This window comes from Olea europaea, unplaced genomic scaffold (genome assembly GCF_002742605.1).
Source record: "Olea europaea var. sylvestris unplaced genomic scaffold, O_europaea_v1 scaffold139, whole genome shotgun sequence".
NCBI lineage: Eukaryota > Viridiplantae > Streptophyta > Magnoliopsida > Lamiales > Oleaceae > Olea > Olea europaea.
In genome coordinates, this window is record NW_019231420.1 from 623,687 (window position 1) to 684,287 (window position 60,601).

Here is a 60,601-nt window from a genome sequence, read left to right on the forward strand (position 1 = left end):
GTCGAACAACATTTTGCTCGACTCAGATTTCGAGGCACGAATCGCTGACTTCGGCTTGGCAAGGACAATGCTTCACAAGAATGAGACTGTCAATGGTGGCTGGATCATATGGATACACAGCACCGGGTTGGTAAGTTTTGCTCCAGTAAGACTGTAGTCAAATAGTTCGATTGTGGATAACATGTTGATGATTTTTTATGAAGATTCTTATTTTGCTTCTCTTTTATCTTATAGAATATGGTTACATGTTAAAGGTTGATAAAAAGTGACATATACAGTTCGGAGTTGTGCTTCTAGAGCTTCTAAAAGGGAAAATGCCTCTAAATCCTGTATTTGGCGAGTCCGTTGATATAGTCGAATGGGTTTGAGGGGGGAAAAAAAAAAAAAAAACTTACAAGAAGCATTAGATTCTGACATTTTTGGACAATGTAAATATGTGGAAGAAGAAATGCTTCTTGTCCTCAAAATTGCACACACTCCCAAAGGACAGGCCATCAATGAGAGACATTATAACAATGCTTGTAGAGGCAAAGCCAAGAAGAAAAGCATTTCCCATAATTGGGGATTCACCGCCAACGAAAGAGGATAATATTTGCACATTCACCAAAAGGCCCTCTGTAGTATAACTGAAATTTTACTTCATTCACTTTTTGATGTTTGATTTGTATTCTTATATGTAAATGGCTTGCTTGTTTAACTTGGATTCAATATTGAACACTGTCAAAAAGAAAAAGACAAAAAAGCAAGAATCTCCCTCTCCAGTAATGCGCACTCAATATATGCAGCTAAAAAATAAAAATGTAACGTTTTTCTTCCCTCTTTGACAAAGCTGTCAATGCCTGTAAAAGAGCTTGATTTCAGGTCGATAAACAAGAATGAACGTGAAATTCTCATGGCGTAATGGATATTTAAGGCTAACTACTTCACTTGAGAAAGTTGCCTCTACGAGCATTGGCTCTTTTACAGGCATTGACAAATCGGGCAGTAATGTGACTCGTGAAAAAAACCCAAATCCCATTGTCTTCGAATTATCCAAAATCCAATACGATGAAAACATAGTAGTTTAAATCTCAACTCGTGTTGAAAGCAAATAAAACAAAATATATAGAGGTGTAACGTTGGTGTCGACAATCTCAATGGTACATTAAAAAGCTCTTTGAATAAGAAAAAAAATTCAAACACGTCCATAGAACAACATTAGCCTAATAAAAGAAGCCAAGCACTTTTCCACCAACATTCTTTCTCCTTGCCTCTTCATGGTCCATGATGCCTGCAGACGTCGTCAGGACAATGTATCCGAACTGCAAGTACAACAATTATGTCAATCAAATAAGGCATTATAACCTGTATTTTTGGTCACAGTATTCAGCTTTTAATCGACAACCAAGATCAATTGCTATAATCACCAAGGTACAGTCCAACATTCCTATGTTACAGTAGATATAAAATATAAGCATCAAAAGATATAGTATGGATGTTTAGCATCCAAGTAGGCGGATATTCCATCAAGTTTGGCTAAACTCAAAATAGGAGGAGTTACTTTTCAAGTAATTTTGTTTCTTCCCTAACACGTTTGGATAACTTGGCTTTTCAATAAAAAATTACCAGTACTGAAATTCGTAGCCAAACATGCTCTTTATCGACCTTTAAGATAAGACATGAATGCTCCATATAGAGAATCCACAACAGAAAATGACGCATAGGTCAAAACTAACTGTACTGACACAAGTACATTTCTCTAACATGTTCTTATTAAATAGACAATTTTTATTTTTTTTAAAGTTCTAACAAGTACAGTATGTCATCTTCCAAACTTTAATCTAAAATTCATGTAGAGAATCCACGACAGAAAATGAGGCATAGGTCAAAACCTAACTGTACTGACACAAGTACATTTCTCTAACATGTTCTTATTAAATAGATAATTTTTATTTTTTTAAAATTTCTAACAAGTACAGTATGTCATCTTCCAAACTTTAATCTAAAACTCTTTTATGTATTACCTGTCTGGAGGGAAGTAACCTTGCAGTCCATCCCTCAATTTCCTTGACACCAACATCAAAGCGAGGGCTGATGACTCCACACTTGTTCAACCTTCCATTTAGTTCGACCACAATTTTACCAGATCGGTGGTCATCAACATACTCAAACTCCCCAATATATCCTACATGTATGATCAAAAGAGTTAAGTAAACATATAACACTAAACAAAGAACTCTGTAATAAAATAATGTCCGACAGAATGTTTCCTATACGGCTATACCATGCTTCTGCATCACCAAGAGAAACTTGATAATGACCTTGGATGAGGGTCTAATCATGACCTGACGCTTCCCCCGCTTCTCTGCATTGTACATGCTCTTCAGAGCATCATTCAGTACACTAACTCTCACCATCTTTGCTTACAGATACTGCTGTACCACATATACACAAGTTATCATATGCATCCTTACTCTGAAGACAAATAATGAATAAACAAAGCTACTCAGAATTTTGTGCAATCAAACATTAAACAAAAAATAGATCCCCCAACATTCACAAACAACATAAAACTAAAACTGCTATATGTATCGCTTACATCAAAAATTAGTAAGTGCTTGTTTGATACAACTTTGCTAAATTTTTATTAAGGTTTTGTTTGAGCCCCATTTTTTGTGAAGATAGATTTTGTAGTAATGATTTTTTTGAGAATATGGTTAAAAAGTAGGGAAAATTTGTTAGTTTACGTGTAAAATTATAATGGGAAGAATGTGCGGTTGAAAATGAGTTTGAAAAAATACAAGTTTTTAAAGAATGGGACTCAAACTGGGGCTAACTTTAAAATGGTCAAAATTCAATTTTAATCACATTTCATGGGACACAAGTTTCATCAACTTTCATAAATAATCTACTAAAAATATTATCAAAAGCTTTGTCAAGCAAATCTAAATAGGAAAATGAAACCGAGAAAACTTTGGTTTATACACAGTTTCCCTGATAATCGATCTGATCTTTGTCATAGATTCCATAAACAGTCGAAGAAAACAGCAATTTGATTTGGTAAAGAAAGTTTAAAATATTACTTTATCAACAGCAACCTATAGAACGGCGTTATTTAATACATATCAAAAATAAATAAACACTTCTCAAAACTTATGTTGCCCTTTTCACCTTCCCATTTCCCTTCCCTGCCTCTAAGAAACATATTTTTAATAATATTTGGCAATTAGTATTTTCTTGTTTAGCCCGTGTCAAATTAGATGGTAGCGCACAAACAAAGAAAGTTTTCAACAGGCTTGGAGCCATAATTTCAACAACAAAATTTAATACATACAACTATTGGAACATTTCAATAAAAATTATGAGCGGAGATTTGTTCAGAAATATAAGTTCACTGTTAGTCCAACTGGTGATTCTCAATGAACATGACTCAACCGCGATCTCAATTAAATATGATAAAAGAGATGGAAACACGCTACTTTTACTAGCTATGCATTCATTAACTGCTGATCCCATTTGCTTACACTCAATAAAAACCCCCCAAATAAATAAAAATTAAAGAATGTTCACGTACGTAACCTGTCTTCCAATAAAGGCACTAAATTGATTGTACTCAACAAAAGATCTAAAAATAATAATGTAATAGACAAAGGATCAAAAAGAAAGAAACGTCGAAGCAGAGAAAATTAAAATCAAGAAATAATTGGAAATTATACTACTATATTTAAAAAAATTTGTTCATGTATACACATGAATACAAAGTTATAAGTGAGGAGGAGAGAGCTGAAGCTTACCAGGAAACTAATAGAGATGTCAGACCCGGCGCCACACCAGGAGAGCTAGGGCTTTGAGCTTCTGAGAAAGAACTCCATGTCGTAATAACCTAGTTCTTATAGTAGTCAATTGTATTGTAACCTAAAAAAGGTAATCAAAACGAATCGCGTTGGACCAGGCCCAATTAAGCCAATGGGCTCAGAACGAGTTGGGCCGCCTTGGATTTGTGTGTTACATTAAACCCGCTATTTTAATTTTACATTTCAAAATTCATGATTTAAATAAATTCTTTCAAAAGTCAGGTATCAATAGTCGATACAAAACCACCCTACCCAACACCACTCCACCCCAAGCAACCCAAAACCAGATAAAAACAAGACCCTACCCAACATCACCCCACCCCCACACAACCCAAACCTTACATATCTTTTTCTCTATTATCTGCAACAACTCCGACCAGCATAATCAACTCCGACCTCTTCGAGGACAGCAGCATCCATTGTTAGGTTTGGTGACTCAAATGTGTTAAGATTATTGTTGATTTAGAATTTGATCGAGTGGAATCCTAAAAATTAGTTATGGGTCTTTTGAAGATACACGTTAGACTTTTATTTGGAAAGGGAATATAATTGCATCCAACAAAAGGAGACAAATCTTGTTGAAATTTCATTTCCTAATTGTAATATATTTTCTTACATTTTAAGACTCTTCTAGGGTTGACCTATAAATACAAAACTCCTCTATGACTTTCATTAGATATAACGGATAGAAGCCAATTGCTAGATTGCTTTGTATTCTCCATATTATTGATTCAATAAATATCATTCCTCTACTTTAATCATTTTGTTCTTCTTTACAATTTAAACCTTGTTTCGTGGTGTGATTTCGTTTACTTCAATATTGTCACTACAATTTCGTTCTCTACAATCCGGTTTGGAATCAACGTATGTTATTATTGGAGCTTTCGCACCCAACATCCATCGTCTACTACAATTTTCGGATTCAATTTCCTTCTTGTTCATCTAGTGGTCGAACCAGCAAACCTCGCTATTGACGCAACGCATATCGCTCGGTGGTGATTCTTCTTCTCCACAGCCATGATCTCTTGCACGGATGCCTACCAATTCGATTAAGTTGACTCAGAAGCTGATCTAATCGAATTTCTTCACTTCAATGGTGAAATTTTCCTCTCAATAAATGATTGTGACTTTAGTGATTTGATGTAATGGTTGAGTTGTGGGTGCTATGGGCAAGGGCATGCTTTCCTTGAAAGGGGGATGTGAGATTGAGCATTGGTACTTAGGGGAAAGTGAAGAATGGAAAATGGTAGCCATTGCGGAGAAGTTGAAGATGAAAAGAGATAGTAGATGGAGGTAATGGTAACATAATAGTGGTGGATTGTTTTTTATAGATTTGACATTGAAGTAGTGATTGTTATTATGGATTTGAGGTAAAGGTATTATTTATGGTTGTGGATTTGAGTTGAAGGTAGCAGTGGTGGTGCATTGGTGGTGATGCTGCTGGTATACAATGTGTGCATTTTTGTTTGTGGTGACATTCTGTGATCAAATATGTGTTTATTGCGATTGATTGTAATCAATTTTGTGTTGATTGTGAGTTGATCACATGTCGTCACAGTTAATACCAACTGGTCATAGACAGACGCACGGAAGACAAATTTAGTTACATTAATTCCTTGTTTGAGGCTTTGAGCTCCATTTTTTCAAAATTTATTTTTGATCACACATTTTCCAATAAAATAATTCTACACGTAAATTGAAAATTTTCTTACTTTCTAATCACAAAAATACATTTCTCTTCAAAATGGGGCTTAAACAAGGGTTAAAAATAAATTTTGGTCATAATTAGTCATAGATAACACATGTTATTTACTTGGTTACATACAATTATAAATTAGATGATCATAGATAGTTACACTGAAAACAAATTTGATCACAATCAATCACTGATAACACAAGTTAGTGACTTTGTTACATTCAATCACAAATTAATTAGACGATCACATGCAGTCTCATTGAAGACAAAATTTGTCACAGTTAATCACATATAACACAAGTCTAGCAAAAAAATCGATCACAGATAACACAATTAATCATAAATCTGGGGTGATTTCGTGTGGATGGGGGCGCAATCTCTAAAAATATTTTAAATTTTTTGAATTTTTTCATAGGTTAGGGTGGGGTATATGTAGATGTAGTTTTTGGGGTGAGGTATAATCTCAATTAAGGATTAATTTCTAGAAAAAATTTGCAAGCTGGGGCTGGTGGTGTAATCTCATAAAAGTTTTCAATTTTGAAAAAAAAAAATTACGGGTGGGTTGGAGTGGGATAGTATTAATTTGGTGCAGGTGGTTTGCGTAGGGATATTATTAATTATGTGGGAATAATTAATTCTAATTAATTATATATTATTAATTGGAATTAATACTCGAATTTTGAAATAATTTGACAAATTTGTTAATTTTGAAATATAATTTTTATACGTGGGAGTTATGATAGTTCTCAAAAAATAAAAAATAAAAAAATACATAAGATTCTAAGATCTACTTCAAAAATAAGAAATTTGTGAAAAAAAAAAATTTTAATCACGTGATTATTTAGTGGCCACAAATGTGATCACATGATAAAAAATTGTGACTTATTAATTAATTAAACATATTAACGTCATAATAATACACAATTTATGATCACAAGTTATAAAATATCACACTAATCACAATGACAAAAATTTTAGATCATAAACATACTTTTATAACCTCATTAAATTTTTATATCACACTAATCAAAATGACATCTCATTGAAGTTTATATTACATTACTACTTGCTCACTAAACATTAAAACATTATTCATTGTTCACTCATCTATCGAATTGCTTACTCGTTGATCACTCATCTGATTTTCGTCACTTTAAACTAACGGAATCTACCAACGTGACACATCACACATGAAATGGGCCAAAAGTGTAGAAAGCCACTCCTGGACCTTCATCTTCTTCCTCCAGTTCTTAGACCTTGAATATAGCCTAGTAAGTGCAGCAGTTTTGGGGGTGAATTTCACTGATTTGGGGGGCGAATTTGGGTTTCGATTTGGGACGCTTCGTTCATGGGTACATTTTGGCAAGAAAATGAAAGTTGGAATTGCAGTTTGACGCCCCTTCAATCTTGGAAAGAAAAAGCACAAAGCCATGGCCACTTCCTTGGCTACAACCTTTGCTCGGTCCACCTCTATGATTCCCCGTCGTGGCCCCGCTGGCGCTGCTGATCATCATGGGCCACCTAAGGTTGATTTCTGGAAAGATCCCATGAGTCCATCCAAGAGAAAAGAAGAGCACTTCGTGGATGTCTCCTTATCTGGCTGGGGTTTGTTTTCTTTGGAGGGTACAAGTTCTTTACGGGAGGCAAGAAGAATAATGAGAAATTGGTGAGAGCAACACATTAGATTAGAGTGGAGAATTTTGAACGTCGTCATTATAGAAACTTTCTTCTAATATATTGGACTTCAAATTTCCCAATTCAATTTTGATGTATGGGGGCAGTTCAACTGTTTCCAATTAATTTGAATGATCATTGAAATACTCGGCTCGGGTGATAATTGAAATAATAAAAACTTTAAACACTTTCGAGGCAAAAAAAAAATGAAATCTGGAATTGGGTGCGATTTATGGGTTCTCCACGACGGCGATGGAGGAGGGTAACGATCGTATGGTCGTAGACAATGGAAGGTGAATTTGGGCTGTTGCTGTTCCTACTTCAGTTGTTGTTCCCACTATTGTTAAGAAAGTAGCGTGCAACGCTGTTTGCGGTGGAAATTTCGGCTCAAGTTCCACTCGTCGTCGCCATTTTTGTGGTTTTTGGTTGGTCATTTGGTGGAAAGTGTAAGGGAGGCAGAGTTGGGATTTCGCATGTAAATCCATGCAGGCAAGGTTTCTAATTTTCGGCTGAGTTTTTTTTATTTCTTTGTCTGATTTATATTCCACGTGGGATCTTTGTCCTCTCCGTGGCACATTCCGTTAGTCTAGGATGAGGGAGATCAACTGGATGATGAACGGGTAAGAAACTGGATGGTTGGGTGAGCAGTGAGTTATATTGTACTCTAAAATTTAGTAAGCATTGATTAAATTTCATCACAAAATATTTTTTTTCATAACCTCATTAAAATGGAGCTCAAATAAGGGCTTAATATGACTCGCAACATTTCAATCACACATTTTATAAGTTTTTATTAAAATATGCTAAAATTTTAATTTTAATCCTCACCTAACAAAACTAAAATTTTGCAGGGAGCACATTTGTTTTAGGAATGAATAGGAGTTAATTGTTCCAATGGTCACTGAAGTTATGTCTATATTTTTTATTGCTCACTAAAATTTAAAAATGTCGAATTTGGACCACTGAACTTTAGAAAACGTTATACGTTACTCACTGGCATAATTTTCGTCTCAAACCTCTAACGAAATTGTTAAATGAATGCACATGAAGCTTAGTCGAATTTTGACAGCTAAATTTTGAAAAATGTCTTCTATTGCTTATTAAACTTTGAAGTGGTCGGATTTTGGCCACTAAACTTTAAAAAATGTCTTCTATTACTCACTATAAATTTGGATTTAATTAAGCCATTATTTAGCTTCATTTAAAACAAAACTCTTTACTTTTCATACTTATTCTTAACCCCATATTTATACGATAAAATAGTTTACATGTAAATTTTAAAAAAAAATCCAACATTTTAACCATAAATTTTCCAAAAAAATCACTATTAAAACTCTTTTTTTTTTTAAAAAAAATTTGCGATCAAATAGGGCTAAAATTCGTTGTTAAAATTTGAATTTAATTTAATTTAAATAATAAATATATTGTGTGTTTCATTGCTATTAATAGTTACTTCCTTTGCACAGCTGTGCAAAATGTATTTTATTGCTCGCAATAAATTTGGATTTAATTAAAATTCTTGTTAAGATTTGGATTTAAATTTTATTTAAAAACAAATTCATTGCATTTTTTGTTGTAAAATTCATATTATGATGATGATAGCTTAAAATTCTACAAAAATAAATTAAAATTAAATTTTACTATTGTGTAATTGTATAATCATTCCTAGTGGTATAGACAATGCTTGCAAACCTGTGCAGAGGAAGTAACTACTAATTGCAATGAAATATACAATATATTTATTGTTAAAATTAAATTAAATTCGAATTTTAACAATGAATTTTATCCCATGTTTGAAAGCCATTATTTAAAAAAGAGTTTTAAATAGTGATTGTTTTGAGAACATATGGTTAAAAAGTGCAGAAAATTTTGAGTTTACATGTAAAATATTTTATTATATAAATGTGTGGTTAAAATTTATTATGAAAATTAAAGAGTTCTGTTTTAAAGGGAGAGAAGCAGAGACTTTATTAAGTTCAAATTTATTGTAAGCAATATAAGATGTTTTTCAAAATATAGTTGCCAAAGTTTGACTATATCAAAGTTCAATGGCTAAAATTCGATTACCTCAAAGTTTAGTGAGTAATAAAAGATATTTTTCAAAATTTAGTAGCCAAAAATTGACTATCTCAAAGTTTAACGATGTGACGGTGCTCTCACATGTGCATTATGTTAGCTACGTCATCAATTTCGTTAAAAGTTCGGGGTGGAAGTTATGTCAATGAGTAACATACAAAATTTTTCAAAGTTTAGTGGTTAAAACTCGACATTTTAAATTTCAGTGAGCATCGAAAACATAGATATAAGTACGAACTGATTGGTTCTTAGATTAAAAAAAATGTTAAGATTTTTAATGTACTATTTTTATTGGGGAATTTGCTTTAAAAACCTAATCAACAATAATGTTTGATAAAATAATCTATGATCAATACTTTTTGGTTAACTAGACTTTGGTCTATTTTATCACGTGTTAAAAGTTTTAAACAACTTTCATTTAAAATGTCTAAAATGACCAATTTGAAACAAAAATTTACAAAATCTCCTAACATAAATTCTCACTTTCATTCTCACTTTTTATGGCTAATTTAAAACCAACTGCAAAAGACATGCTACCTTTTTAAGCGCTTGAGTGTCATTTTAACTAATTTTATGATACTATCACTTTATGTTTCCTCCTATTCACATAAATATTAATGAAAATAAGTTTTAACTATATTTAGAGTCTGTGACCTAAAATGGTTTCCATCATTATAAATGGTTGAGTGGCGTAAATTTTATGTATGTTTCACTTTATATTGTCTCATATCCACATGAAAATGAAAGTAGACAAATTTTCACTTTATTGAGAGTGAAATCAAGATCGATAGCCAAAATTTTAGGCTGCCGTTTAAAAAGAGTGTGCCGTTTTAACTAATTTCGTATATCATTTCACTTTATTTTCACTCGTATGCACATGACAATGAACGAATCAATTGATACAAAGTTCATACTATAATGATCAATAATATTGTTCTGTGAGTAAACTACACTAGACTTAACTACAAACGAAGGTAAGTAACCCAAATTTTATCATATTCCAATTATGAGATTAAATACTCAACACAATTAGCTCGTTCAACTTGTATAAGTCTTCGAAGATGTTCTAAGATTTAATTGACTTGTTTTGGAGTGAAAGCAAGGCCTTGTGACCCAAAATGACATTGTGTCGTTTTAACTACTACTTTGCGTTGTTTCAAATATTTTTGTGTTCATCTCGCTTTATGTTCATTCACATAAAAAATTGACGAATGCAAGTTTTCACTATATTTGGATACCAAGTTGATACAAAAGCTCACCCGATAGTAATCAATAGTATTGTACCCGCTTAAGAAGGATCAAGCATCGCTTGAAAGCAAATGAATAGCTATTTAACTACGGATTCATGTTTGCAAGAATGACTCCCTTCTATTTCTAATATTTAGAATGGATTAAATTAATGAATCAACTGATTGATGGGTCTAGATTTTTTTGATTACATTTCTATTAGCTCATTTTAACTTCTACGAGTCTTATAGAATGTTCCAAGATATGATCGACTTGTTTGGAGTGAAATTGAGACTCTGCAACCTAAGATGTCATGCTACCATTTTAAATTATTAGGTATCATTTTAACTAATTTCGTATCCATTTCGTACATGAAAAAGAATGAATGCAAGTTTTCATTATATTTGGACCCAATTTCGATGCAAAGTTTCCTGGGATAATGACCATCACTATTATTCCGTGAGTAAACTACATTACACTTAACTATGAACGAATGTAAATAGTCCAAATTTCGTTATATTTCAATTATGAGATAATATCCTCAACAAACTAGTTTGTTTAACCTGTAGAATTTTTTAAAGATGTTTCAAGATATGATCGACTAGGTTTGGAGTAAAATCAAGATCCCGTTACCTAAAATGGCATGATGTCATTTTAAACGGCTGTGTGCCATTTCAATTATTTTTGTGTTTGTTTTATTTTAGGTTTACTCGTGTCTACATGAAAATGAATGAACGCAAGTTTTCGCTACTTGGACAACATACTCAATAAAAAGTATATGCGATAATGCCCAATACCATTTTTTATATCAAAATGAACGAATTCAAGTTTTCATTACATTTAGACACTTATGTTGATACAAAGTTCAGGTCAAATGATCAACATTATTGTTTCATGAGTAACCTACACTAAACTTCACTATGCACAAAAATAAATAATCCAAAATTTATTATATTCCAATTATAAGACAAAATAATCAACAAATTAGCTCATTTAACTAATATAAGTCTTCTAAAAATGTTCAGATTTATAATAAACTAGATTTGGAGTGAAATTAAGACCTTGTGATCCAAACGACATGCTTATATTTTTAAATGATCACGTATCGTTTCAACTAATTTTGTGTTCGTTTCAATTTACTTTCACTCATATCCACATAAAAATGAAGAAGACAAATTTTCATTATGTTTGGACTCCACATTAAATATAAAGTTCACATGATAGTGATCAACACTATTTTTACGTGAATAAAACGCACTAGACTTCACTATGAAAGAAGGCAAGTAACTCGAATTCCATTATACTACGATTATGAGATAAGATACTTAATAAATTGGTTCGTGTAACTTGTATAAGTCTTCTAAGATGTTTCACGTTATGATCAATCAGTTTTGGAGTAAAATAAAGACCACGTGACCCAAAATGGCATGCTGGCGTTTTAAATGGCTATATTCCATTTTAACTACATCTATATTGATTTCACATTATGTTCATTTATATCCACATAAAAATGATCGAATGCAAATTTTTACCACATTTGGATACCCAGTTCGATACAAAAGTTCACCCAATAGTGATCAACACTATAGTTTTGTGAGTAAACTACATTAGGCTTCACTAGAAACAAAGGTAAGCAATCCAAATTTCAATATATTTTAATTATAAGATAAGATAATCAACAAATTAACTCTTTTAACTTATATAAGTCTTTTAAGATGTTCAAAAATATGATCAACTAGTTTTAGAGTGAAATTAAGATACCGTGACCTAAAATGACATGATGTCGCTTTAACTAATTTCTTGTTAGTTTCACTTTAGATTCACTCGTATCCACATTAAAAGAAAAACAAAGATAAGTTTTTAATATAGTTGGAGTGATATCGATATCCCATGACCAAAATGGGACAAATTCATTTCCATTAATTGTGTCCATTTCACAAATTTCATTCAGCGAGTTAAATACATTCATTAGGAGCTTAAACCAACCAAATGAAAATTTTAACTCATCAAAATATATCAACGTAAATTGAAGTACATACCGTAGATGCCAATTTCAAAACATAAATCCTAAATGCCAATTATTTGTAACCCATAATCTCTATGCATTCCCTTAAAGAAAGCATCCATACAATTTGCGTTTAGAGATCGACACCGAGTTAGTAAAGAACTTGGAATCGCTAAAGTGCTGCTTTCAAAGCAAACAAATCAATCAGAAAAAGTTCCGTAACATAAATTTTCAAGAAAAAGTTCCAAAATATTTACACTACCGACTAGACAAAAGCATCATAATATCTCATTTTCTTTTTCGATCATGATCATCCTCATTGCAAATTGATGGACTAGCTGGACTGAGAATGTTTTACGGTTCATTCTATATAAGTATGCGAAATAAGATTGCATTAACATTTTTCGATGAATATCACTTAACTTCTTTCCAATATAATAAAACTTATAAAGGGAACACTTCATCGAAGATTTGCTTTTAATTCTATCTTCAGCAGGAATTGCGTACTTAGACAAGGGTAGGGTTAGCAACGGGACGAGACTGTGCAGGCTTTCCCTGCCCTTGCCCCCACAAGGCATTTTCCCCGCCCGTTACCCATTTCAGGCAAGGTGTGGTGGGGTAGGGCAAGGCAATGCGACCTCGTTTACATACCCATTTAATTTTTTAATTCATTTTAATGCCCTCATTTATTCAAGTGAGACAATAATATAATTATTAAAAAATTTAATTAATTTATTTATTTTTGAAAATTAAATTATTCGAATATATTTAATAGACTAATGTTTTTATTGTTTATCATACTCATTAGATAATCTCAATTGCCATGTTCTATTAGAATTAATGAAATTTGGCGAAATTTTTCCGTTTAAAATATTGAAGCCTTACAAAATAAAAAAAATAAATGGGGCGGGGGGCATGACGGTCCCCTTGTTACCCTTACTCACCTCGTACCCCCCTCGGGGCGGAATACAATTATCCAATTAAGCAGATAATTCCCGTACCGTTCAGGGTTGGGCCCACGAATATCGAGTTTGACGATATTTTTGCCATTCCTAAACAAGGGTTCCATTTCACAATAAAATATAAAACAGTCATATTAAATAAATAATTGATTATCAAAAAATGAAAAAATCTATAGCAATGCTAAGTGATACTTAGTGCAATGTATTTTTTGTTACTTTTATTAAAACATAAAGACGAACTTTTCAGAGTTAGATACACGATAGGATGACATTTGACCAAACTCTTCAGGACTATTGGACTCAATTCTCATTCTACTCAGTGCAGTTACAAAACTAGTGAATATAAAGAAAAATGAGACTCCAAATATCACCTTTGACAACATATAATAATTGAATAATGTAGAAAGCAAATCATTTCATGTGTGCATTGAGAAAACCTTACCTAATCCTTATTAGATACATGAATATCAGAGAGTATGTATGTTAAAGGTCGGAACACAAAAATCACTAGCCAATAAAAAAAATACGATCCAACAATAAATGAGTTTGGTTACCTCTGCACAAAAAATGTGACCTACTAAATTAAGTATAATAGTGCACAACTCACTAGTTAATATTCCCTCAATCTTGTTAGAAAGGATGTAAGATCATTCAATTCCAAACAGAGGAGTAATTTTGTTGTTATTATTCCATATTCCTCTTGAAAACCTATAACTAATTGATATTCTATAGCACTAAGACGGTAGTCATTAGACAAAAAAAAAAAATCTCTCCTCAAGTATGCCTATAAAAAACCTGATATGAATACTTCACCAAATAAACACCCGAATAGGTAGTCCACTAGCGGAAAAAAAAGTGCATTGAAGAATGGGTGTGCAGCATCAAAATAAAAATAAAATGAGTCCCAGATGACTTTATCCAGTGAAAGTATAGGCAGCATGTTTCTTTCCATTGGATCCCGCATTCATTTACCTAAAACTATCAATCAACGATGAATAAAAATGTAAAATGAAATACAAAATTATATCTTCCTACAAAACTTAAATTCAAAGTTTTTACCAAAATAAATAAATAAAATGAAAACACCTAAATAACGTCAAGAAGCATACAGAAGAGGTGTAATTGATTTCCTTCCTAGTTTTTCTCATAATCTATTCACATAATTGTGTTTGCCACTGAACAAACAAAAATAGTTTTAGATATTTTCTTCTTTTTCCTCTCCTCTAGCTGCAAACAAAATCAGTAGATCTACATGAAACACTTAACCCTGTTTCGGGCTCATTTTTCACGTTGGACCGTTACTTGCTTTGATTGGGGCCCACCTGTGAGTATGAGAGTCAAAAAAATTATGGCTGATTTGATTGGCAACAGTTGAATAATGCATTTTCTTGTATAAAAAATAAACAGGGCTTAATAACCAAAATTATTAGGTTACACAGTATTCCTCAAATTTTTACACATTTTACCATGGTGCCAAGAATAAAAAAAAATATAATAAGAATGTAAGAATTGATCATTAGTTTTCAATAGTTGATGAACACATCCACGAGTAAGACGCAACCTTTAGCTAAATTTTCATATTTCTTCATCAATTTTCAACTGGGTAATGATTGGAAAAAAATGATTCACGTATGAGCAAAAGGGTTCATACTCGAAATAAACATAGTAAACTCTAGTAAAAAGAAATTAATCAAATCCCACAATAATAATCATGTTGAAATCATGTCTTCATTGTTGCCCAAAGAGAAGAAACAGCTAAAAGGGGAGCAAAAATTAAAAATAGTTTCTCTGATAAAAAGGTATAAAGATGAAGTCTTCATGTCTAAGGTTAGCTCACTACGTTATTGGTTCCTGAAACTGGAATGAATGAATGATTCTTATGAAACGACAGTTCGCTAGGGTGTCAAAACTCGTAGTGATAGCAAGAAAGTTGGGATAACAATGACAGACATATCCTATAGGGGAAGAAGAGGAGAAGAAGAAGGAAGTGTATCGATTGTGAATGTTGTAATTTGGCCATTTCATTAACCTTATGGTAATGAAGAAGAGAAGAAAAGATGATTTTGTCAAACTAGGAAGGGAAAATTGGTTGTCGTCTTTTACGTGAGGGTGTTTTAGGTAGTTTATAAATTTTTAGTTAAAGTATTTATTTTTAATTTATGAAAAATTACAAAGTGTATCAGAAAATAGGCTATTCGACCCAATTTGGCAATTTCCAGTATTATTTTAGGACAATACTTGGGTTTGATAATGGACACTATGAGTCTGTTTGGACCCGATTTTTTCACCAAAAAATTTGATTTTTTTACTATTATTTCACCATTCCAGCCGTCATATTTGACTTCATCTCTCACAAGTGAACCCCACTTTTTTCCTAACGGTCAAAAAATCAATTCTAAATATCACTTCCAAACAAACTCTATAATCGTAACTGTGTCCATAATGCAAGTAGAATAATCCTTATTTTTATTCAGCCCTTGTTTGGTACCCATTTTTACCAAAATACATTTTTCTCTCTTATTTTTAACAATACACTCTTCAATAAAATAATATTACACGCAAAACTAAAATTTTTCCTTATTTTTCAATCACATATTTTTCAACAATTACTATTACAAAATACATTTTTACTATCAAAATGAGAAACAAACATGCTTTCAATATGCTCCATTTTCTCCATAGTCAAAACCCCTAATCGTACCATTTCAAATTTTCATTTTCTCCATAGCCAAACCTTTCTGGCGGGAAATCTAGAACAAGGAGAGAAGATTTATAGTTTAAATTCTCGCACTTCCTATCTCACGTGTACACAGGGACTCACAGTGAATTCGAGAATTGAAAAGTTGCTCAAAAATGGAAGTTAGCGAAAGCAACGCGATATTCGAATCGTTGAACTTGAACCCCCAGCTCTTCATCAATGAGGTTCTTAATTTTGTTGATGATCTCACCGACGAGGCGTTCAATTACTTCCTTGAGTAAGTGCGAAAACTAATCTGGGAATGGACTGTTTGTTTTAAGATTTAAATGGAATTGATTGTTCAAGCTTTTTGAGCCCTCATACCACATGAATCTTGAGGTTCTATATTGCTGTTTTTGTATTTAAGAAAGTGAATCCATTCACAGAACGCGCACACAGAAGCCTGTAATTATTTGATTAGAATTTTGGCAATATCATCTGTCGTTACAGGGAGGCTTCTGCTCAAATGAAAACTGAGGGCACTGATCGATCTGCGGATTTAAGCCGGGTATCTTTTTAAGTTTTATTTTCCTTTTTCACCATAATTTATGAGATTTTCATTACATTTTTTGTTGTTTGTCGTCACTTAACTTTGAAAGATATTGTACATTATTTACTTTAAACTTGATATTTTTCAAAATTTAACAGTTATACTAATGAGTAAGGTACGGAATATTCCAAAGTTCAGTAGTCAAAACTTGACATTTTAAATTTTAATAAGCAATCGAAAACATGAACCTAAGTTGACCATTGGAACAATTAATTCCATAATTTATTTGCAATCCAGAGGGGTAGCTTAGCATAGTGGTCAGACCTTGGGTTTTCTTCTCATGGTCACCAGTTCGAGTTTTTTTAGGACCACTGAGATGAGTATCCGATAGTAAATTTCAGGACTCCGTGGTATTAGTCAAGGTGCTCATGAGCTGACCTAAACACGGTCATAAAAAATAAATAAATAAATTTATTTGCTATGCAAATTATTGTTTTGTACTTATATTTTCGTTTCTTTTAAATTCTTTTGTTTTACGTCAATAGGGTGTGGCATACATTCGGAATTTGGTCCAGTTGACATTGGACAACCGGTTGAAGAAGTGGGAAGAATACTCTCTTCGATTTTGTTTTCATGTCCCTGAAGGATTTTCTCTAACAAAAGCCGTATGTTTACTGGTGGTTGCTTTTTTAGTTAATCCCTTTGATCATTTGTCTGAATTATCTGAAGCGTATTGTTCTCCTGAATATTTAATATGTTCCTTAGTAGTAATCAATTAATAGGGATAATTCAGATTCTTCTGGAGTTGTGACCAGCTTGATAGTTTGGGAAGTAGCAAATCATGCGTAATAACTATATGCATTTCTGACATACAACTCAGGCCATCTTTGAGTGAAGCAATTGGGTGGGAACAAATGTGGATTGAAAGTCTCTGGATCCATTGTGCCAAGAAACTAAATGCATTCCCTTGTTTGGTGTGATAGGAAAATAGATACGATGATGCAGCATTTCAAGTATTTTTAAATCAACACGTGGTTAGAATTTCACTCATGTCACCATTATAATGCTTCCCCATTTTCCCTCTAATCAAACTTGGGAAAGGCAAATCCATTTTTCCTTTCCTCCACCTCTGAAACTTTCCCTCATACCAAACATAATATTTTTCTATTTCATTGTGGATGTTTCTTATTTGTTATATATTTTAAAATGGCATGATGCTTAGAATGATCAAAGTTTAAATGGCTGGCCAGGCTTATGGGTGCTATTTTTCTCACCCATTTTACATTTTACTACTGCAATGTCAGGTAACATCCAGCCTGAAGCATTAGTATTGGCATTTTAATTTATTTTGAGCAAAATTGTATAACTATTAGAATCTATATTAATGCAGCACCAACCTTAGCGTAGCCAAATAGCAGACTTACAAGTGTTATTTTCGTGGCAAAAGGCTAGTTTAGGAATTGACACAATCTTGATGAAGGAAGAAAAGTTAAGGTTTCTTCAAGTTGATGAGCAACACACTTATGCTGTAGCAGCTGTACTAATTGGATTTATATTAATTTGTGTATAGTGCACTTCTAGTTATCAACTCTGATAAATCGGTTACTTTAAGACTTTACGTTAGATGCATATAACTAATTAAAGTAACCTACCCTTCTAATATGTCCCGGTGACATAACAAAACTCTAGATAGAGATTTCAAACTATTGATAAATTATTATGCTACTATAAATCAATGGGGATTATATGCTCATATTTTCTCAGTACCTTATAAACCTTTCCAGAATTTGCAACTCTGAAGCACCCGTTGACTCGACCAAATTATTAAAACACCAAAAATGTAAAAGGACAGTAGGTTGTCGCACCATCTCTTCGAAAAGTCTTCCTTTTGTTCATCTCATCCTAAATCTAGTCATATAAATAAGTTATCAGAGTATAAATAAGTTATCAGAGTATAAATAAGCTATCAGAGTGGGGTTCCCTATAGCCGAATTAATAATTAAACTAGGGATCTTGAACAAGCCAAATAGCATTTATAGAAGTTCCTGAGTTGGCTGGAAGTGTAGACATTCCACATTCTGAAGTTGCATTCTTTTGCATGCAGTCTTTGAGTTTGCTTTTCTTTAAGTGTGATTGTATCAGTTTAACAAATATGCATCTTAGTCAAATAGCTCATTGAAATGATTTTACAAACAATATACCACTTTTTGAGGTATTCCCTGCCTTTTTATAAATTTGAAGATTGTCAATACTAAAAAAGTGACCTGATTGCTGGAAAAGTAGCTCATATGATATTTTTAGGAGTGTCAACAAGAGACACAATGGGTATGCCATCTATTAAAAGAACATCTTGATGCTAGAAAAACACAGTACTTCCATCTTCTGTAAGCCAGACCCCTCCACCCACGCCATCCCACCCCCAGCCCTACTCACCGAATTTGGATCTCAAAATGCCTTTGAACATGTCTTTCTAGAATCCATCATCGGCTGATGATTTGTCAGATCTCGATACTCTTGCGGATACCGAGCTGGATGCACAGTTGAATTCTTTGCGAGACAAGCTTACTTTGGTAAATAAGATTCTTCAGACTATAACAACTTGTGTGATTTATTTTCTTAGTTTTTCTTATGAAGCTTAAATTACTAAAACAGGTTGGAAAAGAATCTAATGACCTTCGCAAAGAACTTCTTGCATTGGAAAAACAGTCTTTATCAAGCAATCAGTGTGCTGGATCTGTTAAAGAAGCATTACAGTTATATGAGAAACAAGCTACCACCAAAACTTTACAAGGTAACTAAAATTCCTTTTCTGATAAGTTGGGAGTTGGAAATGAACCTGTAAGTCTTCTTTACGTCTCTCAAACCAAAATTTCTTGTTACTTTAAAAGGGGTCTTAAATATTTGGGAAGAGGTTATTATGTATTCAAAAGAATCGTGGAAAAGGATTCTAGCGACCTTCCTGAAGTTTATGAAATAATGCTTAACTTCTTGTTACTTCATGGGGACATGGTCAACAGTTATATAATTCTTTCATACTGCTCAAAGAACTTAGCTCACCAAACTGTTCATGATGCCTTCATGGAAGTGATGGATTGTATTTATCAATCTAAATATGAAATTGGGGTGATCTTGGTTTTTCTTTTCTGTATTCTCATAATTCATAAATAATAATAGGTCTCCATTTTACTCCTACTATTCTCATTCCCATGCTACCTAATTTTTATATGCCAATACATTGTCAATGTGCCAATTGATATGGATCACAACCTTGTTGTATGCACATTGAATAAAAAAATGCCATTGTTGTGGAACAAGATCTATTGCTTTAGAACTATTAAAAACTTTAATTTCTTTGCAGTTTATTTACCTTTCACAAGCCTAAGAAGGAACATAGATAGAATCTTATCAATTGATTTAAGTTCTCCTGCTTATTATGTGCTGTGAACTCCTTATTTCTCTCTTATTAACATTGACCTTCAAAATGTTGTCTAAATATAATAAGCTCAAGTATAACCTCCAGGTCAAAATCAATTTGACCCAGTTACTGAATTCATTTCCATAACGTTTCAAATTTATTACAGTTTTCCTGATCTGGGTGTGGTTTCTAGTCCTGTTTATTTGGCCTGACATTGTATTAGGTTTACCATTTTGGAATCCTCAGTTTATACTACTTATTGCTGCGAATTTTATTTTGAGAACAATCATGCTTGGTGTATACAATGTCAACAATGACGTACAAAAAGGATTTGAACAAATGGCATTGTCCTTTTGAGAACAATCATACTTGGTATACATCATGGTGTACACCATCTTTTAGACATTGTCACGTGGCAATATATCATTGAACAGATTAAAATTTGGACAGTTTTTTCACCAAATCAATTATTGACAACACTTGTAATGTCAATAGTGATATACAAAAAAGAGTGTACAAATGACATTGTTCTTTTGAGATCAATCATGCTTGGTGTGCATCATGTTGTATACCATCTTTTAAACTCTATTACGTGGCAATACACCATTGAAGAGTTTTTAGAATTTAGACAGTTTTTTCGCCAATCAATTGTTGACAACACTTGTAACGCAACAATGATGTACAAATGACATTGTCCTTTTGAGAACATTCATGCTTAGTGTACATTGACAAAATTTTGGCTAAATAATCTCTTCCTTCCTTTCGTCTTTTAGCAATATATGTTTGTATGAATATATGAACAAAATTACAATTGGGAGGTATAGAAAGAAAGCTATAAACCATGCGTATACAAGGAAACCTATAAAATCAATAATCAATCACGAGATAATAATATCATCTACATATATCAACAAACAAACGATGCTAGCAATATTCTTGTGAAGGAATAAAAATGCATCATGTTGAATTTGAGTAAAGGAAAAATCCAAAAGAGTGTTACAAAACTTGTCAAACCATGCTCGATGGGCTTGTTTAAGACTATACAAAGAGCGTATTAGCTTACATACAGAATTAGCTTAGGGAAGAGACATACTAGATAGAAGCTTCATATAAATGTCTTCCTTGCGGTCTCCATATTAGAACGCGTTATTCACATCCATTTGATGTAAAGACCTTGAATGGAAAGCAACAAGCAATAATAAGAGGCGAACAATGGTCATGAGCAAAAGTCTTATCATAATCTACTTCATACTCTTGACGATTATCTACAGCAACTGAGCCTTATAGTGCTCAAGAGAACCATTGAAACAAAGTTTGATGGAATATTTCCATTTACTTTCAATAGGTTTTACAGTATGTGGACATAGCACAAGATCCCAGATTTGGTTGGCCTCAAAAGCCTCAAGTTCTGCTTTCATCACCTATTGTCAATACTCTTGTTTCATAGTCTATCTATAGGAGAAATTAATGTAAACCAAATTAAAGTAGCAGTCATAGAACTATGGGAAAAAAATCATACCTATCAAGTGGTCGAAGAACACGAGAAGTGTGATGAAGAGGAACGGGAGGCCATAGATCATTTGGGCAGGATTTGATGTTGTAGATGGAGGAATGAAGAGGCTTGGAAGGACAGTAGTCTAAGAAAGAAGCTTTGGATTGTGATAAGTATAGCATACTTGCCAATGTAAACAAAACTCGGCTTGTTTCTATGGAGAAACAGGCAAGACAGAGAACAAAGGAGGGAAACCATAGGCTCTGAATTGAAGAAAGATTGTTTTCCCAAAAAAAACATTATGAGAAATTTGAATTCGTTGTGATTTAGGATCATAGTAGACGTACTCTTTTTGAATCCCACCATACCCTGGAAAGACACACTTGACAGGTTGGGTGGTGAGTTTCATCATTTCACGTGATAGTAAATACACAACCAAAGGGATAGAGATGAGAAATTTGGGATGATGACCAGAGTTTATAAAATGGAGAAGCATTATTAAGGAGTGAGAGAAGGTAAACGGTTTATGAAATACACAATAGACAATGTTTCACACCAAAAGTAAGAGGAAAAAGAAGACTTAATCAGAAGAGCTCGAACCATATCAAGAAGGTGGCAATTCTTGTATTTTGTCACCCAGTTTTATTGAGAGGTCGAAGGGCAAGATCGTTGAGAAATAATACATTTTGTTTGTAACAAAGATTGAAAGGTACTAGATATATATTTACTTTTTGAATCAGATCTTAAGGCTTTGATCGAGGAGGAAAATTGATTGTCAATGAGAGCAAGGAAAGTTAGAAAAGTAGATGAGACCTCACTCTTTGTATGAAGAAAATAAACCTTTGTGAAGCGACTATAATCATTGATAAAAGTAATAATGTATTTATAATGAGCATGAGAAATCACGGGTGTAAAATCTCATACATCACTATGAACAATATCGAAAATATGCAAGGTACGAGAACCATGTGATGGGAACGTAAAACTTTACTTTTAAGAAGTTTAAATGAAGCACAATCAAGAGAGATGAAATTGAAGCACCATTTTTATTACAAAGTAAGCTAGAGTTTAACAAATGTTCTAACACTTTAGAATTGGGATGTCTCAATTTTTTATACCAATCAAAGGTATCTAAAGTGGCAGAATTACAAATAAAAGAAAAAGGCGAAATAGGCGTTGGTGATATAGGAAAGAGACGTCTCTCCTTAGGTCCCCTTTACAATCATCCTTTTAGGCACTCGGTCTTTGCACATGACAACCAAAAGAAGAAAAGGATACAATACAATTATTATCAACAAGTTGTCTAACAAATGTAAGATTAGTTGATAAATCAGAAGAGACTAAAACGTTACACAAATCTGGTGATATATTCCTATGGTTGAGATAGGAAGATTGTTATCATCGGCAGTAGGTATATTGAGTGGTCCAGCATATGCTCTAACGTTACTAAACATAAAAGACCGTGAGTTATATGATTAGAAGCACCTAAGTTCAATAATTAAAAAGAATGAGTAGTTGATAGATTACCTAAGGCACCTAAAGCGGACAATGCAGAGATAACCATTTGTTGAATCATCTCAAGCGTGATGGGAGTTTGAAAAGAATTGGGAGAGGCTTGAACTTGAACCGAAACAAGTGGTGGAGCAGAACTAGAGGTGAAAGTGGCAGTAGCAACATAACTTGCTCCAATCTTACGTGAAGGACGAGTGGGGCACTCCTTAATAAAATGATCAGGCTTATTGTAATAATTACAAATTTTTTTGGGAACTGAAAAGCCATGTGATCGAACCCTTATACAATTATGATACTGCACATTAGACATATCCCAAGGCTTGAATCTCCATTGAGCCACATATGTAATAGGAACTGCTGTTACATGATTTTGTTGTTGTTCCAAAGAGGTACGAGTGATAAGACGTTCCTCCATCATTAATTCTCCTAAAAAACCATTCAGTATTGGAATGGACTTGCAATTCATAAGGCTAGACCTAATGGGTTCAAATTCAGCTAACGATTTCATAAGAAATTGATCCCTTTTTGTGACTTTGTGTACAATTTGGATAGCTTGCAAATTGTTAGGTGAAATCGAGGCATAGGTGATATCTGTGTACTTAACCTAAAGATCAGAAAAACTTGTATAATATTCTTCAATAGAACGGGAATTTGAGAAAGATTTGCTAATTTAAATTCCAATTGAAGTCGTTGAGTATTGTTGCTTTAAGTATAGATCTTCTTCAAGAACTCCCACATAGCACGGGCTGACTTGTAAGACCTGAGATTAAGAATAATCTGTGCATCAACCAATCCAATGATTCAGGTCATAATTCGAGAATTCTTGTTTTTCCACGCAAGATACCTTTCCTTATCCTTCTCTTGATTAGGAGGTGGGAGATTTCCATCAATATGTTCCCACCAATCACCTTTGACTTCAATTAATGATTGAAAGTGAAAAGCCCATGAAAAGTAATTCTTTTCAGTAAATCGAATACAAACACAGCCCAAACTTCAATCCAAAACCACAATTTAAACTTCGGTCTGAATTACGAAAGAGTGTCACCCGTGATATCCAAAAAATGAAGATGCAAAACACCAAAAATACTCTAATCCCATAGATGACACCAGAAATAGAATAATGCTATATGTACATCCTGCCTTACCACTTCGGATGACATTCTTTCCTATGTGGAGGAAATCCATGCAGTGATGTGATGGATGAGTTTAAAATCAAGAGTGTAGATATTGTCATGTGAAAGAGTGTAAATGATAGTGTATATGTAGCATGGTTGCCAGAAATAACCTACTGCAACTAAGACCTAACTCCAGAGATGTCGGAACTATTGAGTTCAACCTCAAACGGCACAAAGTAACGTGACAACACCAAGAGCAGTCAAACCGGTAGTGAAAAGAAGCGATAGACATCAATTGAAAGTTCCCACTTTGACGAACAGAAGGCTGATTACAATTGTCGACCACGATGAATAACCCTTCGACCACAGATGGGGTTTGGAAGCATATGAGAAGACCAAAAGTTTGAAAATTTCTAAGGCTTTGATACTATAACAGTATTTAGGCTACGTAATCTCTTTCTCCTTTTTGTCTTTTATTTATATACGTTTATATGAATATACGAGGACATAAAATTGCAATTGGGAGATATAGTAGGAAATCTATAAATCATGCCTACACAAGGAAAGCTATATAATCAATCACCATCTAATATACACTATCTTTTACACTTTGTCACGTGACAATACACTATTGAATAGGTTAAAATTTGGACATTTTTTTATCCAATCAATTGTTGATAACACTTGTAATGTCAACAATAATGTACAAAAAGGAATGTACAAATGACATTGTCCTTTTGAGGACAATTATGTTTGGTATATATCATGGTGTACACCATCTTTTAGCGCTTGTTTGGGACTGATTAAACTAGAATTAAAAGGAAAAATATGACTTTTAGCACAATAAAATATCATTTGTTTATTCATGTAATCTAACTCCTTTTAGAAAAGTACTGTACCCATCGGTCGTTGTCTAGAACAATTGCCGACAATGCTGTGAATTCATTGCCTCTCTCAGTTGCATAAATGGGCATTATGGACTTTTAGAATATATTGTAAGTCATTTACCGTAAATAGAAAAATGGCACCGTAGCTTTATCTTTAATATGTGTGGGGCCCATGAATTGACATAAAAAATGATTTTCTTCCCAAAATTACTCTTATAGAGGGATTTAAACTTTGTCATGTGGCAGTGCACCATTAAACAGTTTAAAATTTGGACAGTTTTTCACCCAATTAATTGTTGACAACACTTGTAATGTCAACAATGATGTTCAAATAGAGTGTACAAATAGCATTGTCCTTTTGAGAATAGCTTGAATATCTGAGGTCTAATTTGCAAGATTTTCTGACTTCTTTAATCAGTTCACACTTGGGTTAATATTATATCAAATCTCAAACTTTTAAGTAGATTCTTCTTTCAACAGAGTTAGCTACTACTGCGTTGGAATTCCGTTCTAAATTGGAGAAGCTGAATAGGAGAAGTATGGATGAAATTCAAAGCATCAGAGCAAAAAGGTTGCGTATACCACAAGAAGACATGTTTCAAATGAATCTAGGCAAGGGTAATTATTATGGCAAGTTGCCAGGTTCTGTGTTAATGTTGAATGATTTTGAAGAATACTAAATGCTGACTTGAATTTTGTAGGCCTGTTTAATGGAAAACTGGACGATCTTCAACAGTTTCTGGATGAGATATAGACATTAGAAATCTTTCTACTGCATAGGTATGCTGTTTTACATGTTTCTTGATGTAAGAATCCTATACCTGCCTAATTGTTTTTGAATTTTTCTCCTTGAAGGAAAATATAATTTTCTCCCTATCTAAAATTAAATTTTGTTCGTCAACGCTCCTGAAGGTGCTTTTTCATATTTACCTACGTTACTGAAGAAACAAAGAACCTTCTAATAATCAGTTTCTTTTTTTTTTCCTTTTTTTCTTTTTTTTAACTAGTATAAAGTTAAGGAATAATCGGCCTTTAGTCTCCAACCTATTGCTTGAGTAGCAAATTTGTCATCAAGCTTCATAAAATGAGCAAGCTGGTCATCAGTCTTTATTGTAGTTGCACAAGCTAGCTCAACTATGGAAATTATCTGGGAAGGCCAAGCATTAATACTTTTAATTCGTGACGTGACCTTCATATGCCCTTTTTTTTTAATAAGTCAGGTTTTGTTTTCCAATTCGGACCAGTGTTCAAAATTGTGTGAGGAATAATTTCTGGAGAGCTATGTGATGACTTGAAGATTCGAACAGTTTTTGTGATTGAAAGTTGATTGTGCAATCATAATGTGTAACCATTCTTTTGAAATGGAAACAATTCTGTTCGTGCTTTGATACTGCGCATAAGCTAAAATTGGATGGAGGAGTAAATTCCAATTTGCACAGTTTTCACCAAGCATCATAGATGAAAAATGACAAGGAACTAACTCTTCTTATCAATGAAAAAATTGGTCCCTTTTTGTTGAAAACTGATGAACTGATTGCACTAAATCAATCGAATTTTGAAAATTCTCAAAATGAAGTACGAAGTCTCAAATATAAGCTTTCTTATCAATGGATATAGCAAATAATTGTAGTTTTTAATTTAAGCTAATCTAATGGTGTAGATTTATCTATGTTTTTAAAATCTTTATACATCCAAACACCAATTTAAGCTTTAATAGATTTAGACAGTTAGATTAGCTTAAATTAAAGGTTGGGATTATTATATCTTTGGTTTATTTGTTTAAAGAAGAGAAAATTTGAGAATATATAATATTTCAATTAATAAATTATTTTTATAAAAAAATAAAATTTACTTTTAACTTTTAAAGTTATTATTATATATCTAACCCTTTCTTTTCTTTTTTCTTCGTAGAAAAAGTTGGTTTGTTTTACATTTTGATTTGATAATGACATATCGACCAAATTCACCTTTGAAATCGTTGCAGTTAATGCCCGCCGAAGGTGAGCCGGGAGTAATACACGTCCCCATATCATGGCAAGTGCCCATAATGAGGATGCTCCCATTTACCCCTATGTGGTTGATCGACAAGAAATAAGTGGCTTGTCCATTGCAATTAAGTAGTACATATACGTCATTTGATTCAGTTTCTGTTTGGAAGAGATTATTTGAAGTTAAAAATTATTACTTTTGGAAAATGTGTGGTAAAAAATTGAAAAAATAAAAAATTATAGGTCCAAGTATAATATTATTTTATTGGGAGGGCGTGTGGCAAAAATTGAGCTCGAGGAAAAATAAATTTTTTTTTTTGGAAAAAAGTGCCGAAACATTCACAATTTAATATTTCATTGTTATATATTCAAAATTTTTTTGTACTATCCATTTTAATTTGATAAAATATCTACTTTCATTATCTACCAGCAATGCTATAAAGCATTTAAATCAATAACCCTTCTGTAAACCTTGTGTTCTAACTTTATTGGTATATTTATTCCTATTTGAATAATGCTATTTGTACATAAAGAGTTGTATAATAATTCATATACAAATGTATCAAAAAGAGAGAATTTTTTCTTATTTGATTGAAATTTTTTTGACTCGATTATATCTTATGACATCATGTAAATGTAACACGATCGTTCCTACTTATATATTCTATAAACTATAATTTCAAATTTTATTTTATTTTAACAATTTTATAATGAATTTATCATTAATGAAACTGGCAAATTAATTGCCTACAGAACAGTTAATGTTGGACACTTCTTTTCTTAATAACTATTTAATGTGTGTTAAACTCTTAATTGTACACCTCAGCTTTTGTAATTAAATCCAATTCAAATTACCCAACTTACCACTCCTCAAACTCCCATCAATCATGGTAGTTCAGTAGATTTTGTCAATAGTGGGCTCAAAAATAGGAATCGCAATTTGCAATGAGAAAACTGTAACTAGGTCCCTAACTTTTGTGATATATGCAAATAGATCCGAAACCTTGAAATCTTGAAAAGCACCATACTCAACTTTTTGTTCATGGTGCAGAGAGTCCTTAAAGACTCCATCTAAATGGACATTAAATTGACATGTGACCACTATTTGTGACTTGTGAGGGTAAAATATACGGACAATGAAAATTATGATTTGAAGATTGAGGATGGACCTGTCAAGATATGAAAGTAAAGGACTTATTTTACATATGTTAAACATTGGGGACCTACACAGAAATTATCTTAATTCAAATTCCCATACAAAAACCGTTTTTCACCGTTACAAGAATTCCTCCATAGATACACCCCATCTTTTCCTCCACCCCCACCTCATCCCCCACTCCGCATATTTACGCACTCAAAAGACGAGAAAAAAACTCAAGAAAATCATCACCAGATCCCAGGGTTTTGCCTTTTCTCTCTAGTGATCTAATTTGATCTGATCATTTTCCATTTCAAAAGCGAAAATTGACAGAAAGAACCAAGGAAAATGGTTCGTATCAGCAATGGAATCATAACACTGTTAAACATTCTTACATTCGTAATTTCTGTAGCGGCCATTGGGTTTTCATTTTGGTTGGGAACACAGTCTAACGCCCCATGTCAGGAAACTCTCCGAAAGCCTCTATTATTTCTGGGTTTAGCTCTTTTAATCGTTTCATTACTAGGCTTATTGGGATCCTGCTGCAGACTTTCATTTTTCATGTGGATTTATCTTCTGGTTTTGTTCTTGCTTATTGTCGGATTGGCGGCTTTTACAATTTTTACAGTTTTTGTCACGAATAAAAACGTTGGAAAAGCACTGTCCGGAAAAGGGTTTGGAGAACACAGACTGGGAGATTATTCGCGTTGGTTGCAGAATTATGTGATTAATTCAGAAAACTGGGGTGAAGTCAAGAATTGTTTGGTTGATGTGGATTTGTGTCAGCATTTAATGGAGAAGAAGGGCAAGGAGTTTTACGTACATAACCTGTCTCTAATTCAGGTATTAATTCGTCTATTTCTTTGTTTCTATCTCATCATAGAGTATGTTTTCTGATTTTGTCCATAAAATGTGTCCATTTCATTCATAATCTGTGTCCCCTGTTGTCATTATCTCTTGGTATCATATGTATTTCGATTTTGTTCATAATCACTTTTGTCTTTGTTTCTGTATCATCGTATCATATATGTATTGTGTCTGTTTTTTTTTTTCTATCTCATCGTGCATAGTATTATGTTACGCAAGAATTTAAAATTAATGTCACTACTGTAGATTTCACATGCATGCACTGCACATAAATAATTGCTTGCAGAAATATGGATTGAAAACTAAAAAGCAGATTATGTTTTGCTTATAATTTGTTTATTTATTTACTATCATGTGAAGGATAAACACATAGAGTATTGGTAGAGGATATTTGGATTTTCTATTATTTTTTGAAAGATCTTAAAACTTGGTTATCCAACCATATTTTCAAACTCTAATTAATCAATATCTCAATGATATTCTTGGATTTCTTTCCTAAGTAGGATTATACAATCAATGACAATTACTTCTAATTGTGTTTTAATTAATTATGTTGTGAAAGGAAACTAATTAATCGCCTTTCTTAAACTTCTACTTGATTTCACGAGTTTCTTAAACTAAATGAATATTGCATCTCGATTTTAAGATTCTTATTATAAGATTTTACAAAATTCTACCGAATGTCAAATACCTTCAACTCTTTTCTATTACTCGCGATAGAGATCAGTTATGATAACATTGGCGGAGTCGAGAGTTTATTGAGAATAAAACTTAAAATGTGTTGTAGTTTTTGTTTCGATAAGCATGTTATTTATGTGTTGGAAGTGTGTGTGTGTGAGTGAGATCATCTTTCACCAATTTCTTGCATGCAGTCGGGTTGCTGCAAGCCACCGGCTTACTGTGGCTTCCAGTCCAAGAATGCAACCTATTGGATAGCGCCGAAGACTGGCCCAGCTGTGTTCGATCAAGATTGCAAGATATGGAGCAACGTCCAGAAAGAACTCTGTTTCGACTGCGAGTCTTGCAAAATAGCAGTACTTGATAATATTAAGAAAGATTGGAGAATTATAGCCATCATCAATTCTATTATCCTAGTTATTGTTATTATTGTCTACTCCATTGGATGCTGTGCGCTCAGAAGCAATTCTTACCGTGGATACTCGAAATACAGTGTCCCTGCTTAATTAATTAGGTGTTAATTGTGGAAAACTGGATTCAATAAACTCTGGTGCTGTTGATTTACTTATTCTTTTATTTATTTTTATGTGATGTGACTACTTTCAATACAATTTTTTAGTTATTTATATAGTTATTGGTTTGATGATGAAGGATATTTAGCGAGGTAGAATATAAAGTTTATTGATGTTATGGGTTGTTCAACAAAACTTTTGAGCAGATTCTAAAGATTTTGATAAAATCTGGTCGACGAAATTTTCCATATCCAAGGAAAAACATTCTGATCCCCCAACAGGAAAAATTCACAATTCTTTTTGTTGCTTCATCTACTTCACTTTAAGAATAAAATTTCAAAAACCTCAAAACTTAGCAACTCGTGTACAGAACCCGTTGTCCCAAAGGGTGGATACTCTAATACCAATTGTTAAAACCACATTACGTAAAGTGAGTTCTACCTAAGCTCTCGTTTGAGATCCATTTTTTTTAAAATATATTTTTCTCTTTTTTTCAATCACACATTCTTCAATAAAATAATATTATCTACTAACCCAAAACTTTTTCTTATTTTTAAACTGCATATTCTTTATTAATTTACTATTCCAAAATATATTTTTGAAAAATAATGTGGCTCAAACAGGCCCTAAATGTGGGATAAGCAACATTGAAAACACATCTTCATATTCGTTTCATCAATTTTACAAATACAAAAATTCATAATACACAGTTACACACACACACACACCATTATAAAACAAGGTGGTACAAGAGCTTATAAGGATAATGACCATTAAAGAAAGAAACTCGTGAAGAATGCACGATAACTCTATTCTCAAAATCTATATCACGATTAACAAAAACCATGATTGAAGTACAATGGAACTTGTAAAACAGTTGCAGTTACATGTTCCACAAGGATGGCATGGTCAAAAGACAGGCAGTGAAGTTTCATTTGAGAAAAGTACATCCCAAAAACATGAAAGCATACGCTACCAGTGACGTTAGAAGTTCAAGATTCCAAGTGGGTTGCAACAGAAACGATGGGATCAATGGAACCAAGAAAGAACCGCATATCCAGCCGACAACAAGAGCCCCGAATCTGCCATGAATAGAACAAATATTCGACAATAAGTAACTAATAGCGCAGTGAATCTGATATTTGGGGGAAAAAGGGAAATTAAAGAGCCCTTCTCCCATAAAACTCACCCAATAATAGCAGCTCTAGGCAAGCTCTTGGTCTTGTCATTGAGGAAGTATATGCAAGCTGCCAAAGACAACGCCACCTGCGCAGGGAAAATTATACATAATCAAAATATGCCAGTTGACAACATTCAAGTGTTTGAAATTAAATTGTTAGTATAGATGTAAACATAATTACATAAGCATGAATGCATTATACCTCCAAGGAACATGCATTATAGGATAGTCTTAATGATAAGAGCAACAGCATCATTGAACATTCTAAAAGTAGATATGTCGGGAAAACGAAAGTAAAGGTCTTTTCAAATTTTTCATATGCCAGAAATATAAAATAAATCCATTCCTCCAAGCAATCACTTCCATTACACAAAGTATAGCAGGCAATTGGAACTTATGACTGGCACGAACCTAATAGTTTTCTAGTCATTCTAACATTTTCTAATGGGAAAATGTCCAGCAAGCATAGTCTCAGAGCAAACATATTTTTTCTCTCCTGCATATAATCACCAAATAAGCCCCATACAACCATGCTCTCGATCACCGTACTTTAAGATTTAGGAAATTGCTTAATTACAAAGTTTTGACTACTATGCCCCTGTTTGGTACAGCTTTAAAAGTTGACAACAATCTTAAGTCAAAGTCAATAATTAATTCTAGTCATATATTTCATGGAATCTACAATTTTTTTCAATTTTTCAACCACCAAAAATATGATGTTTAGCTACACAAACACATGGTATAATTAAAAATATGACAGTGAGATCAATGCCACATTGTCCAATACATAAAAATAAAATATAGTTTTATTGGACAATATGCCAGTGATCAATGATAGACTGATGGCCTGAATAGCATTACTCTTAAAAATAACCCATTTTTTTATATCATTTTCCTAATTTATTTTCAAATACAATTAGTTCAACAAAAAACAAAGCTATAGTCTTGATAAATTTGGGAGTGGCCTTTGGAATCCTTTTCAGTACTTTGCTTAGTTCATTTTGAGATCCAAAGATTAGATCTTTAGCAACCATTAAGTTAGCTTAGGATCTATCCTTCCTCTTCAAATAATAATCAGTTCAAATAAGGAAAACAAGTAGAGCCTAAGTTTGATTGTAACACACGAGAAGTTTGCCAAGGTCATATGGTGAACCATGTGATGATAAATTAGACAAACGATAAGAAAAATGTTAAGATGCCGAAAAGTTCTTATTTTTGAGTGAGAAGCAAACATTTCCTATGACGCAGATGCTTGATACTGATTCCGTGAGAAGAATTGAACACTGGCAACCATCCATGAGATCATCTTTCGTAAGCCTCAAAGAATGAATTGCATCACAATGTTTGGTGAATGTCCAATAGTTTTTTCAAAGGCGGCAATGGTACAACTTAGCTATTTTAATAGAGTTGAAGAGTAAAAGAGCGCCAGGGGCCAGGTTCAAAGAAGAGTGAAGCGCATGAAAAGGCTTTATTTTAGTTTGTTAAATTGTATGGATATTTGTTGCTGCAATTGGATCAAATGCTGAAACACGCATAATATATTCACATGAAGTTACTATGTGGCGGATTCTGTTTAAATAACAGGTGTTTGCATAAAGTTGCTGCAATTTCATATATTGTTGAATATAATGTGCATGTATAGAGAATTGTCGTTGAATATGACGTTCTTTGCTTCAACAAAATATGTTCTCATTTTGCACTTTGGCTCCCAAGAGACCTTGGCGAATTCCCCGCACTTTGTATTTCATAAATGCTCAGAGATCCCTCTGCTAGCCACTGCAAACAATTCTATATAGCCTCTTTCTTATGTAGATGAGTTGGAAGGGTTTACAATATGATCTGATGTATGCACACAAGCCTGGACTGAAATTCAATAATATCTAGTAACGCATTCTGAAATGTCAAGTGATTTTAAAATGATGTTATTTATTAAAGGACAGACGACTTACTTTCAGGAAAATTTTATATTATTGATTAAAGTTTTGATGTCGCTGTCCTGGGATTGTATAGAGGGAAGGAAGGTAGCAAATCAAAACTGTGGGAGGAGGTCAATCCAGAAACATTCGACTAACTATATAATTTCAAGATCTATTAGATTGCAGAAAGCTAAGAACTGGAGGACAAGTTCAATCCACCAGAGGAAACTGATGCTCTAAACAAGCACTCACAGGTTTCTCCATCTCTTTTACTCTATTTCGTATATAACCAGACAGTACATTACTTCCTTCTAGATAAAAGCTTTTGTTGTGGGAGGAGGTCAATCCAGAAACATTCGACTAACTATATAATTTCAAGATCTATTAGATTGCAGAAAGCTAAGAACTGGAGGACAAGTTCAATCCACCAGAGGAAACTGATGCTCTAAACAAGCACTCACAGGTTTCTCCATCTCTTTTACTCTATTTCGTATATAACCAGACAGTACATTACTTCCTTCTAGATAAAAGCTTTTGTCGATCACCGTACTTTAAGATTTAGGAAATTGCTTAATTACAAAGTTTTGACTACTATGCCCCTGTTTGGTACAGCTTTAAAAGTTGACAACAATCTTAAGTCAAAGTCAATAATTAATTCTAGTCATATATTTCATGGAATCTACAATTTTTTTCAATTTTTCAACCACCAAAAATATGATGTTTAGCTACACAAACACATGGTATAATTAAAAATATGACAGTGAGATCAATGCCACATTGTCCAATACATAAAAATAAAATATAGTTTTATTGGACAATATGCCAGTGATCAATGATAGACTGATGGCCTGAATAGCATTACTCTTAAAAATAACCCATTTTTTTATATCATTTTCCTAATTTATTTTCAAATACAATTAGTTCAACAAAAAACAAAGCTATAGTCTTGATAAATTTGGGAGTGGCCTTTGGAATCCTTTTCAGTACTTTGCTTAGTTCATTTTGAGATCCAAAGATTAGATCTTTAGCAACCATTAAGTTAGCTTAGGATCTATCCTTCCTCTTCAAATAATAATCAGTTCAAATAAGGAAAACAAGTAGAGCCTAAGTTTGATTGTAACACACGAGAAGTTTGCCAAGGTCATATGGTGAACCATGTGATGATAAATTAGACAAACGATAAGAAAAATGTTAAGATGCCGAAAAGTTCTTATTTTTGAGTGAGAAGCAAACATTTCCTATGACGCAGATGCTTGATACTGATTCCGTGAGAAGAATTGAACACTGGCAACCATCCATGAGATCATCTTTCGTAAGCCTCAAAGAATGAATTGCATCACAATGTTTGGTGAATGTCCAATAGTTTTTTCAAAGGCGGCAATGGTACAACTTAGCTATTTTAATAGAGTTGAAGAGTAAAAGAGCGCCAGGGGCCAGGTTCAAAGAAGAGTGAAGCGCATGAAAAGGCTTTATTTTAGTTTGTTAAATTGTATGGATATTTGTTGCTGCAATTGGATCAAATGCTGAAACACGCATAATATATTCACATGAAGTTACTATGTGGCGGATTCTGTTTAAATAACAGGTGTTTGCATAAAGTTGCTGCAATTTCATATATTGTTGAATATAATGTGCATGTATAGAGAATTGTCGTTGAATATGACGTTCTTTGCTTCAACAAAATATGTTCTCATTTTGCACTTTGGCTCCCAAGAGACCTTGGCGAATTCCCCGCACTTTGTATTTCATAAATGCTCAGAGATCCCTCTGCTAGCCACTGCAAACAATTCTATATAGCCTCTTTCTTATGTAGATGAGTTGGAAGGGTTTACAATATGATCTGATGTATGCACACAAGCCTGGACTGAAATTCAATAATATCTAGTAACGCATTCTGAAATGTCAAGTGATTTTAAAATGATGTTATTTATTAAAGGACAGACGACTTACTTTCAGGAAAATTTTATATTATTGATTAAAGTTTTGATGTCGCTGTCCTGGGATTGTATAGAGGGAAGGAAGGTAGCAAATCAAAACTGTGGGAGGAGGTCAATCCAGAAACATTCGACTAACTATATAATTTCAAGATCTATTAGATTGCAGAAAGCTCGTGATAGACCTTAAGGCATACGACTGTGTGAGATGTTCGTCCACAACTCTTGGGGAACTATATCCATACGCCCAATCAGCAAGTTGCCATGTTCTAAGAATTGGCTCCGGATGTGAAGAATGGATTACGGAAAACCTGGCTACCAATAGAAGGTGACATTGTCCTCGGAAGCAATTACTTCGAATAGAGTCTAATTCTCTCACGTATAGGATTAGATCTCAACTTTTCACTCAAATATTTAGTTGTTTTATAATTCTCATGCCGGAGCGCCCCCACCCCAAGAAGAACTAAGTCCTATTTTAAATATGTAGCTTGATCTTGTAGTTGAGATGCCAACAGCAGTTTTCTCTTTTGTTAAATTGGGCAAATTTCGTTCTATAAATAGTTCATAACGGAAACGTACAAGCTCCTAAATTCAGTTTTACAATAATGCCAACATATTAGCTCTTCTGGATCATCTAAACAGTTGAAGCCTGATATTTCTTACTGCAATTTCTCTGTATCTGTCTCTTTACTGCCGATTACTAGCTTCCCCGGGTCAGTTCTTTTCCCAAAACTGAAGTTAGGAATCTTATTTCTGCAACACAGGCAATCATTTTACCGAACTTAGACAAAATTAACTACCTAGAGGCATTTAGGGAACACAATCAACTGATGAATTAACATATATCCAAAATTTATTGTCAATTTACTGTGAACTATGTGTTCTCAAAGAATCTAACATAAAACTTCCCAACAAATAGCAGTGAGAGTAAAATAGTTGTATAAAATGGGATCTTAGCCAATGACAATATTCTGTACTCTCCCAGGCAAGCAACCCTAAGTGGAACATGTTTGAGTGGAAATTGAATGATAACTTTATCACGAGTCAGAGACGTAAAACGAACCTGGAAAGCAGGCCCAGCTTCAGCAGAATTCATCACACTCCAGCACGCCATAAATGCAAATAGGAACAATCTTCTTAAAATGATTACAGGTGGGGGTACTTCCACAAAACTAAGCAAGTTCTTAACCCAAGGCGGAGACTCCTCGACTTTCTTTTTTAGCCTCGTCTTTAAGTTGATCTTTGTTTTCTTCCTATTCCTGAAGCTGCTCATCAGCAGTTTCTCAAAAGCAGCTTCTATTGATTCAGCACTTCTCTCATGACCAGCATACTGGCTCAACAAAAAATTCCGAGCACTCCAAACTTCTTCCTCGGAGGCATCAGTAGTTATACCCAGCCGCTTATAAGGATCCCAGACATTAACCCGAGGAAATTTTGAAATATTACCTATAAATATTCAAAAACCCAAAATAATTAATGTTAAATTGATATTTTCTTATTGTCAAGTGCCAAAATAAGTAACTTTCTTATACCGAAGCGTGACTCATTTCTAACTTATTTAATTATAAGTAAATATCCTAGCAAGTAAAAGTTTTAAGCTTGGCCAGACATGCTATTTGTGCTTGAATTCTTTCCTAGATCAGGTAAATTTACCTTCATATGGAGTATCCACAGCACATTTAGGACCCCGAAAATTGAAGCTGCACGGCGTTATTCTCTTCGACTTACCTTGAGCTGAACTGCATCAAAAATAAAGTTTCTTTTTTAGAAAAGAAAGGAATAATAATCTACGAACAAGATTATATATCGAATTAATACAAAAAATGTAAATTAATTCATGAAATGTAGCAAAAAACTTACAGTTGATGACCAAGGAAAGAAGGTGAAAGTATAGGGTTTGAGAGAAGATTTGCCGCCATGAGCTTAGTTTTTGTTTAAGCTTTCTTTGGATATTTGATAATTACAATGACAGGGACGCCATGGATGAGAGGAGAGAGCCCCAGTCCCAAATCGGATACGGGTTTTGGCAGGTTATGGTCCTCTGTGAGATGATGAGGGAGATAAAACGGATTCGGATTCAGAGTCTGGATCGGATTCTCATGGGTAGGCCAGTACGAACCCGCTAAGCTTCTTGTACTAGCCCGAGCCCAAATTGGGACAGTTCACGGGGAGGCCCAGACGTCTCTAAATAGGGTGAAAATTAAGGAATAAGCCATTTGTACAACATGCTTGATAATGGTGTAGGTGTCAAAAAAGTGTTGATGGGAAAGATAAAATATTTTTCAAACTGTCAAATGATAACCTGCCACGTAGCATGTTGTCAAACTTGTTGTAAAAATCATTGTACAACAAGCATGATTCGAGAATTAATGGCTTATACGGATCCCAGACGTTTCTGAACATTGTTACCAGTTTTAAATTATGAATTTCAAGCTATCTAGATACAATAATATTTTTACGTTCCATTTTTAAGATTAAATTTTGTTACATAATGAGTTGATAAACTATAATTTCTATATATATAACTAAAAAATGTAGTCTATAACATAATAAATTCATTTGTCATCTCCCCGAATATAAGCTCCCCACAATCGTAACCGACTGAAGATACCCAAAATGATGTAATTGATTAGAAAAGCGAAGAAAATTAGGTGCACGGTTTCTTGATCATCTGCACCTTTTCACATAACTGTTAAATTTATTTAAACATTTTATGTGGAGATGGAGACTTCGGTTTGTGGGTTTGGAATGCCAAAAGAAAAGTGGCTTGGCTTGAAGTCTACTTTGAAATTTTAGCAATGATTTTGATGATCTCTGGATCCACAAAATGGGACGTGCACCCGTTCTTATTCAAATGATCGTGATATTTGGTCTACGATGATTGAAGTAGCATCTCTGTTGTGTCTAATATTAGAAGGGATAAGTAAGCTATATGCATGTTGGAAGTTGCCGTCCTTTCCTAGTGTATAGCCGATCAACTGGAATCAAGTACTCTAAAGGTCGGCTAGATGCCTCGCCCTCCATAGGACAATAGTGACAGCTCTCGTCTATTTTGGTACACACGTGATAGACCTTAAGGCATACGACTGTGTGAGATGTTCGTCCACAACTCTTGGGGAACTATATCCATACGCCCAATCAGCAAGTTGCCATGTTCTAAGAATTGGCTCCGGATGTGAAGAATGGATTACGGAAAACCTGGCTACCAATAGAAGGTGACATTGTCCTCGGAAGCAATTACTTCGAATAGAGTCTAATTCTCTCACGTATAGGATTAGATCTCAACTTTTCACTCAAATATTTAGTTGTTTTATAATTCTCATGCCGGAGCGGTCTTGTGAATAAAGGCCCCGCCATTTCATTGCCTATTCTTGTCGTCGGAACCATAATTTAGGACAGGTAAGAGTATAGAATTTATTACCATTTGCAAACACAATTTTGTAGATGTATTCACTTCCTCCATCCCAAAATTGTACTATAATTTGTAATAATTGATTAATTATATGGGACATGAGATGATTCTATACATCTGATCCATCTAATTAGTTTAATACAGTAAAGAGATACCTGAATAATTAGTACATCTATTGGTCCATTTAGTCGAGCAATTAAAATCACTTGTGCGGCACATAATAGTTGCAAAAGTAACACTCATATTATCTTGGTCTTTCGCAAAAAATAGGTTAGTGAAATTGGAATAATATTTTCTTAGAACGAGCAGAGGGCACAGCCATATAGGCATTATTGGAAAACAAGAAGCACGATGACAAAATGATATTTCACTAATTCAATTTAATTTTGTTTTATATTTGTGTCATTTGGTTGACAAAACATACATTCTCAAATGAACCATTTGACATTCTTAATTGCTTATAAAAACTTATTTCAATAAAAAGTACAAAAAACATTTGGCCATAATCACTTATTTTCGCCACAACATTGGTTATATCAGACACCCTAAGAACCAGTTGTTTACAGAGGAAAGTCTACCAACAAAACATTTATTGGACACTCAAATTTTTGGGATTTTTGTTTCTATAGTCAGGATTGTTCACATAAAGCTCTTTGGATCGCATGTAAAAATAGCTAGCCACAGCCAACAAGTTTAGACTGGGCAGGCCATGCTCTCAGAAAGCCGACAGAATTTTTATTTTTCCTCGTATAATTTCATTTTCTTAAGATAAAAATGAGACGATCCAGCTCTCCAGACAAACTTTACTAGGCTATCAGAATACTTATCGACATGCTGATCGCAGGAGGACAAAAAATACATATTTAGCCACCAGCATTATATTGTTGAATGACAACAAGGCAGTATGGAACACAGGCTGATGAACAAAAAGGAAAAGGAAAGAAGATTAAAAGCTTAACCTCAGGCAAATCCAATTTCCAGTAAAAGAAAATCTGTATATGCATCCTTGTGTGTATACTGAGGATAAGTCGATGTAACCCTTGAAAGGCAGGGTAAGTTTCTATACATGAATTGTATCATTAACTTATACCAAAAAAAAAAAAAAAAAAAAAAAAACACAAAAAAAAATAAATGTGATCCCGTTAAATGCAATCCTCTCCTGGCTTCATATATAATCTTCAAGAAAGCAGCGTCAAAGCTAATCCTCGTCTCAAAATAACTCAGATGGGGAATCTGTATTGACATCCATTACTTGACTGCCTGGATTCCGACCACTGTTTACTGGAAAAGATGTTTGAATACCACCTTGTGGCTCGTTGTCACTTAAATGTTGCAGACACTCCTGCGGGTTGGCATAAAAATAATCTTCTTCTTTAGGTTTATCAGGAATCACCAACCTTACTGTAGGGCTTCCCATGCGTTCAGCATGAGTATCTTTAACCGCAGCTGAAAATTCGTCCCAAGTTAGCGAACCGGATTTATATTGGTCTATTAGATTGACTAAAAGCCTTCTATCCAATAACATTGTTTTCTTATACCCGAGATATCTGAAAGAGACACAACCAAAGAAATTTCAGACTGAAATATCTGAAGCTGGTAGGTACATAATAGATACACTAATTGATTCTTTTTAGAAGGGATAGAATAGGAAGAATACTCTGAATCATGAAAACAATAATGAAATGTACAATAACTTAACAAATCAACTAAGACAATAAATCCAGGCTTAATGAGAATCATTTTTATGCAATGAGTTAAACTTCACTATGGTCATTCTTTGACCTTTGTGTTTCATTAATCACTAGGAGGGAAGTTAGAGAATATAGTGCAAAATACAGAAATCTTCTTTCTAATTTTTTTTCAAGGCGAGTCAATTAATAGATTTATTTACCAAAAATCATTACCTCCGATGGCCTTCAACAACTTTAGCCATATTTCCGTCGTAGGTAGGACAAAAGATATCGCTCTCCAGCGAAACAAGATAATCGAGTGCTGCCATTTGAGAAGAGTGATTCTGGAACGAACTCAGGTCTGAAGACTTCAACAGTGTCTCCTTCCGAGCCTGTTATAAATTATGATAAAGCAAAAGACAAGTGAGATAAAAAAAGGCACGTGTTGATTCCATATCAGCTGTTAGCTTCGGCTAATTTACTTACCAAGTTGGGATAAGCTGCTGCAAGTCCATTCATTCTTCTTTGTCCACCATAAATTTCTCCAGCAGCAATGTAAATCTGGATATTGCGATCAATGTCTAATGCCCTTAACGTGAGCGCAGTTTCCTCAGGTGTCAAAGGACATAGACCGTCTTTCCTTTTCAAATCGGAGTTTATGATTTTCTCTTTCCACCATGGGTAAGCATATCTGGTGAGGCGAGAGGCAAAAGCTTAGCAAAACAATGAAGAAATATTCAATTTCTACATATACTTATACAATAGTATTGAACCATCATATTTAAAAGCTTAATATGTTAAAAAAGGAAATGAGATTATTCATCTAATTAATATATTCAACATGTCTCCTCGTGTGTAGGTTAGATCGAAAGCCCGACACGTGCACAATTTTGACATAAATGCGTTAGAGAGAAAATACATTCGTTTATTTAAATTAGGCCTTCAACAACATAAAGAAGTAAACAACCTCATTGTTGTCAACTCGTCCGTCTCGCCCTTATTGCAGCCATGAGTACAGCCAGAAAAAGCTAACATGTCCATTTCATATCTGAGATGAAGTACCATGAACTGACCATTTTGCCTAAGTATATTGATTATTTTCCTGCCCAATTCTTCAATCTGACGAGTGAACCTCAAAGCACTGAAGTTTACTCGGCAACGAAGCCTCTGAATCTCCAAGGGCTGACCGTTATTGGCAAGGCGAGCATCTGTTCTATTTAAATGCACAACTTTATATTTCTGAATCAGAGGAAGTATCTGCATTTTTAATGTAAAAAGAGTGAAATGCAATTGAAGTAGAAATCAGAAGGGTACAGTCTTGGATATTATAAAGCTTGATCATATTGTCTACTTTCTCCCCGAACACAGGTCGAATTAATATTCCTACTAAGTAAAGGATATACGAGGGCATTTAGGGAAGAATTTACCAGTGGACATAGTGTTAAGGGATAAAATCTCACATCAAATAAAGATGAAAATATAGACCAATTTATAAGAGTCGGGACTACTCCTGTTAACAAGTTTGACTTTTTAAAATGAAATACCAAGTCTTAATATGATATCAGAGCAAATTAAACTCCAACAACAATTCGATCCGATTAAAACTCAAAAAATGATCACATGAACTTTAAGATTGGTATGGTCATACGAGCCGCCATCTTGCGTGGATATGTTAATAAGGTTGGACTATTTTTAAAGATGAAAACATAGATCAATTTATAAAGATTTGGACTATTTTTAATAAGGTTGATCTTTTAAGATGAAACCTCAAATCTTATATACATAGTTCTCACATTGAGGGTGATAAAAATGTGTGTATTTTCTAGTGTGTTTCAGATTTTCTTTTGATTCATATTGCTCTTGTAATTGGGATGGGTCTTAATTAATTCATAACATAAAGCAGAAGAAATCAAAGCAACAAGACCACAAACCACCAACCTGATTCTGATAGTAAGAAATGTCCGACCAACTAACGGGAGGCATCGTATATCTCATTCCTAGCTCAACTCTCCTCTTGACTCGTGGTGGTAGTTCCTCCAATATCCGAACTTCATCTCTCAAGGATGAGATGAAATGGTCGACATCAAATATGTCTTGGAATTCACTGAGAAATCAAAGATAACGAATGTCTTACCAACTAAAAATATCCTACGTGATAAAGAATCAATTTATGAGTGAAAAATGGTATGATTGAGAATCTAGGCACACCTTGGGTCATTCCAAAAAGAAGTCTTATCCAGCTCGGGAACTATCAATGTAACATTCAAATATCTTGCTATTGCAACCATGTCACATATCTGTAGCCAAAGAAATGACAGTTCCAGTTAACCATTTGATTTTATTAGGAAAACTCAGGAACTCAAATAAGTTTCTACTTCATCATATGCATATCAATTAACAACTAAAAAATCCCACCGCTGCGCGCATTTGATTAAGCCCTCCGTTGCACGAGACCATCAGGTAACCATTGTTCTTGTAAACCCCTATATTCAAACACCACATCAAAAGGGCAGTCCACACCAGAATTCATGCAGTAAAAGGTTCAAGGGAAGTTAATTCTGGAGTATCATGCAAAACAAGTTCATACTAAAAGAATAACATGAGGAAAACAACACAATGATAATTAATACTACTACTAGCTAAACCTTAATCCCAAGAAACTTGGCGTTGCATACACAGATTCCTTTTTTCATTTCATTCGGTCTAGAACAAAACAGGGAAAATTGTAATAAGCCAATTTTTTTATTTTTATTTTTTAAAGAAGAAGAAGAAGAAGTTATAACTATAACAAATAAAGGAACCATCCAAAAGAATAGAAGAATCTACAAGTCCTTTAGTGATTAAGATGAATCTTGAATTGAAAGAATCTATCTGTCGATTGTAGACAGAATTTTCTTGAACCTCATAGGTTTACAGAACAGGATCCAGTTAGAGTATATCTTATATTGCATAATTTCTCACTTATCCATAAATTAAGATCGTAATTACTAGAATAAATGTTAACACATATAGTACTAAATCTAATAACATGTCCTTAGCAAGGAAAACACTTCAACATCACCACATAAGCACATTTAGTACACACTTGCATTTTATTGAAGAAAGGGAAAGAAAACAAGAACAGACTTGTTACCAATTATTTGCTACTTAACGTACAAAAACAGATGCCGTTGCTTCATTAATTAAAACATAATGGCGTGACTGGGTCACAAATCGCTTGCTGAATCGCCTCAATTTAGCTTTTAGACGAGGTAATTCAAAAGAACGAAACTCACAGCTACCCATCTTATCCACGTGTAAAGACTTCAACAAAAGGTAGTTGAACGTGGTATTAGAGCAAAAAATCTGGGATCTTGCAGTAACGCATTTATATATAACAATTCACATCCTTATATGTAAGGACATTGGTGAAAAATGAAATTCAGTCTGCAAGTTTGGGGGCGTGTCAAAGAGTTTGTCTCTCTCGCTTACAGCTCAAGACTTTTGACGATATGGCTTGTGGAATGTCCGCCTTGTGAACTAATAAGGGAGATTTTTCAACAAGAGTGTAATCAATAAATGATTTTGCACATTGAATTGGGATATTTCCATTTCCATATTACACAAACACACAAACATTATAAAAGTATGGGCCACTTACTCTTCACCGGCAGAACTCTGGCCGGGAGCTCCGGCGATGACTTAACCTCCAAGGTGGCAGCCGCAGCCGATTCTCGAGAAAAGCAAGAAGGCCAGCCCTTCAATACCCTTGGCCCCCACGTCTCTCCCAGTGCCGTCAACTGAACCAAGCAAGTACACAGCAAAACCAATGTCGTTGCCCTTATAATCCATATCCTCATTTTTCTCTTTGCCACCGCCCCATTACTTCTCAGCTTCTCTAATTTATCCCCTCCAAAAGCCGTCGTTTTCAACCCCATTACTCCTCCTCCTCCCTCAGTTCTACACATGTCAACCCCATACACTCAATTTGCCACACTTGCTGGGGAAAAAAAAAAAAAACTACGTCGTTCTGGTTTTGGATCAAGTACAGAGAATGAGATAAAATACTGTTCAGATGACGATCAAAATCTCAAATCAGAACGAGAAACAGCAAATGCTTTGTTGGTATCAAAAGGAAATATTCTTTTAAACACGCAAACTCAAAATGTACATTTATTTTTTCACACACACAATTCCAACAGTAACAGACAAGAAAAAGCCTCGATCTCACAGGATCCCGGGCCAAAATTTGAAGTTTTCGAGTGTTAAGTGAAGAAATGAAAAGAGTTTGTTTGAGATCCGGTGTGCAATCCAGGGAGGTGTTGAAGTAGTCTCCGGCAGCCGTCGACGGGGGCAAGTAAATAAGATTGCGGCGGAGGGAATTGAAAAGGAGACAGATACAACAAGACAGAGTCCGTTGGTGGGGGCAGTTCATATGATTGATTATATAGTTTTAATCTCCTGTGACGCGCTCCATCATAACACACCAACACCATTCATCTTTTTATACAAATTAGGTTGTCAGCACCGTTCGATTTTGATTTTAAGAAAATAAAAAATTGATAACAAATAATTAAATGTGATTGAAAATTTGATAAACATTATGAATTTCATAAATTATATGATTAAAATTAATTGTTAATTTTGACTTAAATTTTTATCAATTTTTTTAACCATACAAACGAGGTGAAATAAACTAAAAACTGGCCACTTTAACTAAAAACTATTTATCCTTTTTAATAGATTTTTATTACTAGTTCGACCTTATTTCAATATTTTTGATCATTAGAGAGGATTCAGCAATATAAACTCTCATCACAAGTCCTCCTCGTCGATCATCCTTTGACGTTTTACTTTTTGATAGCCTATCCCGATTTGTTAAAAAAAATAAAAATAAATAAATAGTTATTATTATTCATTAATTAGTAAGAGTAATACTATTTGTACATTATTGTATACATACAAGTAGATGACATGAAAGAGAGATGAAAAAGAAAGGAACTCTTATTATCACTAAACAATCATACTACATAAATATAATGGTTGACATAATCGTTAACATAATGTCATATGGCAATATATCATTGAATTGTATAAAATATAAGGAAAACCCTTGTGGTACATAAAGGGGATACATAATGGTGACCCACCCCTCACATGTGCCAGGCCCACCAAAATATTAGGTGGGCCCGGCACATGTGAGGGGGTGGGACACTATTATGGATAACACCCCAAAATATAATTAGCTTTTTCAATCAATCACGTCTTGTCAACACCTATTATGTCAACCATTATGTCACCTACTTTCTGATAAAGTGGCATTATTCTTAATTAGTAAATACAATTTTACATCAAAACTCATCAAGATTCTTTTTTCCTTTCTTTTGTTTTTTTGTTTTTTTATTTGGTTGATCTTTTTAAAAGTATTTTCTTTTGCAAAAGAGAAAACATGGCTCACATTAAGATAGGGCTTTGAAGTAGATTTACTTCAATTAATTCAATTGGACCAAAGAAAAAGAAAAGATAATTACTACATTGCATTTAAGGATGAGTTATTTTGATTCTTCTTGAAAAAATTGATTTATTCTTGATAGGACTTTCATGAGACATAATTCAAGAAATACAATTTTATGTCAAAAGAAGAAAAATAATAATTGGACTTTATCGCAGTTATCGTCAAAGTTGTCATTTTCTATCAATTTCTACGTTAGTCATCGTCAATGACGTATTAAAAAAGAATATAAATGGCAAAACCTTGGAAGGATAAAGTTGAACGGAGATAGCCTCGAATGGAAACTGTTTATTACTTAGTTGATACATTTATTAAGAAATTCATCATTAAATTGACACAAATTAATGTCCTTTTAGTCTTTTTATTATTATCTTTTAAGGAACAAGCCCAGTTAATCTTCTGTCTATATCTGCTCCCCTGAATTGCCCAAAAAGGTTAAAGATTATTTACTATCGAAAATAAATAATTGACGTGTTGCTTTGACTTGACTTTTTAATAAAGAGCAAGTAGACGTCAAATTTGTATATTCAATTATATAGAATTAAATTTTACTTTTCAGGTGAGATCGATATTCAAATATTTGAAATCATTTCCAATAAGGTCAGGTAATAACGTGATGAAGATTTAGACGATTTTCGTCACCAATAATGAAAAGTTAAATTTCAATGATACAAAATTTTTGTTATAAAATAATTAAAAGAGAAGGGGTGTATTGAATAAATCAAATAACTAATAAATCTGAGTGGTGAACCTGTTATAAGGGTGTATGCGTACTGTGTACACCAGAATTAATGAATGAGGATCCAGCTAAAGGCGGGGCCCACTAATAAACGTGGCAGTATTTAATTGGTCACACTACAATGAAGTGCCAAGAGATGCCGACATCTCGAAATCTCATTGTTTTAAATCCTTTGATTTATATTGAAAAATGAAATTCACAGAACCGTAAAGTTTGAGAAAATTTATTATTTCATTTTTTTAACATTCCCAATGATTAAAACGTGTTAAATTAAAATTTCAATATTTGCCATATTCGTATTGTACAGTGTTAGGATATGAGATGTGTTTGCTATTTAAGTATCTTATTGACCAAAAAATAAAATAAATTTTCACGTTTATTTGTAAGGGCACATTTGACGCATCGTATTAGACTGAATAAGGATTAAAACGATTATATATCTAGTCCTTATTCGATGTTTGATGCAATTAATACTCGAATTAAGTTAAATTGAAATTCATATCCTCAAATCAAAAAGACCATTGACTTGCCAGAACCAACAATATCTCGAGTCTCTTTACCACCTCATGTCACAAAGACCATTAGTTCTCAAATGAGTCCGCCACCAACAAGGCCCTGGGTCTCTTGACCACCTTAGGTCACCACGATCCTTGACCAGTTTTGCTTCCTGTCCAGGGTGGGGGACAGGGCAAAAAAAGGGCACCATTGCCCAACAGCCGACCCTCCAATAGGGGGCACCATGTCGACGCCCTGTTTTTGAATCTGTCTCCCACCTTGAACGTTTGGCTTTTTCCATCCTTGACTCTCAAACAAGTCCCTTAATACCACGAGTCCTTAGGTCAGTCAAGGTCCGAATTTAGATAGCGTCACTACGAAATGGTATAGCTTATCAATCCTTTTAAATGTCCTAAAAGGTTGAGCGTATCAATCCTTTTATAAAATATCGTGAGATTTTATGTACTCTAATATTTTTAATGAAGCTAAGAAAATTAATATAATAATTTAGCTTGATGTCAACTGCCGCTTTCGGTACTAAATTTGATTGTCTTTAGGTGTAGAAAAATATTGAATAGGTGAGAGGAGAGCGGCGCTCTGATAATGTCGTGCCACCTTGAAAGTGATGTTACATTGATAAATAAGACGGGGATGGAATATTTGAGAATAGCTGACATCAAGCATACACTAAATTGACGCAATTTCAGTTGTGACCAATCTTTTAGAGTAATGTTACAACTGTAGTACTCATTAACATTATTCAATATTTTATTAGGAAGAAATCCAATGACTTCAAGACAAAAATGCATTACCTACTGTAGAGATGTAGGCTTTGATTCTTTATTTCATTTTATCTCATCCAGCAGGCAAATTGGATTGTACCAAAAAGTTTATTGCTACTGGATTGCTCTAATTTTATTTTCGGACTACAATTAATCGAACACACAAGGCACAAAGTTATCTAAATAACACCTTCATGCTTATATAAGTAGCAAGAGAATTAACTTATAATGGTACAAAACGCAACGAAATTTACAGCAAAAACATAGATTATGTAACGGCAAAGAACCTAAAAGAGTAATTTTGCTGATTGATTCAGCAAGGTGAAGGAAGAGTCGAAAACTACTAAACGCTCTAAAACTCCATAGTCATATGAAAAGAACAAAAAAATATACTCTAGTCTAGTAGTAAAATCGATTTTGCCAGATTCTAAAAATAAAAAATAAAAAGAAGAAGGTAAGATGAGAGAACTTACTATTGTCCCGTAGATTTTGCAACATCAGAATTAGCCTTCTTAAGATTAGTGCTTTATCCTCCAAATCAGAAGTATTGGCATTACTGCGAGCAACATCAGCCGTGGCCCTTCGACTGTTATATATTCTCATTTTCTTGTGGATTTAGGACACATGATCATCAAACAGACTGCATTAAAAGTGATTAACTAAAGATAAGCAGATTTGCATCAACCCAATTTAGAGCAAGTTTGGCTGAAGTTTAACGTTACTTTTGTATATGGTTAAAACGTCCTTTCTAGTGAAGTTAGTAATGAAAGCAACTTTGAAAATCAAGTTTCGAAAAATGACTTAAAAGTAAGTTTGAATTACTGTCAAGCACAGCCAAACAAGCTCTTATTAATACCATCGTGGTCCAGCAGCAAATAAAATCACATTGCATCACCTATAGATATAACTCCTCATGTATAAAAGAAAATGTTGTCAACAGTGATGGTACCATATAGTGTTCTAAAAGGCGTAATGCATGACGATGAATTGATGCCAAGCTAAGGGCAATGCGAGATTAGACGAGGCAAATAAGTAAAAAAATGTTTTCTTATTTTAATATTATTTTAAATTTTTAATCAATAAAAAAATTTATTTAATAATTATAAATTATTTAATAATTACAAGTTCTAACTAAAAAAAAAAGGGTAATAATGCGCGCGTTGGCGCCTTAGCCTCACCTCGCGTCCATTGACCGCCAAATAAGGCGCCAAACAAGTGTTTGGCGCCCTAGCCTCGCTGCGCATTAGCGCGCTATTTAGAACACTGGTACCATATCAGGTTCTGTTAACTATATCCAAGAATTTGTTTTAAACAAAACTTGGACCTAATTTTGATCACTTAACCAAATAAAATTTATGCAAAAGTAAATTGTAGAATCTTGAAGATCCACTTGTAATTAAGCGTTCACTAGAAATAAATAGATGCACTCTTTGCATATTCTATGGCTGTCATAAAAATTTAATATTCCATAATTCATGAAGCCACAACATTAGCCCCTTAACTTGATTAAAGATATTGATACTTTCTGCTAAAGTGACCATCCTCCCCTTTGAGTTCCTTCCATTCCTCATTTCTTTACTACCAAAAGAGGAGTAATCAAAGCACTAATGTTAAGGATGACTTTACATTTTTCAACAAAAATGCCAGAATAAAACAGGCAAAAGGAAGAATCCCTGGCATAACTCAAATTCCACCAAAGATATTTTGTAGCACAAATCGTCCTGTAATTGAGTCTTCATTAGGTTGAGTTTCATTTCGCTCGAGTCAGGATTATTTTGTATTTTCAGAAATCAGTATTTTACATAAATTCTACAATGTTTTTATATTTGTTAAAGATTTTTCAAGGTTTGGTCAGTTTCTGGATAGGAATTTCGAACTCAGAGATATTTATGTATAATTTCCTATCTTTCTATTGCCTTCCATACTACATGTGATCAGTAGTACTTAGGTCATTATTTTCCCAAGACATTTGCCGAGGATAGCATTCTCTCAATACTAAATTTTTGTTACATCTATTAGGAAGGAACTAAGCAATGCAATGCATAGATTCATAGCAAGTACACGATTACAAAATTAGCAACTCTTTCTCTTGACTGATTTCTGCAATAGAACTTGATTAATGATATTTAGTCCCTGTTTGATTCCCATTATTTCAACTCATTTCTCCTCAAACTCATTTCCAATTACAAATTCTCAAAATAAAATATTTTGCACGTAAACCAAAAACTTTTTTCTACTTTTTAACCACACATTTTCCAATAATTCAGTATTGCAATACTCATTTTAATGAAATAATGGGCATCAAACAGGGGCTTATGAGTATAAATAGTACAAGGGAGAAGAACAGATATATACAATAAACTGCACTCACCAAGCTATATCTTGTCAAAATCGTCTTCAAATATATCTTCCCTGTCATCTGAGAAACCAAAAAGATAATCAGCGCGCTATGATTCTGGACAGAATAAAAAAGAGTGTTTCATGTTATGATTCATCACTGAATATAAAATGGGGAGGGGGGCGAGGGAGAAAAGGGGGGTGTACGGAATAGAAGAAAGAGTTTTTCCTTACATATGAAGTGAGGTTTTATTATTTTTTACACCAACGTAAGTTTGAGAATCCTAAACTTGCAGACATAGTGACTAGGTTAAAACTTGAGTGAGTTAAAGTTTTGTGACATGTCATCATGTGGGTTACATCAGAACCAATTCTATGTTAACCTGATATCAGGAAAATAAAAAAAAAAATGCAAGACAGCTGGATATAGATAGAGATACGGGAAACATGGGATTGATGGTGGCAACAAGAAGGATGGTTGTTGGTGCTAACCTTGTCAAGAACATAAGGAGACTTGTAAGCCAAGTTTGACAATAGAAAAGCACAATAGAACACGAAAAAAGGGCAAGAGGGGGGTGGGGAAAGGAAGGGTGACAAAAAGAAGTGAGCAAAAGAAGCCTAAAGATATGCAGATACATGTGACATGCACATTAAGGAGAGCCTGTAGTATACCTGGGCCGTTGTCACTCTCTTCAAGGTCCCCGAGGAGAAATACATCCAAGTCTTGCTCAGATGCTGATGACTTCGCTTTACTGTTTTTCTGGTTTGAATCATCAACTGCCATTTTAGGAGATGTTACACCGGATGAAATTTCCTTCACCTCAGAATCTTTTATCTTTTCAGCATGTTTTTGCTTCACATCTTCCATATACTTCTTTTCATACCTACCAATAAAAGTAGAAGTATTCTAGTCAAAACTCATTAATCCACACCCCCCAAAAAATGTGAAAGATAGAGAGGGAGACTTAGATGATCTGTTTATAGTGGTTGTCAATACCACATCCCAAGTTCTATAATTTTCATTTATAATTAATATCATGAATATCATGATCACATGCATTAAGCAAATTGTGCTTCCAATTCGTAAGAAGCACAAGAGAAAAAGTTCAGCTAAACTCAAGTCGTATGCAATAAACTTCCTTTCATAGAAATAGCTAGTGGCTTCTCACTGTATACCAAGTGATGTCGTCGCGAGTTCTAGGAAGAACATGCTTTACTAACAAAAAACAAAGAACTAAAAAGATTGAAGTAGGTGCAGGTACAAATCGAACAGCATATTCGATTAATGGCCTTATTCTACATGGGTATTCAATCACAGTAACTCATTTCTTGTTGGGACGAGAAATCTGGAGAAGCTTTATAATATGAACTAAATCGGTAGTAGACTAGAACACAAAGTTCATCTCTAGATCAAAAAACAGCTTTATCCAAAGTATAGAGCAACTGAAGTACCGGGAGAAGCAGTGTTCACACACCAAGATGCTAACAGCAAAAAAAATGAGATGAACAAAATCTATTTTAAATTCACCTCCCTCCCTTAATTTCTGTTCAAGTTAGAAACTCAGCAGAATTTTTCCCGCTCCCAATAAAGAGCAAAATGTCAAACCGAAATATATTCAGCATTCATAAAAAAGTCACCAGTATTGAAGTTCATATTCTGTACCTAATTATTTAAAAATGCTTTAAAAACCCAAATCAGAAGAATCATTGGTGATTGGATTTAACTGCGAATATAGAATAAACAGTCTTCACCAAACCAATCCAAAATAAGACTTTTACAGGGAAAAAGTTACATACGGTGCGACATGACTGCTAACCAGTATAAAGTAGATCCTCCAGAACTTCCTCTCCTTCATCTCTCTGGGGCATAACTCGTACCTTAGCTTCGAGATTTCCTGCAAAAAAATAAAAAAATAAAAATAAAAAATCATTTAATTACTGTTGCAATGCTGTGTTTAAGGGTTTGACTTAGTCATTGAATTCATTTAAATTAAAGAAGACAGCTAATAAGATTCAACTCGTTCTTTGGATCATTCTTTTCCTCTCCGCAACCCCATTTCCACCTACAGCATGTTTTCTAGTAAGCTTGTCTTGATCATGCATGAAACGTGATTTTGATTCTAGTAAACCATGCCAAAATCCAAACAGCAGGGTTTGCAAAATTACATCATTATGAGACACATAAAAAGCATAACCCAGATAATATTAGTGAAAACAGCCATATACGTAGAGGCACAAGATCCAAATCTAACTATAATAGGGCATAACATTGTGATGCAGCAACTAGCTTGCAGACACTATCTAATTTTCAAAGAAGGAGAAACAATAGAGTGGAGATACTTTTGTAGCATGTATACGCAGGTTGAAAAAGGTAAATCTGGGTAAAACCAACTAGTATTCTAATTTACTTTTCTTTTCTCAAGTAAACTAATGTTCATTTCCAAATAATACTAAAAAGAACAAATCTGCCACCCATTTGGCGGTTTTGCGGGGACAAAGAGGATTACAAAACTATATCCATGCATCTGTGTTAGCAGAAGGCCTAACTGAATCCCAAATACATTCTTTTATTTCAGACTTGTTATTGAGCCATGTGAGAAGCTCAAACAACAAACTAAAGATATCTAGAAACTCATTGCTTTGAATATGCTGTGTAGCAGCAAATCACAAACACCTAAACCTTAACAGCATTTGTGTGAATAGAAATTCAAACCATCTAAGTTACCTCATTATAAAAGATGTGCTCCATCAATAATACTAACTCGGTTATATTCATCGCAAGACTTATGTTCATTTTGGCACTCCAATAGATTCACAACCACTCTGCACTGCCATCTTATGTTTTCCCTCCACAAAAAACAAGAAGTGTCTAAAGTCAGTTTCAATCTCTTAAATGTAATGAACAACAACAAAGCCATTTTCTCAATGGAAATGATGTCAGCTACAGAACCTTTTTCACTACTCATGACAATTTCAACCAATATGACCTACTAAACCATGAGAAAGTGAATATAAAGAATTCCCTCAGCAGCTTTGCAACAATTCCTCATAACACTAACTTCATCTAGAAATCAGCTTAAGAAGTATTTTCCGTCTATTTCTTTGGGGCCTGTTTTGTATTTATTATTCCCAGGTGATGGAAAAATTTTAGATTTGTTTGGCTCAGATATTAGTTTGGGTGAGGGGAGGGAGAACTTAAAATAAAATAATATTGACTTCTACTAAAAAGGAAGAGATTTCACTCATTCATTAAGGCTCCAAAAAACCAAAAAATTGCTTCACATCAGGGGCACTACAGCACAAAAGGAAGTCTTCCCATGCATTCTGGCATATTATTTATAAAAAATTTACCAATTTGTGGCATTCACTATCATTGTCACACCTATAATCAAGCCTATATTTTAAAGGATGAAAAGTGGAAAAATAGATTGTAGATTCAAGATCCAAGAAGAAAACATCTACCAGGAGTCAGAACTATTACTGACTATTAATATGGCTCTAGGGACCCCTAGCAGCAAACGCGAATAAAGGGGCCACATTGAAATATTGAACAATAGATGCAGGAGAGTCAGCATGACAATTTTCTGGAGTTTGCTTGAACCTGGGAAAGAGACTGCAATCAACACCCAGCCTTATATGCCCGTATATACAATGAAATTCCTTTTTGGACAGCACAAATTGGATATCCGCCATTTCAAACTCAAAGTGAGGTCATCCCAGTCCTCACAAGAAAAACAAGAAGCTCTTGCAGGAAAAGGGCATTGCACACAAATCTTACTGATCAAGAGTTCAGAGTTGTTTCAAATATTCTTCACATCCATATACCAAATTGAGGAGGGTACTTAATTAGGTAATACGTACATACCGTTATTCATGACATGGCTATTTATGATTAAATTGTATTTTAAGACCCTCATACATAACTCAAAGGATTCTTTCTATTATCTTCATGTATGTACTAAATATGTATTTCCCACCTTAGCCACTATCAAGCCATTTTCAAAATATATTGGGAACAAGGTTTAGACACTTTGTTTTGTCACTTAACCACTACCATAGATGTTCCTGATGAGAAAGATAGATCTAACCTTCATCCCACTTAAACACTACCGTAGGTGTTGCTGATTAGCAAGATGTATCTAACCTTAACTGTTGAGAGAACAAGCTTCGCATGCTTTTCTTGCCATTCATTGAGATCCTGACGGACATTTGAAACCATAGCACTATCAGACATCTCGGAGTCATCTGCACAAAAATTACTGGTCCAAATGAGTTCTTGCAACAAAAGGGGAATGAACATAAAGAAAATAAAAGCACAAAGAGAAAAAGACGGGGAAGGGGCAAAAAGTTACCAACATCTTCCAAAGTAAAAGTAAATTCCGCCGTGGAGTTTTCTTTCCTTTCTCGTAATTGTTAAACTCCAACCATAAAACAGAAAATGGAAGCAAAAGCAAAAGCAAAAGCAAAAGCAAAAGAACAGTGGAGAACAATTGGAAACTTGAAATCCAATATGAATGATCATACAAGAAGCATAATTCTACAGTCAGGGATGTCTAGAGAGCAATATATCGCCAAAGGTTTATACATCTATTTAGCATTTTTTCATAAAATTAGCGACTTTATCCAATCTGATGAACAAAAAGGACCCGCAACGGACAGTTACAGGAATTTGTCGGACTTTGTAGGACGCTGAAGGCTTTTACATGCTATTCGCAACAAAGATATAGGATCTAAGGGATAGTTAGATTGGAATCATTCTGATTAGCCCGTTTTCTTCATAATCTTCAGCAGATAATGACCCTCAAAATTACAGATACAGAAAAACAACGCCAATTAGATCGTTGAAACAGGTTTTCAGCGGTAAACCACATTTAACAGCATACAAAAGAGCCTAACAAACGCAGATCAAGTAGTACATTGGAATACAATACCTTCTAGCGGGAATTCCTGAAAAGTACTTATAGTAATACCCTTGGCAAACTCCCTCAAATCGTCAGTCACCCCAAACTTCTCCAGATCAGCCTCATTTCCCTTCTCAGACGACTCCACAAAATTAGTCAGCGCCACCACGGCTGAAGGCGGAAGCTGAGACTTGATCTGATCGGCACGCTTCATCGCCTCATTGGCTAGCTCCAGCGACTTCTTCGACGCCTCGGCGGCTAACTCCTTGGATCGCTTCGAAGCCTCCGAAACGACGTCGGACAGGTTAACCGTGGCAATTCCCTGCGTCAGCTCCTGTGATTGCTTTGCAGCTTCCTCCGCGAAGGTCCGAGCTCTTCGCCAGAAATCCATTACAGCTGCAAATTCTTTGCTCGACGAGGATTGGGTTAATGGAGATTTTAACCAGTAATGATTAGCTAAAATATTTATTGAACCAGATTTTTATTTTGTTATGCTTATACGGTGTTATTTGGATCCAATTCTTGCAAAGGGAGCAAAAGATTTTGACGGGTCTTTTGGGATATTCTTGACCAAAAATTTTAGCAAATGTATCTCAACAATTTCATGTTTGAATGGGTAGATACGTGAGTTGAATAATTAAAGAGTAATTTTACTTGTACATTATTATTTATATATTGATGTATAAAGTTTCATGATACAGATTATTATTAACCGATTTTTTTTCTTCTTCTTTTCTTCACTTTTTTTCCCTCCTCTCGTTTTCTCGAGTTAATTTAATTAATGATTACTAGATTATTAATTGTTCACCAAAATTTAATTTATTACTGGTTACTCACTAAACTTTGCCGTCCATTACTACTTCCTCACTAATATTTAAAAAGTTAATTGTTGATCATTGAACATTATTATATATTATTATTTGATCAACTAAAGTTAAAATGTTACTTGTTGCTCATTCAAATTTAAATAAAGTTACTTATTCATCATCGATACCTAGGACTAGACATAGTTTGGTTCGATCCATTCTACTAGGCATGATCTACTTCGATTCGATTCTAAAGAAAATCAAAGAGAACTACAAACTTCAAATATTTAACTCTTGTTTGTTTCTCATTATGTGCTCATTAAAATGAAAAATATGATCAATCACATCAAGTCATCATATTTGACTTTCTATCTCTTGTGTGAGATCCATAATGACTATATTTTTCATTCTCATTTTTACATTACTGGACCTTAGTATGTAGAACCGTCAAGTTTGGTTCCATTCGATTTGGTTTCATTCGATTTCATACTATAATATTTTTTAAAAAATTTACAACAGTATTATTAATACAACTAATGATATGTTTAATCTTAACTCTTATAAAACATCGGTGTTCCTATCTCTTTAATTCATTTGCTTCAAACCTTTAAATCTATATAAAACATAAATGAAAGATAAATTAGAAATTACAGAAATAAAGTATTTTAAGTAGTGCTAGTACTTACCAACCATTTAAATTAATCATCAATTGACTTACTTATCACCCAAAAAAAAAAAAAAACAATAAATAATTAAAAAAGCACAACTAACAAACATAAATAATAAAAAAATTAAAATAATTTGACTTATTTAATATAAAAATTCTAAAAGAATTAGAGGGATTCGGTTGTTGTTAGAATGTTTAATTCTTGGTCTAAAATCGAAAATCAAACAAAATTTGTTAGTTCTCAAATCTGATACCCCGTTTTGATATTTAACTAAAGAAGAATCGAATAGAATCACTCGGTTCAATTTGAGTCCGACTCAGTTCAAGAGTTTTGTTTGGCCTTACCCATACCATTTTTATCAATCTATGTGGACAAAGATCAATAGGAGGGATGGGAAGTCCTAAGTGACACTAATGGAGTTAATAATAATAATAATAATAATAATAATAATACTAATAATAATAGCGTGGACAAAAAATCTCGGGATACAAGATGAAAATTGCATACGATTGCGTGATGTTGTGAACACGATCGCGTGGATAATTTTTGTTACTCAAATATACCGTTATTATTTTCATTTACAAGAAGAAAGGGAGAAAACAATGGTGAATTTCAATAATAAAAATTGTCCATGCGATCGTAGTGGACAACACCGGCAATCACGTAGGCAAATTTTGTCATGCGCTGTGTAGATTTTTTTTATTTTTTATTTTTTTTAAATCTGTCCACGCTATGTAGTTTTTTTAATTCGTCATGTTGATTTTTGTTTACATGGACTGATGAATATCGATCATGAGTGATGGAAATGGAAATTTTGTATCAACTCGAATTTTAATTATATTTTTATATGAGTTAAATTTAATAATGATCATCTAGCAAAAGAAATAGTATATGTCTAGCTTTGTGTCACACTAAAGTTCAAAAGTTGAAGTGAAAAATTCGATCCACTTATTTGCATAAATGATTTATTCGCTTATGTGTACTTTTAAAAATTTATCGTAAATTATTTGACTCAAATATTTAAGTATTTTAGAAGTTAATAAAAATACATCGATATTATACTTATTTTGTAATTCGTGCTAAATAATATAGATTGACTCAAGAAGAAATAACTTTGGATTAGTCATATCCGATTTATTTTGATAAAAAGAAAGCATTCTAGATTTTATATTTTATTAATAAATTAAAGTGTAAATAATGATAAAATAATGAAATAAAATAAATGGAAGATACGTTGGTTTTGAGAAATTGAAAATGTATAATATATTATAGTTAATAAAACATAATTATTCCATTAATTTTAACAATAGCTAAATTAATTAACTTTATAATTCTTACTGAAATACGTTTGACTCCAAGAATATAATATGAAATATTTGATTAAGTTATTGCGAGATTTTTATATGAGTAAGATTTGTGTTCACGTCATTTTTCCATATTCATACTTATACACAGTTCATTTTTGTCTATCAATCTCAACTCATATTTTTAGAATTTTTCATATCAATTAAGGTAAGAATACGTTGTGCATGTGATAAATTCTTATTTTCTTGATATTTTTATATTTTTTGACATGAAATACTCAAAGGTTTTCAAGTTGATTTCTATGTTAAAATTTTAAGAATGGACCGTTAGATAAAATATGTTAAATCCGACTGGATGGACCATTTGGTTAAATATGTAAATCCTACGAAATGTAGGAATTCTTATGAAATTCCTTGAATTATTAGATGTCGCGACTAGTTTGCTCTAAATCTAATAATATCGGTATATCATGTCATTTTATATTTATATTATGTTAATAAGGATGTGCACGTATTTCTTACTAAGTATTTTTTTTTTAAATACTCATTCTTTTAATAACTTTTCATATTAGAACAAGTCGTGTGGATGTGGCAGATTGATCGAGCGAGGCTTATAAGGTCATCAAATACAATTTCTAAAGATGAAAATTTGCATATTTCCTTTATCTTATTGAAGAATATCTGTACGTTAAAATTTGTACACAATATTTAATAATTTTTCTCGTGTTCGAACTTTTGACATTTTTATGTTAAATTCGAATTGATGATTTGAAATCGTAGTACTTTATGATTTTATTTGATGTGAAAACTTTTCACTTAAATTATTGGTTTATGATTATCGACTTATCGAAGATATTTCAAATTTCGAATAAAAGTAAATTTTGCTTAAATTAGGAAAAGAGGATTTTTGGTAATACTTCAAGTCTATTATATGAAATAGATTTTGGGGCGTTACAAAATTTATTCAAATTTGAATGAGCAACAAGTAATCTTTAAAATTTCGATGAATAATTAGTAACTTATAACAAAGTTTAGCGAGTAACAATTAACATTTTAATTTTTTATAAACAAGTAATAACTTATAGCAAGGTTCATCGAGCAACAAAAAACTTTTAAAATTTTGGAGAACAAGTAATAATCTGTAACAAAATTTAGTGAACAAAGATTAACTTTTTAAATTTCGATGAGTAAGTTGTAACATATAATAAAGTTCGGTGAGCATTGATTAGATTTTCACCTCTTTTTCATTTTATAAATAAATCTATACATTACGATGTACAAAAATAACACTATTCAATTATTAAATATCAAGGGGTTTTTGAGCCCCATTTTTTTATTTTCAAAAAATACATTCTCAAATTTGAGCTCGAATTTGAGTTTATTTAAAAAAAAATCATTTATTTTCAAACTCATTTTTAAATCACATGATCTCCCAATGAACTATATATAAATATACATATACACACACACATATATTATATATATATAAAAAAAAAATATATTCTCCTAGACAAATGAAATTCAAATAAACCCTTAGTATCACTATTGTCATAATACGAATTTGGATGACATTTGATCGATTAAAATAAAATTATGTGACTTATTTGATTATGTCTATACTTCGAATTTATGTGAAGTATAATTATGTGACCTATTTAATATATGTGGATGCAAAATAGCATTATACATCCTGATATATCTAGTAAAGGGAATTGGAAATTTTTTAAGATTATATGAAACACTCAAATGGACATATCTATAAAAATTATAGATATATCTATAATTATATTTGTTGTATTATATATTAATTCCATTTAAGGTCATTAATATTTATTCATTATAAAATATATCTCTAACTTTTTTTTGTCCGATTCTTATCTTCAATTAATGAACGTAACTCGTATTAGATAATGGTTTCTATTATAATTTTATTTTTGCATGCTTTGAAATGAGGGAAAAAATTTATAGTTTATTATTTTTTAAAATATGATGGACAAATAAGTCATTTTACGCATCCAACGGACTTTTTGTACAAAAATTGTTATTTGATACGAGATGTACTAATAAATGAAAATTTGATTATAAGCTGCATTGAAAAAATTAGAGACATAAAGACTATAATGAGCTAAGATTGAAGGTCTTGAGTGCAATTTAAATATGGTGTAGTTATTAAAAATCGTGACGTAAATATAATTATCCATATATTTAAGTGTCACTTGAATTGAGAATTTTTTTTGATTATTTTATCGTAAGTATTTTTAGATTATTTCAACGATAACATTCCCATAAATACATGTAGACTGAAGTTGAAAGAAACTTTTTATTGTGAAATATAAATCTAATTTAGCCTTGTTTGGTCTCAATTTTTTAAATTTTATTTTTTCAAACGCATTTGTAATCGTCCGTCTTATGAAACTTACAATTTTTATCAACTTTTTCAACTATATATTTCATCGATTTTTATTAAAATTTATTTTAAATATGATTTTATCCAAATCATACTAGGCTTAGTTGGGTTTATCATTTGAGAATTTTCAATGGTCACCTGTACATGTATTTTAATAATAATTAAATACATGAAATCACTCAATACGTACACGGATTATTTTGGGATGTGGATATAGTAATAGATGAAATTACACATTTTTGCAAGAATTCAAAC

General features: G+C 33.3%; 6 protein-coding genes and 1 pseudogene across 11 annotated transcripts; 3 read left to right on the top strand and 4 right to left on the bottom strand.

Annotated features, from left to right (window-relative positions):
- The window catches only part of LOC111375569, a 28,423-nt pseudogene extending 27,797 nt beyond the window's left edge, over nt 1-626 (top strand).
- A 433-nt stretch (nt 627-1,059) lies between these two features.
- On the bottom strand, nt 1,060-3,884 carry LOC111375602 (40S ribosomal protein S15a-1). 3 transcript variants are annotated; one of them, XM_022998450.1, is made up of 4 exons: nt 3,774-3,884; nt 2,264-2,414; nt 2,004-2,164; nt 1,060-1,301 (listed from the first exon to the last, which is right to left on the bottom strand). In XM_022998450.1, exons 2-4 carry the CDS (start codon nt 2,394-2,396, stop codon nt 1,203-1,205), a joined length of 393 nt encoding a protein of 130 aa, XP_022854218.1. In that variant the 5' UTR covers nt 2,397-2,414; nt 3,774-3,884; the 3' UTR covers nt 1,060-1,202. The 3 variants fall into 3 exon arrangements, with proteins under 3 accessions (XP_022854218.1, XP_022854219.1, XP_022854220.1); XM_022998451.1 differs by having other exon boundaries at nt 2,264-2,411; nt 3,774-3,871; XM_022998452.1 differs by having other exon boundaries at nt 2,264-2,454; nt 3,774-3,865.
- Nucleotides 3,885-16,129: 12,245 nt separating this feature from the next.
- Nucleotides 16,130-27,316, top strand: LOC111375604 (protein MIS12 homolog). Of its 4 annotated transcripts, XM_022998454.1 has the most exons (8): nt 16,130-16,448; nt 16,661-16,718; nt 17,246-17,365; nt 19,175-19,270; nt 19,353-19,491; nt 25,602-25,739; nt 25,823-25,901; nt 27,106-27,316. In XM_022998454.1, the coding sequence occupies exons 1-7, from the start codon at nt 16,327-16,329 to the stop codon at nt 25,873-25,875; spliced, it is 726 nt and encodes a 241-aa protein (XP_022854222.1). In that variant the 5' UTR covers nt 16,130-16,326; the 3' UTR covers nt 25,876-25,901; nt 27,106-27,316. The 4 variants fall into 4 exon arrangements, with proteins under 4 accessions (XP_022854222.1, XP_022854221.1, XP_022854223.1 ...); XM_022998453.1 differs by lacking the exon at nt 27,106-27,316 and having other exon boundaries at nt 25,823-25,992; XM_022998455.1 differs by lacking the exon at nt 27,106-27,316 and having other exon boundaries at nt 25,602-25,733; nt 25,823-25,992.
- Nucleotides 27,317-28,289: 973 nt separating this feature from the next.
- LOC111375605 (tetraspanin-8-like) lies at nt 28,290-30,383 on the top strand. Its single transcript, XM_022998458.1, has 2 exons — nt 28,290-29,090; nt 29,987-30,383. Exons 1-2 carry the CDS (start codon nt 28,596-28,598, stop codon nt 30,296-30,298), a joined length of 807 nt encoding a protein of 268 aa, XP_022854226.1. The 5' UTR covers nt 28,290-28,595; the 3' UTR covers nt 30,299-30,383.
- Nucleotides 30,384-31,047: 664 nt separating this feature from the next.
- LOC111375606 (protein CHAPERONE-LIKE PROTEIN OF POR1, chloroplastic-like) lies at nt 31,048-37,386 on the bottom strand. Its single transcript, XM_022998459.1, has 5 exons — nt 37,195-37,386; nt 36,988-37,073; nt 36,398-36,780; nt 31,494-31,570; nt 31,048-31,386 (listed from the first exon to the last, which is right to left on the bottom strand). Exons 1-5 carry the CDS (start codon nt 37,251-37,253, stop codon nt 31,236-31,238), a joined length of 756 nt encoding a protein of 251 aa, XP_022854227.1. The 5' UTR covers nt 37,254-37,386; the 3' UTR covers nt 31,048-31,235.
- A 2,306-nt stretch (nt 37,387-39,692) lies between these two features.
- On the bottom strand, nt 39,693-44,835 carry LOC111375607 (O-fucosyltransferase 34-like). The gene is made up of 8 exons (XM_022998460.1): nt 44,057-44,835; nt 42,832-42,899; nt 42,625-42,713; nt 42,355-42,520; nt 41,384-41,673; nt 40,903-41,107; nt 40,651-40,808; nt 39,693-40,293 (listed from the first exon to the last, which is right to left on the bottom strand). The coding sequence occupies exons 1-8, from the start codon at nt 44,361-44,363 to the stop codon at nt 39,957-39,959; spliced, it is 1,620 nt and encodes a 539-aa protein (XP_022854228.1). The 5' UTR covers nt 44,364-44,835; the 3' UTR covers nt 39,693-39,956.
- Nucleotides 44,836-48,098: 3,263 nt separating this feature from the next.
- On the bottom strand, nt 48,099-55,784 carry LOC111375608. Its single transcript, XM_022998461.1, has 6 exons — nt 55,192-55,784; nt 54,405-54,505; nt 52,058-52,155; nt 50,933-51,144; nt 50,295-50,342; nt 48,099-48,563 (listed from the first exon to the last, which is right to left on the bottom strand). The coding sequence occupies exons 1-5, from the start codon at nt 55,550-55,552 to the stop codon at nt 50,299-50,301; spliced, it is 816 nt and encodes a 271-aa protein (XP_022854229.1). The 5' UTR covers nt 55,553-55,784; the 3' UTR covers nt 48,099-48,563; nt 50,295-50,298.
- Nucleotides 55,785-60,601: the final 4,817 nt, after the last annotated feature.

What these genes read in the sequence shown, in the direction of transcription:
- LOC111375608 (XM_022998461.1), bottom strand. Translation starts at nt 55,552, where the DNA reads ATGGATTTCTGGCGAAGAGCTCGGACCTTCGCGGAGGAAGCTGCAAAG. An exon ending in TTGTTCTCTCAACAGTTAAG is followed by an intron (nt 52,156 to 54,404) that starts GTTAGATACATC and finishes ATTTTTTTGCAG; the next exon opens with GAAATCTCGAAGCTAAGGTA. An exon ending in GTTAGCAGTCATGTCGCACC is followed by an intron (nt 51,145 to 52,057) that starts GTATGTAACTTT and finishes TTTTATTGGTAG; the next exon opens with GTATGAAAAGAAGTATATGG.
- LOC111375606 (XM_022998459.1), bottom strand. Translation starts at nt 37,253, where the DNA reads ATGGCGGCAAATCTTCTCTCAAACCCTATACTTTCACCTTCTTTCCTT. An exon ending in TGTGGATACTCCATATGAAG is followed by an intron (nt 36,781 to 36,987) that starts GTAAATTTACCT and finishes GAATATTTATAG; the next exon opens with GTAATATTTCAAAATTTCCT. An exon ending in AAGCTGGGCCTGCTTTCCAG is followed by an intron (nt 31,571 to 36,397) that starts GTTCGTTTTACG and finishes TTCCCTGCGCAG; the next exon opens with GTGGCGTTGTCTTTGGCAGC.
- LOC111375604 (XM_022998454.1), top strand. Translation starts at nt 16,327, where the DNA reads ATGGAAGTTAGCGAAAGCAACGCGATATTCGAATCGTTGAACTTGAAC. An exon ending in GATCTGCGGATTTAAGCCGG is followed by an intron (nt 16,719 to 17,245) that starts GTATCTTTTTAA and finishes TTACGTCAATAG; the next exon opens with GGTGTGGCATACATTCGGAA. An exon ending in TGCGAGACAAGCTTACTTTG is followed by an intron (nt 19,271 to 19,352) that starts GTAAATAAGATT and finishes TTACTAAAACAG; the next exon opens with GTTGGAAAAGAATCTAATGA.
- LOC111375602 (XM_022998450.1), bottom strand. Translation starts at nt 2,396, where the DNA reads ATGGTGAGAGTTAGTGTACTGAATGATGCTCTGAAGAGCATGTACAAT. An exon ending in CTTGGTGATGCAGAAGCATG is followed by an intron (nt 2,165 to 2,263) that starts GTATAGCCGTAT and finishes TCATACATGTAG; the next exon opens with GATATATTGGGGAGTTTGAG. An exon ending in GGTTACTTCCCTCCAGACAG is followed by an intron (nt 1,302 to 2,003) that starts GTAATACATAAA and finishes TTGTACTTGCAG; the next exon opens with TTCGGATACATTGTCCTGAC.
- LOC111375605 (XM_022998458.1), top strand. Translation starts at nt 28,596, where the DNA reads ATGGTTCGTATCAGCAATGGAATCATAACACTGTTAAACATTCTTACA. An exon ending in ATAACCTGTCTCTAATTCAG is followed by an intron (nt 29,091 to 29,986) that starts GTATTAATTCGT and finishes TCTTGCATGCAG; the next exon opens with TCGGGTTGCTGCAAGCCACC.
- LOC111375607 (XM_022998460.1), bottom strand. Translation starts at nt 44,363, where the DNA reads ATGTGTAGAACTGAGGGAGGAGGAGGAGTAATGGGGTTGAAAACGACG. An exon ending in TCTTTTTGGAATGACCCAAG is followed by an intron (nt 42,521 to 42,624) that starts GTGTGCCTAGAT and finishes TTGATTTCTCAG; the next exon opens with TGAATTCCAAGACATATTTG. An exon ending in TTTCTTACTATCAGAATCAG is followed by an intron (nt 41,674 to 42,354) that starts GTTGGTGGTTTG and finishes TTAAAAATGCAG; the next exon opens with ATACTTCCTCTGATTCAGAA.